The sequence below is a fragment of the Quercus lobata genome, chromosome 11 (assembly GCF_001633185.2).
Source record: "Quercus lobata isolate SW786 chromosome 11, ValleyOak3.0 Primary Assembly, whole genome shotgun sequence".
Taxonomy (NCBI): domain Eukaryota; kingdom Viridiplantae; phylum Streptophyta; class Magnoliopsida; order Fagales; family Fagaceae; genus Quercus; species Quercus lobata.
Window position 1 is genome coordinate 33958449 of NC_044914.1, and position 70876 is coordinate 34029324.

Below are 70876 nucleotides of genomic sequence, written 5' to 3' on the forward strand. Positions count from 1 at the left end.
CCTCATTTATGTGGAGAAAACCCTTGAACAGTGTTGCCTTGCCTACCACAACTAACAGAAGGCCAGAGGGGGTGTCAAATAATCAACAGATGTAGGATTGAGATCATATTGAGGGACCTATATAATGTAAGAGGTCCTCAATTGATAGTGGGGGGGGGGGGGATTTAAATTGCACTTGTACTCTGTTTAATTGATTTATATGAAAACTTACCTCCTCAGACGGTGAATTCATTCAGCTCTATGTTTTTTGTTCTTGCTTAATCATCTTCTACATCCATACTAGCTGTTGTCAAATTCATAAGAGTCTAGTTTTTTAATCCACTCTCTACAAATTCATTAATTTGGGCTTTTTAGGCATAAGTCCATTCATCCTGGACTGAGTCTCGAATCTGGTCCTTACAATACATAAATAAACTAAAAAGTTAAACCAAGCATAATATTGAAAGGGAAAAACTTAAGTACAGTACCTTAGGTTTTTTACTTAAAATTTTGACATATATCCAATTTAACAATCCAAACAAACGGCGTTAAAACTAATTTTTTTTTTCCATCTTCCTTCTATTTCCTATACTGCAACTACAAGAGAACCTCGACTTCAAATCTCCAATTGCCTCTAATTGATGAAGCTAAAATGAAGATCATAAAGGGAATTTCGAATTCCAATCCAAAACTCAAAAGCTAAAATGTAGAAGCAAAGCTAAAATGAAGCTAAAATGCAAAACCAAACAGGAAAGATCAAAAAATCAAAAAATAAAAGCCAGATCTACTAGATTTCAAACCAAAAAAGGGACCCTTCTTCCTCATTCTCTTAGTAACCAAACAAGAAAGATAAAAAAAAATAAAGCCAGATCTATTGGGTTTCAAACCAAAAAATGGACCTTTTTCAGCTATACCTGAAACTTCCACACTCTTAACATCAACAAAGCCATCATCACAGCCTCATTCATTATTTTGTCCAGAGAGAGAGAGAGAGAGAGAGAGAGAGAGAGAGAGAGAGAGAGAGAGAGAGAGAGAGAGAGAGAGAGAGAGAGAGAGAGAGAGAGAGAGAGAGAGTCGTAGATCAGAAAAGAAGAAAGGAAATAGATACACATACACCGAGAGAGAAAGAAAGAATCATAGATCAGAAAAGAAGAAAGAAAACAGATTCGAGAGAGAAAGAAAGAATCATTGATCAGAAAAGAAGAAAGGAAACATACACACACCGAGAGTGAAAGAGAGGGAGTTATGAGATATTCTTTTCTTTTTTTCTTTTTATGGGTTTTGGGTTTCGAAGAGAAGGGTCATGGGTGGTTTGGAAGAGAAATGTTTTGGCTTTGGAAGAGAAGCTATTTGTAGTATAGGAAAAAGAAGGAAGAAGGAAAAAAAATAGTTTTAATGCCGTTTGCTTGAGGTGTTAAATTGGACAAATGTCAAAATTTTAAGTAAGGAACTTAAAGTACTGTACCTAAGTTTTGCCTATATTAAAAATATATTGAAATTAAATTAAATAACTACTATCAATTTTCCATGATACACTTCTCTCAAAACACACACACACACACACACACAAAAACTCATGATACACATAAAAAAAAAATTTATTTGAAGTTATTTTTTTTAACTCTCAAAAAGCTCATCACATGTTCATTTATAAAATTATATGTATTATTTAATATTTAAACAAATTACTTTACAAATATCACATAAAGGGTCGAAGAAAGATGGTTCTAGCTTCCGAATTTGGTTTGAACCCAAACTTTATTAATATTTTCCAATTAATAAATTTATAAATATATAATAAAAATTTGGAAAAATTTAAATATGTCTTAAAAGTATTTGTTTAAAAATTACTTTTAGAAACTTAAAAAAAAAAAAAAATAGTTGATGTGTTTCACAGTTTTTTATATTTCCATAAAAATTATGTTAATTTTTTTTTTAAATGATTCATTAACAAATGCCTTAAGTTTTAAGGCACTTACTATATATATATATATTTGGTTAAAAGACCATTCATGTAAAACCAACAAAAGAAGATCACACAGTTATAGCTGCCATACTAGCAGCAGCTAGTCTAGCATAATACAAACCATTATTATCCTTAGCAACTAAAGTTTCCAGTTCAGCAGTAAAAGGAAACTCAAAAACAACAAAATCTTCCTTCATAACACTGCCCCATTTTGCCAACCAAACCGCACACTTGTTGGCTTCTCTAAACACGTGGAACACCCTTACTTGAGGAAGCTTGCTTAGAAGATACCTACAATCAGAAAGCAGAGGAGCATAGGCAAAATTAGGATTTTTATTAGAATTAAGCAATCCCACCATACCTTAGCATCTAATTCCACTTCCAGCTGCCTAATTCCCATATGATCCGTTAATTTCAACCCATCTTATAGAGCCCACAGCTCAGCAATAATGCTTGAGGTGAACCCGATTGATCTTGCATATCTCCTAACCCAAACACCTTGACCGTCTCTAATGATTCCTCCACCTCCTGTCTTATTTGGATTACCAAAAGCACTTACTATAATATAAATAAATAAATAAATAAATATATATATATATATATTTATATATTTTTAATGATAGAGAAGATCATGGCTGGTGTAGGTCAATCGTCACTTACCCGACCTAATATTAAAATCTCAGTTTCACTCTCAGTCTCACTCTCACCACCTCTAGCGCGTCGCCTAAAACATTGGTGATTGGTTTCCATATTTTCAGGGTAAGTAAAAAAAAAAACTTATATTTAGATTAGATTTCCTACCAACACATTTAAAAAAAAACAAAAAACAAAAAACCCTGAGATTCGGATCTCTACCAACCAAACCCAAGTGACACCCATATATAAATACCACACCGCATACATCTCTCCCACCACTTCACTTCATATAATACTTCTATAATCACCAACTTCATACATTTCTTTCTTTATTCATTCATATAATCCGCCGCCACCGGAAAATGGCCACGTCAGCATCGCAAACTCTCCGAACAGCTCCATTTCTCAAAACGCCGTCGTTGTCGCTGTCTTCCAGGCAGTCACTCAGCTCAGCTTTCTCCGTAGCTCTCCGTCCTAGCCGGCGATTCTCGAAGCCCTTGGTGGTGATCGTTAAGGCTTCTGGCTCTTTGGACGCGAAGCCGACGGTTTTGGTGGCGGAGAAGCTCGGCGAGGCTGGGCTGAAGCTTCTCAAAGAGTTCGCTAACGTGGATTGCTCTTACAATCTCAGTCCCGAAGAGCTCTGCACCAAGATCTCGCTCTGCGATGCGATTATCGTTCGGAGCGGAACGAAGGTTAGCCGCGAGGTGTTTGAATCGTCCGCTGGGAGGCTCAAGGTGGTTGGAAGAGCCGGCGTCGGGATCGACAATGTGGATCTGGCGGCGGCCACTGAGCACGGTTGCTTGGTAGTCAACGCGCCCACGGCTAACACCGTCGCCGCCGCCGAGCACGGTATTGCTCTCTTGGCTGCCATGGCTAGGAACGTTGCTCAAGCCGATGCTTCTGTGAAAGCTGGTCAGTGAATAATAATAATGTTTAAGATTGTTTTTCTTTGTGGCATTTCGTCGAATAGTTATTTTGATAGAGTATGGATCCGTGTTTGGTTTAAGTGCTTTTTTGCTTTGAAATGCAGGAAAAAAAGTACTTTTTGAAAATAGTTTCTTATGCAGATCTGCTTTCTTTCCTTTTATTTTAGATTCTGGAATTATTTTTTTATAGGTTTGATTTTATTGATGGTACCAAAAAGTTCAAAGATTTTAGGCGAATTTTCTCTCTCTTAATTGATATGCTTTTAAAAATGTTGATTTTGCATGCTGGTTATCACTCTCTTATTGTTTCTTACATGCATACTCTCTGGTTTAAAGATTTCATCTTTGCTGAATTTTTTTTTTGGTTGAAAATTTTAAATTAAAGGGTTTTATTTTGAAAAAATATAAAAAGGGAAAAACCTTTCTTAAGAACAGCCCTTTGGACTCGTCTCTAGACAGTAAAATCTACAGGTAAATGGCTCCACCCGCTAGGACCAGTCCTGGGTATATACAGGGTATTTACCCCTGACGGGCTAAGCTGTTTATGCACATGCCCAGGAGGGAGAATTCCTTATACTTTGTTTTTTGTTCTTGGAAATTATTTTCTTGTTTGGGGTTTAGAGAAATTTCCATGCTATGCTTAGTTCCACATGTGGCTAATGTATCTTGATTCTCTACTCTTGAGCCACCTAGTGGGCAACTTTTAATTTAGCGTTACTTGTGGATAAAAATTCCACCCATTTATGAAGAATCTGATTTTTTAAAAAAGTGTGTGATTGTTTCCTAGTTGGTCTCTGGCGTTTTTCTGTATAAGCTATATTTCTATATTAATTTGTCATATCATAGTTTAGTAATTGTGAATATTCTGAAGATATTAGCTTTCAAATAGTAGTGAAGACACATCGAGACTTATTTAACACAATTTGGTTAATCCAGGAAAATGGCAGAGGAATAAATATGTAGGTGTTTCCCTTGTGGGGAAAACACTTGCAGTGATGGGGTTCGGAAAGGTTGGATCAGAAGTTGCCAGGCGTGCCAAGGGGCTTGGAATGCATGTGATTTCACACGATCCATATGCCCCGGCAGATCGTGCTCGTGCAATAGGTGTGGAGCTTGTGAGTTTTGATCAAGCTATAACAACTGCAGATTTCATCTCTCTACACATGCCTCTTACACCTACTACATCAAAGATCCTCAATGATGATGCTTTTGCAAAGATGAAGAAAGGAGTTCGAATTGTCAATGTTGCTCGTGGAGGAGTAATCGATGAAGATGCACTAGTGAGGGCACTAGATGCTGGAATTGTTGCTCAGGTTCTTATATTCTCATACTTGATTCACATATATCTTACGGTTGAAGAAAGTCAATGACATGGTCTCTTTGTTTTAGGCTGCACTTGATGTTTTCACAAAGGAGCCACCACCAGCAGACAATAAGTTGGTTCTGCACGAGAATGTTACTGCAACTCCTCATCTTGGTGCCAGTACAATGGAAGCTCAGGTGTGTCTAATGAACAGGATTTACAGTTTTACTAGCTCTATTTTTTCTCTTACCAAGTAAACTGATAATATTTGGGTTTGATGCTCAGGAAGGGGTGGCCATTGAAATAGCTGAAGCTGTTGTGGGAGCCCTTAGAGGGGAGCTTGCTGCTACTGCAGTCAATGCACCAATGGTTCCTGCAGAGGTATCATTGTATCTTTATTTACTTATCAAAAAAAAAAAAAAAAATTATTGTATCTTTATTTTGCTTACAGGTCCTCTGGTATTTTATATCAATTGTATTTTAGACTTTTAGTATATAATGTGGTCCCACCATCATTTACCTATTAGTTTATGTAGCACAATCTAAATTCCTTTCTGCTTTTTGTGATAAGTAGTAAATAGCTTTATTAAAGATAGAAGAATCACTGATACAAGTGGAGAAACAAAAGAGTTTTTTGGGGAAAAATAAGAATGCAAAAAATGGATTCTCTCTCCACCAAATAAAGCTTGGACTTTTCAGCTCATTTAATAGTAATTGTGATTTTGAAGTAGTTTCTCTCAGCCTATGTTTCCGGTTCAGGGTTAAATGCTGGAAACTGTTCATTTAACTGTCTCCCTTATCTCAAAATATGGTTAGGAATTGATCGCTTTTTTTTTTTTAGATTGGAAATTCATGGTAACTGGATTGACAGGCTAATACAGGCAGTATCAGGAACATACCCATTGTGGTGCATGCAAATTATATGCCTAACTTCTAAATTTATTGTTAATGGTAACTACAAGAATAAAAAACTAGCCATATGCCTTGTCTGCCAAATAATGGCTGATGGCTATTAATTATGCATTGTGTTTGTACTATTAAGAAAGCGGCATCTCGGTTGTTTTCTTTCAACTTTGAAGTGAATTTTAGCTATAAGGAGCACAAAAACCTCATGTTTTGTCATTCCTTTTCTATGTTCAGGTGTTATCGGAGCTGAAGCCATATGTTGTACTTGCTGAGAAGCTTGGGAGACTTGCTGTGCAATTAGTAGCAGGAGGAAGTGGTGTGAAAACCGTTAAAGTGACATATGCTTCTGCTAGAGCTCCTGATGATCTTGACACCAGGCTTCTTCGTGCCATGATCACCAAGGGTATCATTGAGCCCATATCTAGTGTGTTTGTGAATTTGGTTAATGCTGATTTTACTGCCAAGCAGAGAGGTCTGAGGATATCAGAGGAGAGAATTGTTCTAGATGGTTCACCTGAGAGCCCACTTGATTTCGTCCAAGTCCAGATTGCAAACGTGGAATCCAAATTCGCCTCCGCAATATCAGATTCTGGGGAGATTAAGGTCGAGGGACGGGTGAAGGATGGGATTCCCCATCTGACAAGGGTAGGATCTTTCGAAGTTGATGTCAGCTTGGAAGGTAGTATTTTACTCTGCAGACAGGTCGATCAGCCAGGTATGATTGGAACAGTTGGGAGCATTTTGGGTGAGGAGAATGTGAATGTCAGCTTTATGAGTGTGGGAAGGATTGCCCCTAGAAAGCATGCAGTAATGGCAATTGGTGTTGATGACCAACCAAGCAAGCAAGCTTTGAAGAAGATTGGTGAAGTTTCAGCCATTGAAGAGTTTGTTTTTCTCAAGTTGTAGTGTGGATCACAATTACTACATCTTTCTTTTTCCTTTTTGGATGCGTGGTATTAGTCATAACCACATCCTAGTTCGATTTTGATAGTTTCTATGAGTGTTGTAGCTTGATGGAAAGGAAGAACAATAAATTAGCTTTGCGATGAAAGGTTTGTACTGCATTGAGTTGCCAAGTTGCCAAATTCAATTTTCTGTTTTAATCTGCCTAGTTGTAAACGTATTACTTAATGGATGCATGTTTGGTTCTGTCTTGGTGTAGTGTTGCAGTCGTTTTCCAGGAAAATTTTACTTTTGTTTTCGCATGGAGAGATTTTAAGTATTCAACCATGATGGCTGATTGATGAGTTTTTTCTTGGAATTTCCCTACTGATAATACTGATTTCTTTATGAGTTGTAAAGAATGCAAGGAGGGCTCGCTGAAATGCAAGCTGTCTTAACTATATTTAATTTTCTTTACTGCTTCAAAACTACATCTTAAAAGTAAGTCGAGTTAAACTTCTTGCAAATACATCACTATAGTATATTCAAAGATGTGTACTTTGCAATTGCCTATTGTTATAAAGGAGTGGAAACTACCACCGAGCCTTGTAGTTTGGTGGTATCCGGTACCATGTGTATCTTTGAGCTTGGGTTCTATCCCCTATAATTACCTAGCCAAAAAAAAAAAAAAAAAGTGGAAACTGAAACATTGATATTACCCCAATCATTCTAACCTTGAAAGTAAGACTTGTTGGATATAAAGCATATTATTTACATTTCTCACAGAATTCATCATATTGTAAATCTGATTGACATGACGTCAAAATGATCTCAACCTATCTTTTCCACTGGTCTTCCTTTGACTTTCTATATCTCAAAAAACCATGTCCACATTCCGAACAACAAGGTGGTCACAATCGTCACTACACTCATGCGAATTGCCACAATTTTTTACTGCCTTGTTTGAAGCCAGGGAAAAATCCAAGCAAAAGTTCTCTATAATTTATGAACCTGAGCTACAGTTGTAGGTAGGGAGATGGGGAGGTTATGTATCGCTAGATAGGCGGCAATACCAGCAGCATAACCAGCAAAAGCAAAACCACTCACCTGCACAAAGAAGAATGACTTCTTTTACTAAAAAGAAAAATAAAAGTTTAGTCAATAAAATGTCATTACACAGCAGTCCATACCTTCCGTAAGTACCAAAAGAAGTCCACCTTTTCCATTCCCATGAATGCTACTCCAGCTGCCGAGCCAATAACTAACATGGATCCACCGGTGCCAGCACAATATGCAATCAACTGCCAAAACTCAGAATCCTGGGGGAAGGAGGTGAGGTCATACATCCCCATCGTTGCTGCAACCAGTGGAACATTATCTATAATTGCTGATACGACTCCTATTGCACCGGCAATCACTTCACTACTAGGAATGTGAGCGTCAAGGTAATTCGCCAATTCCCGAAGAATCCCCGCAGCCTCAAGGCTGGGGGAAGAAAAAAAAAGTTTGTTATAATGCAAAAATAATAACTTAGCACGTGTATATGTATCCAAGTATGTTTTTTAGGAAATCAGATTAATATATCATAAACATCTTGATGATAATTCTTCCAGAGACACATAAATACAGCTACTATATCTAAAAATATATTATGTAGCATAAGAGTACATGAAACACAGAAGTTCAAAATGTGTTCCGTATTCACCTGCTAACGGACAAAAGTATTCCAAGGAAGAAAAGAACTCCTTGAGTGTCAATCCGTGATAAAGCTTGTGGTACTTTTAACTTCTGCCTTTCAGATTCACCATAGTGGATAGCATCAGTTAGAATCCAAAGAACTCCAAGTCCAAGCAGGATACCCATAAAAGGAGGCAAACCGGTTAGGGCCTTGAACACTGGAACAAAAATCAAAGCTCCAATACCTACAAAAAAAACAAGCTGTCCTCGGGGAGCCATCTGTTCAGATGCCATAACACTGGAAGAATCCTGTCCCTTTCCATTAACTTCACTGGACGGAAGAAGAGAAACTCATATCACATCATCCATAATCCAAAAACTTAAACCTAACCTTTCTAAACTAAAATTCACTGGCTTTGCTTTGACATTACAAGAAGCAAGACTGTTTAAACCTAGATCCTAAGATCACTGAATGGTCTACAAGATCGGATCGTAAAATTGGATTGGGGAATTGTAAGATTTGACACACTATGTTTAATAACTATAAAAAATTATCATCTTATATTAACAAATTTTAGGAGTAGAATAGTTTGGAATGTAGCTCAAAAGGTAAAACTTTTTGTTTACAAGTTATAGATAATTTGTTAAGGTTCAAATCCTTGCATCCTTGCAATTAAAATTCGATACAAAGTATATAGAGTAATATGTAAGCATATTCTTATTAACAATATCAATATTTTAGATAAGCACATAAATCACAGCTCACAAGATGATAGAAGTTTTCTATTAAATTGAAAAATATATAAGATCTTAATTAAAAAATAGATTTTTTACAATTTAAATCTAAGATTCTACCATGGTTTGGGACTAAGGCATGGTTATTATTCCACCAGATTCTACAAACATGGTGTTTTTTAAAGCGTTTTGGATTGTTTGATGGAGTTGGGATTATAAAATCATATGGTTTTACAATTTAAATCTAGATTTTAAAAACCATAGCAAGAAGAGTACCTAGTCAGGGACATAAGAGCCAGTGGGACAGCTAGAGAAACAGCTGAAGGTACAAATAAGCCCTGTAACAAAAGAAAATGCTATAATGGGAACTCTTTATTTAATTTCAGCACTGTGCTTCTGTAATTAAACATTCCCAGTCACTGCATTTGAACAAGTATATCTCAAGTGATTTAAGGACTTGGCATTGAAAGAGCCCCAGCTGGGGAGTGCTAAACTTTAACCAAATGCTTTATAAGCTTTTCTTATCACTAACTATAAACAGGTTTCCTTCCCCATATATATATATATATAAAGGTGTTTAAAATTTCATAATTGCAGAGTAGATTTTATGAGTGAAGTGATTGACACTCAACTTTGCTGTAGTTTAAAATCGTAATCAATAAAATTAACTTTATTAAAAAAGTGAATTCCATAAATTTACAGGAGAAATTTCAACTCCGAGAGTTACAAAAGCTTAACATTCCTGAAGTTTAAAGTTTGAACAGAAAAGTGTTTTTCACCACCACAGTTAACTCACATTATACAGCATTTACACCCCCAGTTTTTTTCAACATAGATTCATTTGGAGCATTTCATGATAGGATCCTGTTTAGCTCTCTTTCTCAGACACTTATGCAGCAGATAAAGAGAGAGCAAGTATGAATTGATTACATTAAACACTAAAATCTTGCAAGCTTCACCTTTTACATAATGTATATTTAGCTAATTGGAACACGCAAGCACACATGCGCATCCAACCACACACATATCCAGTCTGTGAACCAAACTCCTAGTACTGCAGTCAGGTCATAAAATTCAAAAGTTTTATATTCTATCACGTTTTAGTGACATTAGGGGAACACAGTCAGCTAATGCAGATGTTTTGGTTGGATCTCATTGGATTAAACATGCAACAGCAGCATGAAATGTATTGTATAAAGACAGTATAATGAATACCTTGGTCAGAATAAATCACATGCATCATGCATAAGTCCCATATATGGACAATGTAACACATAAATGCAGGCATATTCTGTACATGTGATGATTTAGTTAGAATGATGTTAAAAGACCTTCATTGTCTGCAAAGTTGATATCTGACCATGTATCCACAGCATAGTAGTGGTAACATCACCTATGGGAGTCCATGCACCACCTGCATTTGCTGCTATCACAACAACAGCTCCCAGAAGCCTGTCAATTAAATCTGAATCAGAAAATGGAGACTTATCAATAAAATCAATAATTGAAAAAGAAAATTTTGATTAGCAAGGACTTGATCTAAATTTTTCGAGAAGAGATAACATAGCAAGCACACAGCCAGTTTCAATGTAGCAGAGATCTCCTTAAAGCCATTAAGGTCAAGCTATTTGGACATGGCAGCAGATAAAAGTGTCTGAGAAACACAATTATCCTGTTATGATATCGTTATCTGCACTTCAACAGCATCCCCTTAAACATTTTTAGTTAAGATAAGGTTCATGACTATGAAGGCATTAAATTCTCTGAAGTTTTGCACATTTTATTGTCCTTGATTCTGGAAAGAAATAAAAAGATGATATACATTTCATAAGTATTTACTTTCAAATAGCCTTCTACCAGTCATGTCTTCTAAGATTGTGGCTCAGAGAAGGTAAGTACACGGTTGGAATATGCAGTGACAAATAGAAAACCTGTCTATCATATTAGAGAACCCCTAGTAGATAAAGATCGAGAATAGGATCTTTAATTCTTTATCTTCCTTGCTGATGTGACAGCAAACTCCACATTCTTCATGATAACCATCTTGTACTTTGGTAAGTATTAAGAGTGTTGGAGCATATCAATATATAAATCATACCCATGCCCATCATTTTAAGCTTTTAGATTAACTATTTGGTTACTATGGTATCAAAGCTAAATTTCCTGGTTGAAGCCTCCACGCTTTCTGATAATATAAGTAAGATACACAAACAAAACAACCCCCCTAGGAAATGTGCTGAGTTAAGAGATCCACCATTAACATATATTCCTGAAATGCATTCTCAAGAAAATAATTACAAAAAAGATACATTTGAGAACCAGAGCTCTAAGTTAAACACCCTAATTTCATATAGTTTTTGAGGATGGTACAGGAGAACTGAAACTTGTAATACTGCAGTGAATATTTTTGTTTGAATGAACTGTTGAAATTCAATACATGACAAGAGACTAATCAAATGCAAAAACTCATGAAGATTTAAATCACATGAGATAAAATAGAGTAATAGTCAGCTCATACTTGCGAAATTCTGATGGAGGTACTAGTTTCCTCAATAAAGAAACCATGACAATGGTAGACGTCAGGTTATCAAGGACTGAACTAAGGAAAAAAGTCACCAAACCAATCTGCAATTTTCATGACTGTGTCAAACTTCATTAACTGATAAGGAAATAAAGTGTAGAAGGAAAAGGCTGATACAGGAAGATTTAGAATCAAATAGACCACTAAGGTCCCTGCAGAGAAATGCATTGGTGGAACAAGACAAGTTATAGCTAATTTCTATAAAAATTAAAATTAGAAAATTCAATATTTAGGAATTTCTTACTGAAAGAGGGACTAAGCATCATAATTATCATAGAAAATTAGCTAATAATTTCCATGTATCATTTAACTTAAAGAGAAGAATAGCAATTCCATTTTTTGATGAATCAGCAGGGGAAACAGTTCAGCATCAAGGAATGATGCTGACAAACAATGTTCACTAAGGGACATGGATAACCTACCCCTATATACCAACTAATCCAAGTTATTTGATTGATGTACAATAGATACTGAAGTTTGGACTACAGTGAATAGACAACTTGGTTTGCCCAAGGTTTTTATCAATCTATCCTTTCTTTTTGTAATTTTCCAAGGCTTTTGTTGACCACCAAACCAAATACCAATACCATGAGTGATCAAAACCTTGGACCATAGGGAAAAAAATGTAGTTTAGATGTCAAGATTAAATTTGATATATTAAAACTTCAACATTAGTTAATATGGTTATGTCAGCAAAAATAGAGCACTCACCACCCAGAGGAGAGTCCGCGGCTTTCGGGTGGTTATATTGTCGGTAACCAGCTTAAAACCTTGATGAGCATCAATTATCTCCACAATGGTCATTGCACCAAACAAGAAAAATACTATTTCACTGACTTCTGCAGATGCATTCGTTAGCTCTGAAACAGCTATATCAGTTGAAGGAGCCTACACAAGTCAAACACCCAAACAAAGTAATTAAGATAAAAAAAAACACCCCACATTGCAACCAATACGTTTTTAACAGATATAGCCACATCACTGTAGTAAGAGGCATCAAGACCTTGGAGTTTGTATAAAAGGATAAAGAAAGTAGATTGCACTAAAAACATTAGCAGTAACATTAAATACATACAATCAGTTTATTTCAGATGACAACTTACGAGAAAAAGCTATTATTTCACAATACCAAACGTATAAAAAGTTTAAAAGAATCATCAGACATAAATATCCTCATCTGTCTTGCTCATGGGGGCTGTTGTTTTTGGGGGGGGGGGGGGGGGGAATTTTTTTCCATATAAATGATTCTATCTAGAGATAAACAATAATACTAAAAATTGTTCCTTATACATATCTATGAATAAAGCATAGACAAGATGGTCCCAATACACACAAAGTAACTACGAAAGAAGAAGAAATAGAACTGGTATAGGGCCTAGCCAATGCATCCAGCTAGCAAGGTTGGTCTGAATGAAAAATATTTATGAATTAGATTTCCCAAACTAGCATCAATGTATAGATATTCTTAAATGATTCGAATTTGACTGGTAAGAGTAGAAATAATACTTGACTTTAAGGAAGCCTTACCCTAATCTCTATTACATTAAAAAAAAAAAAAGAAGAAGAAGAAGAAGAAGAAGAAGCCCAAAATGCCTTCAGGATTATCGGAGTGTAAACTAGATCAAAAAAAGGAAAAAAAAAAAACACTTTAACTCACAAAGGAGCAACACTTTGAATGTACTGTTTTAGGGAAGAGGGGGGTGGGGGGTGGGGGGGGGGGGGGGAATTCAATTCAGCACCTGTCATATCTAAAGCTAAAAATTAACAGAAGCAACTTTGATATCTTAATCTCAACACCAAATGAAGTAACAAACTCCTCAATTAAACCGATGTTAATGGTGGTCCTAGTGAAAGTGATGTTGCACTAATCACAATTTGTCACCTCCACATGTAGTGAAATTTGTAATATTGTTATGTCTATAGCGATGTTGAATTTGCATTACTATGCAGAGGAATTCGGCATTAGAAAAGGATATATCAATTGAAAACAGCCCATAAATGCCTACTTGGATATATGAAGCCTTCCTTGCCACTAAAACTTATATCATAGAAGGAATCATCAACGGGTCATGGCTAGATAATATGTCATTAATTTCAAGTAGTGAGAAAGAATCTTACCCCAATGCTACGCACTGCCCATAAGCTCACGGCCATCAGTAATCCTACTCCACTTTTATTGAAAGCTAAAGATTCTTCAAAAATGATGCCTGCATATCCTATTCCAAATAGCAATGCCATCGCAACATCCTATATCATAAGACACGATAAAAACAACCAAGATTATAACTCAAGATCAATTAGTTCACTTATTCCTGAAAGGCAGGTAATTATCACAGGAAACCCACAAAACAAAAGATAGCTCAAAAAAACAAAATGGACCTGATTTGCAGCAACCCATGATTGGTTAATTGCCACTGCCCCTGTTGCAGCTGCTGCAATTACTGCAAGAGCTTTCAGCAAATCAGTCTTGGGCTGGTAAGTGGCTTCAAAATCGCTTGAACTTATTTCATCTAGTGAACATAAAGGATCACATGATCCAGATTTTTGCGTCAGCTCCTGATAACATGCTAAAGGGTCAATTTTGAAGTATTGGCAAAAAATATATAAGCTCTATATTAATGATAACAATATTGAAACACATTAAGTTGAAATCTTCACATTATAATTTGAAGATTTTTTCTTTTCTTAGATTTTCATGATTCGCAACAGCAACTCATGTGCTATCTTGGAAAGCAGCACATCTAACTTAAGCAAAACGAAACTCCATTGCCATGAAGACATGACATTAAGTTGCCAAAATAACAAATGCATATACTAGTAGTACTATACCAAATATGCAATTTAAATCCCACCATCCAGGGTTTTAACCAAATATTAGTTTAATTAAAAGGGGAAAACTTAGGTACAATTCTTTAAGTGTTGTACCTTAAGTCATCCATTAAAGTCAAACAGCGCAAACATTGTTATCTTCTCTACAATTAAATTCAAACATGTGACTTATTAGACTATGCAGCCATGTGGTTAAATTTAATTGAAGAACCTAAGTACAACACCAAAGTCACTGTAACTATGTATATAGGCAAAATCCTAAAAAAACTACAAAACAAAAATAAAATTTTCATCACTTTCCCGAAGCCCATTAATTCAATGCACCAAACTTCACCAAAATAACTCATTCAAACTCATAATCTAGGAAAACCACCAAATGGGTACTCTAAAAAAGTGAAAATTTTGTAGTAAGAATGAACAAGAATAACCTCTAGCTGGTTCTCAGAGTTAGAGTTTGGTTGAGGCTGAGACGAAGAAGAAGAAGAAGACGAAGAACCTCTGGCCTTATCTTCAGCTCTAGCAAGAACCCCATTGCCAAGCAATCTTGGACCTCTGGTTCTACACAGAGATGAGCCAAAGCAATGATGGGAAGGAACTGAGTTTTGGGTTTGAGGAAGTGAATAGTTCTTGAAATGGCAGGTTGAAGATAAGTGGGTCCCAATTGAGATTGAGAGGGAAGCCATTGGAGCAAAGCTGAGTTTTCAAGGAGAGCTGTTAAGGATTGAAGGAGAAGAAGAAGAAGAGGGGGGGTTGTGGGTCAGCGACTCAGTAGTACTGTTGTTCTTGTCTTGTTATTCCAAGTTGCATGGAATGGGATTCGGTGGAAGGAGTGGAAATGGGAGTGGAAGCAGTGATTTTTTCTTGGTCTTGGGTTTATGGGTCAACTTAGATATGGTCATGGCCTCATGGCCTCATGGGACATGGGATTTGCTATTTTGCTTTGGTTATGTCTCTGGGTGACTGAGAAACTCTTTGCAGAAGGGAACGGTCACTGATTGGGAGTAAGGCTATATCATCCACCCCTAATCAATTTTATAACTAAGCTTTACTCATTGTTCATAATTATAACAGTAAGTAAACAATTTAGTAACTAAAATAATTTAATAATAATTTACACAATTAATTAATGTCTTAATTTGATAACGAAGAACAATCTTTTAAAAGCAGACATCATAAATTGAAATTATCTTTCAACAAATTGGAAACTATTACTCAACAAAACATAAACCGTAATGATTCTCATGAAATAATTCTCAAAAACTTACAAACATGTATCGATATTAGAGAGTTATTACACTTGGATAGATGAAAAAACTGAAGCTATTACAAATGAAAAGAGTTACAACTCACAATTGAATGATTTCGGAACATTGTATAGTTTAGTTACAAAAGGATTTTTTTCATATGGAGAATTGGATGCTAGGAAACATCACGTCTTGTATTCTGAGAAAGACTCCTTTAAATAAGCTTAGAAAGAAGCCTCTTGAATCTTTGAAGGATGAAGTGTCTTCTTCCATTTAGTTATTTTATGATATGAATTATGATCGCACATATTTCGAATTAACTAGTAATATTCACATATGATAAATAATTTTAATAAAAAGTTACTTTTAAATTCTGATTGTTTAGAATTTAGACGTTATACGTATTTATCTATTTTTATAAACATAGATGATAAAATTTTATTTAAATTAAATTTTAAAATATTAATTTAATAAGATGCAATGTGAGGAAGAAAAAACAAAAAACAAAAGTGTGGGTTGTGTGGGATTTAAGTTTAAAATTTTTTTTATAATAGACTTTTAGTTTGAATAGAATTCAAATTTGATTTAAATTAATATATAAAATATATATATATATATATATATATATATATATAAAAGCAGAGACCTCATACCGGAGAGCATGAGGTTTTGCTATGTGGCACACTCTATGAAAAAAATTGAAATACTCTTAAACAACATAAGAGATAAGAACAAATCAATTATTGACCTTTTGTTTTATTTGGTTTAATGTTTTAAGACTTTTCTAGTTAAAAAATAAATATTTTTTGTATCATTTAGTTCAATATTTCAAGACTTTTCATTTCTTACACATACACATAAAACTTTTTACATTTTAATTCACTATCTCCACTTCTACCCTTTTATATATACCTACCCATAACTTCTAATGTCATCCCATGTCAAATAAACACAGTCAAAAAATGATGTCATTTACCTTAAACCTTCCGTTTGAGTTTGTTACAACCAAGGAAGGAGGGTTTACATTTTATATTGAGTGACAACGACGATTACGATTTTGATGTCAAGGTCAGACGTTGTAAATTTGTCGGTTTTGTAGATGATGTGATTAACCGTGGGTGTTTGGGATATGTATTTTGTTTTAGAATTAAGGAGAAAGAGAAAGACAACCTTTTGGCGACACCTACCTAACTCTAACATTGTTGTTTTATTTAATCCTACTCCATCTGAGTTTGTTACAACCAAGGAATGAGGGTTTACATTTTATATTGAGTGACAACGACGATTATGATTTTAATATCAAGGTCAGATGTTGTAAATTTGTCGGTTTTGTAGATGATGTGATTAACCGTACATGTTTGGGATATGTATTTTGTTTTAGAATTAAGGAGAAAGAGAAAGACATATTCTATATCAACTTTTATACTATAATTTTCTCCAAAGTTTTTTTTTTCTTACTACTTCAATTGAATAATTACAATGGATATGTGTATGCAATTTATAATTGTTTTATTTTTATGATGAACTCATTACTAATAAAGTTCTATAACAATTATGCTATAATACATATACAACATTCTCCAAAATCATCTTACATAAAACATTACAATATTATTCATGCATTGCACGAGTAATTTACTAGTTATTGTTAAATCTTACCCCTTAGTCAAAACATAGGTTTTTTGTTTTTAAAAAGAAAAAGTGGGTTTTTGTGTGAAATTTCAGTTTAGAAAATTTTTTATAATAAATTTTAATTTGAATAAAATTTGAATTCATTGAAATTTAAAGGATAAAGTTTTACATAAATTAAACAATGGACAAAAAGTTTGGATACAAAATTGGTTATAGCTTAAGTTATAACTTTACTCAATATTTTTTTATTGAAGGTGAATTTTGACAAATCCACTATTGGATTACATTTTCTTCTTATATCCTCCATACTTGTTAAATTTTCAGAAGATCAAAGATCAATAGCTAGTCATCAATTAAATATTTAAATTGAAAGTTTTTGTAGTATAAAATTATGCATACAAAATAAATTTATAGATTATATAGTAAATAACCTTTGATTGATACAAAAATTGACATATATATTAAAAGTATAAAAAATACACAATTCAATTGTTAAATTTTCAAAATACATAACAATATTAAAGTTGTAGCCTTAGGCTATAACCAATTTTGTAGCCAAACGTTTCCTTAAACAATTATTAAATATTATTCCTTAATTAGTGAGAGTAGTCACTTAATGCAACCACAACTTCTAAGCCCAACTTGACATTGTAGATTTGTGGGTTTTGTAAATGATGTGATTAACCGTGGGTATTTGAGATATGAATTTTGTTTTAGAATTAAGGAAAAAGAGAAAGACACATTCTATATCAACTTTTATTCTAAAATTTTCTCCAATTTTTTTTTTCTCATTACTTCAATTGAATAATTATAATGGATATGTATATGCAATTTATAATTATTGCTTTTTATGATGAACTTATTACTAATAAAATTCTATAACAATTATGCTATAATACTGTAAGGACTCAATTCGTAACGACTCCAATATGATGTTGGGTTCATACGTTAAAAGGCCCAAACAATAAAATTTGTAGAGCGTGGGCTTGAAAGGTTAGGCCTTGGTCACCGGACGATGGTTGGTCGTGGTGTACATACGGAAATAAATTATGTTCGCTTGAGAAGTCTCTCTCTCCTTGATACGGCCTAGGAGGTTTTGGTTCTTAGCCTTTTTTCCCAACTCCCTTTCTGGATTGCTTACTTCTCCTTTTATATTAGCCTGTACCTCTCATCCAACCTCCAAGTGTAGGTTCGACTTTCCAGGATTGATACTTGTCCCATCAGCCCATACCCAAAGTGGTTGGGGGTGGTTGTAAAAGTTAAAGAGCATGGTCCTGTCAGGTGCAAAGTGCTTTATTACAATATTGGCAGCCTTTTACTTGAGCTGCTCCTGCACTGTGCTCGCCCTTTCTTTTAGGGGCACTATAGGATGCCGATCACAAGATCGTCCTCGGCCATATCCTTAGGCCGTTCTGGACTTCCATTATGCATCCTCGGCAATATCTCTCCTCGGCCAAGACCTTGGGCCTTAATATAAAATGGGTCGGGGTCATAAATTCTCTGACCCCACAAATACATATACAACATTTTCCAAAACCATCTTACATAAAATATTAAAATATTATATGTGTATTGCACGGGTAACTTACTAGTTATTGTTAAATCTTACCCCTTAGTCAAAACATAGGTTTTTTGTTTTTAAAAAGAAAACGTGGGTTGTTGTGTGAAATTTCAGTTTAGAAATTTTTGATAATAACTTTTCATTTGAATAGAATTTAAATTCATTGAAATTTAAAGGAAAACATTTTACATAAATTAAACAATAGATAGAAAGTTTGGCTACAAAATTGATTATAGCCTAGGTTATAACTTTACTCAATATCTTTTTATTAAAGGTGGATTTTGACAAATCCACTATTAGATTACATTTTCTTCTTATATCCTCCATACTTGTAAAATTTTCAAAAGATCAAAGATCAATAGCTATGTCATCAATTAAATATTTAAATTATAAGTTTTTGTAGTACAAAATTATGGATACAAAATAAGTTTATAGATCATATAGAAAATAACATTTGATTGACACAAAATTTGACATGCATGTTAAGACCATAAAGAACACACAATCTAACGGTTAAATTTTCAAAATACGTAGTAATATTAAAGTTGTAGCCTTAGACTATAACCAATTTTGTAGTCAAACTTTTCTTTAAAAAATTATTAAATATTATTCCTTAATTAGTGAGAGTAGTCACTTGGTACAACTACAACTTCTAAGTTCAATTTTTATTGTATATATGATATAATATAATATGATAGTAAATGATAAGTTTTACCTAAATTAAACAGTTGTTATATATTATCCCTTAATTGAGGAAATATATCATAACAAAAAATATATAATTAATTTACTAATTAGTGAGAGTAGCTATTTAGCGCAACCATGACTTCTATGTTGAATTTAAATAATAAAATTTAAATGAAATAGAGGACAAACAAACTGGAATGAATGGAGTAAATAATAAAGTTTTAACTAAATTAAACAGTTGTTACATATTATCTCTTAATCGAGGAAATATATTATAACAAAAAAATATATAATTAATTTACTAATTAGTGAGAGTAGCTATTTAGTGCAACCATGACTTCTACGTTGAATTTGTTGAAATTTAAATAATAAAGTTTTAACTAAATTAAAGAATTGTTAAATATTATACTTTAATTGAAGAAATATATCATAACAAAAAATATATAATTAATTTACTAATTAGTGAGAGTAGTTACTTGGTGTAACCTCTGTATAAAATACTTGCTTAGAGGCTTCACTGAAAGCTTCTTCTTCTTCTTCTTTTTTAATTTAAAATTTTTTTTTTTAATTTTTTCCTTTTGATATTGATAGATAGATAAATAGTGGGGGGAGAGAGCAGGATGTGGAATTTTAATCATAGGCGATAGCTGGCAGGGCACCACCAATATGAGTAAAGTATCACTAGAGGCCACTTCTAAACCCAAATTTAAATTGTGTTAAGTGTGCGTTTGTGATTTGTTCCATAAGTTTTGCTTTTTGTCTTTTGTCTCAATTTATTTACAAATAATATAATTTTTAGTTTTTTTTTTTAACACATTCAACATGAAAGTTACCAAAAATTATATCTTTTGATAAACACTATAAATTACAGAAAATAAACAATTCCTAGATGGACATTAAGCTAACCAAAATAATATCTTATGACAACCAATTATAAGCTAACTTTTTACCTAAATTATCCAATGTTTGTAATTCCCACACTATTCTTTATTTTAAAGTTTATTTGAAATAATATAATTGGAGGGTCCTCTCTTCATCTATCATGCCAAGTAATTCATTATTTTAAAGTTTATTTTAGCTTTTTTGACTCACATTATACAAATAAACTACTAAAAATATGCAATTTTCAAATTGACACTATATGAATTTATTTTTATCAACTTATTTTGTTTTAAAAAATAAGTTGAATCAATTAAAAAAACCAAGGTAGAAAAAAAAGCATGTTAACTATAACAATCAAACCTTATATCATTAATGAGTTATGCTAATGAGTGCTCTTAGGGTATTTATTAACAATCTATTTTAGAAAAGTATTGACATCACTTTTATGGAAAATGGAAAAACTGTCAAAATATTAATTTTTTTTATTAATAAAAATTTTCTTTAAATTGATTATTAACCATTACCCTAAGGATATCCGTTAGCATTTCCCACCATTAATTTATTAGGACAAAGTTTACTAGTTTAGTTACAAAATTATTTGAAGCTTAAGACTACAACCTTACTCTATATTTTTTTATTGGATTTGAATTTTGATAAATCTATGATTGGATTATGTGTTATTATTATATTCTCCACGCTTACAAAATTTCTAGAAAATTAAAAATTAATAGCTATGTTATCAATAAATTGTTTAAATTGCAAGTTTTTGTAGTTTAAAATTATGCATAAAATATAAATTTATAGATCATATAATAAATAATATCTGATAGACACAAAATTTGACATGTATATTAAGAGCGTAAAGAACATGCATTTCAACAGTTAAATTTTCAAAATATGTAGTTATACAGCAGGCCCCCAGAGCCATTTGGGCCTTAGGCCCAAGTTGAACGGTATGTCCCATGGTTCCTGACGCTTATGTCAGATAAACTGGGTTTAAGATCCACCAGGGCCACGGAAGCAAATCCTGCAGTGTTATGTCTGGCCCAAAGCTTGTTGGGCCGGTCTTTGAAAAAGGTACTTATCGCCTCGTTGCCGTGAATGTCCTATCTTGGATGCTCGACAACTCCTTGGCAAATCCTGTCGTCGAACATCATCCCTTCTTGGGAGTAGGAACCAGTTTCAATGCCACTCACACCACACTTCCAACTAAACATCCACTTAGCGATAATAATATTGGATCTCCATTTCCCCTAGCCTTGAGAGTAATCATGATTTTCCCATTGATTTTGAACTATAAATATACAAGGCCAAGGAAAGGAAATGGTTGTTGAAGTTTTGAAAGGAGAGCCTCAAATCTAGATCAAGAGCTACAAAGAGTGAGGGGAAAACAGTCCAGTGGTTGTAGAAACGTCGCTAGGTCTCTAAGTTAGAATCACCCAGAGTAGGAAAATCAAAACCCACATTATAAGTATACTGTGAGCCCAAGAGCGAGACGACCCTTTAAGCTTGTTCGAGGTGCGCACAGTAGTAATATTTATTTTATTGAGTAAGGTTGTAGTTTTAGACTATAATTAATTTTGTAACTAAACTTTGTCCAATTTATTATAGTTCAAAAAGCCACATAGTATAAATAAAAGGACAAAATTTAGTTATAAAATTGGTTGTAACCCAAAATTACAACCTTAATTAATATTTTTTTTATTGGAGGTAAATTTTGACAAATTTATCATTGGATTAAATTTTCTTCTTATATCCTTTATACTTGCAAAATTTTTAGAAAATTAAAGATTAATAGCTATATCATCAATAAATTATTTGAATTACAAGTTTTTGTAATTTAAAATTATCATAAAATATAAAATTGTTTAAATTACAAGTTTTTGATAGTTTAAAATTATGTATAAAATATAAACTTATAAATCATATAATAAATAATATCTAATTGATACAAAATTTAATATAAGTATCAAGAATATAAAAAACACACTATTTAAATAATATTGAGAACGTAATAACTCTCTTATTTTTGTTGCTAATCTTTTTCCATAAATAAAACAATTTCGGTAAACGAGTACACGTGGGCAGATCCCTAACTCCCAAAAATATAAGGTCATCTTCAACATCAACTGTCCCATACCCAAATTCCAGTTATCTACAGACTTTCCGGTACACTCCACACTACACAGCTCCTCTCAGTCTCCATGGCCTTGGCTCAAATTTCCTCGTCTCTCTCCCTTTCGGTCCGCGGTACCCTCTCTCTCTCTCTGTCCGTGTCAATGAGTTTTACTTTCATTAACCTCGTACTTTGTTTTTTCATTATAATAATGAAGATGATGACTATGTTGCAGATGTATATGCTTTTAGCTCCCCCAAAACCTCTTCTACAACTCCTCGCGTTCCACTTTCCAAGCTTTCACCATGTGGGTCCGTTTTCGCCACTGGTTCTCCGCTCTGTAAGCAGTCTAATTATATTTTTTATGCTTCTTGTTTCTTTCTTGTAGAAACTGCTACACAAATATGCAACTTAAAAAAAAAAAAAGTAGAATGAATGCTACGATTTCCCAGTATTCACGAAATTGTATGCTACCAAGGCTGTGCTGTGTCTGTGTGTGCGAGTTGTTGTTGCTGGTACAATCTAGGAAGCATGGACATTTCATTTGGGATGCCATACCCGTGTCATACTGGTGTCGTTCCCACCTTGTCATGTTATAAATTTTCAGAAATTGCTCATGTTGCTGTGTCATACTCATATCCGTGTCCGTGGTTCCTAGAGTACAATTAGTTATTTGAAAAGAAGATTTTTTTATTGCAATTTTTGTTACTGCGAATTATGTAGTGAGTAGGTAACTGATTCCGGTGTCTATATTTACCATCTTGAAAAGAAGTTGTAGTTAATGTTGGTGTTCTAGTAAACCATGGGGAGAAAGAAAACTTATAAAAGCATAATCAATAGTTCTCCTTGGATTAGGAGAAGTAATAGGCAACTGGGCTTTATTATAAAAAGCAGAATTTCTTAAATGGTTTGAAGAAGGGTGCTGTCTAGGAAAAAAAAAATATGAAAGAGAAGAAGAGTGCTGCAAGCCGGAGGGGAAAAGAAAAAAAGTTGCAGTATGCATGTGTGTGTGTGAGAGAGAGCAAAGAAAAGCAATGTGTTTTTTCTTTAGTTGTTGCGACACATGAAGAAGAAAAATTTGGGGCTTTCTCTATGGCGAGGTTTTGAAATGTGGGGTTTTAGTGCTATGAAGAATTGTTTTATCCAGGGTGAGTGAAGGTCTTAAGGTTCTTATCATACCCTAGAAGAGCCTCTTGCTCAGACACATATGTAATAAGAAACTCCTGATTTTTTGAAGTAATTATAAATCATGTTGGTGCCCAATGTACCTCATTATTAACAAGTCTTGCTTAACATATCTCCCAGCTTATTATTAGCTATACACCTAAATGCTTGGATGGCCAAACACACCTTCGCTTTGGGATTTTGTTATTGCCTTGGTCTATTTTTCCTTTTCTCTATCTTTTGCCCGAGGTGGTTCATTCTTGTATACTTATTGTATACTTGGGTTATGTCCCCTTGCCTTCATTTTCTTTTTCCCTTTTCAGTTAAATTTACTTATAAAAGGTGTCCAGATATCTCTCTCTTTTTTTTTTTTTTTTTTTTTTTTTTTTTTTTTTTTTTATCATCTTAGCTAGATTGTGGTACTGATTTGTGGCTGTGATGGTACAGAGCATGTGCTCAATGATCAAAATCAAATTCTTTAGTGATTACCCTTATTGCTTTCACAACCATTTTAAAATAACCATGTTAATGATGGTCTATTTATAGTTCTCACCTACCCATTTAGTATAACATGACTATAGGCATAACCTGTTTATTTTGAACAATTTGTCTAAGTCATTTTCTTTCTTAAAGATTTCACTATTGTTAGAAAATTTCTTATAATTTTGGTGATCATCTCACATTTGAACATATAAATGCAACTGTTTTGCCAGTATCCTATCTAAGGTACTTGGGGTGTGATAATGTGTTGCCAATTTCGTTGCTTACTCAGGATAACAATTGCCATGTTTGCTGGCAAAAAATGCTGTGATTCAGATGTGAGCTCATGAGCTTTTAGTCTTGAATGCTTACCTGACATGCCATTTACAGATGTTCTTTTTTCTTTTCTTTTCTTCTTCTTTTTATTTTTTTATTTTTTAATTTAAAATCATTTTTTCATTGCTCTGAAGTTCAAACTGCATATCTATCATCAAAATTCTTGTCTGGTCAATGTTCCCATTTTTCTTTTCTTTTTCTCTGCCTCAAATGGTCTGGCTTTTCTTTTCCTTATTTCCCTCTTATTTCTATATGGTCACTAAGAGAACATACTAAAAGAAAAGAGAATTTGAATTATTTGTAAAATGTAGTTTTAAATTTTCCTCAATATTCTTGGCAACCTAAGGATCATTTAATTGGTGAGAGCTGATGCTTGCTTTCATTTTTAGTGATACGGAGAACTTGTTACCAAAAGCAGCCTGCAGGCAAAGCAATGTCACTTTCCATAAGATGTGAACAAGGCACCCAGGACAACAGTTTGGATGTATGGCTAGGCCGATTTGCAATGATTGGCTTTGCAGTGGCTATTACTGTTGAGATAACAACAGGCAAGGGACTTTTGGAGGTATGTCACATGCTATGGGTTTTTAGATCCAAGCAAAAGCTATCTTTTAGTTTCAAGCATAGTTTTTTGTTTCAGCACTGGTTGCTGGATACAACTTGCAGTTTTTTGCAAACCACAAATAACAAAAAAAAAAAAAAAAAAGGCATTATATTCATCAGGAAATTAAAACAAGTAAAATGTTCTATGACTATCTTTAATGATATCTGTGTATTATACGTTAAAAAAGGTTACTCTATTTGTGTCGCTTATTTCATAAACTCATACAATTTAATGTTGCTTTAAAGATTCAATAACTAATGTGAGATGCTAATGATGATCTTTAGCTCTATTGGAAGCATCATTTGTAAATTACTTGTTCAAATTTAAAGCTAGAGAAAATAATCTTGGTTTAATCAATTGAGTGAGGCCTCCTTAATCAAACAAACCTATCCCCCGGCCCTCTTCCCCTCCCCATTCTATATTTATAAACACTCACAAACACCTCATCCCTCAAAAAGGAAGATATGTATGACATCACTGAAGGAAATCATCTCATTAATGAGGATTGCCTTGGACATTAGATGATGTCTGAGCCAACTGTCCTATAGTACAGTTTTCTACAGTCTTGGGAACATTCAAGCCAGGGGCTTTGGTGTGGAGATCCTGGAGAATCTTGGCTATTGATGTGTTTTAATACCTGTTGAAACATAAGATACCTTTTGGATGATTAGTAGTTTATTGTTTTCTGTCGAACTTTTGATGCCTGTTTCTAATGTTGGAAAGCCAAAAGTTGATGCGCACCAGGGGAATGCCACACACACACATACACATTTATATTCTTGCCAAAAAGGGAATGGTATTTCTAATCCATCATAAGGTTAAAAAATGCAAGCAATTATAAATTCCCTTGCCATTTTTGGTTTCCTCTTAGCTTGGAAGTTGGGGCATGTCAAATCATGTTCGTGGAAGTCAAGTTTATTGGTTTCGATAGTTTTTTCTTGTTGACATGGAAACCCTCTACTCTTCTCTCTCTGCACACACACACAAACAAAAGCGCACACAACCAAATATTGCAAGAGCAACATTGCACTCATGAACAATTATTAAAAAATGTTTGGTCATTTTAATTTTTGCAGAATTTTGGGCTCACAAGTCCCCTGCCTACAGTAGCCTTGGCAGTTACAGCATTGGTGGGCGTTTTAACAGCAATTTTTATCTTTCAGTCTGCTTCAAAAGATTGATCACGTTTTAGGTCACTTCATGTTTGTAAAGTTTGTAATTCTGAAAAATCTACTAGATTTCTTTTTGTCCATTTGTTTGTAATTTTGTATCAATGCCAACATTAGCATCAAGATACCAAGAGCCTTGTAACTCAATTCCATTACCTGATTCTCCCATAAATGAAAACATTGGTTCAAATCCCCCTCCCCCACTAGTTGTAACCAAAAACCATTGACATTAAGATTTGAGAATGTACCAGATATGGAAACTTCAATATATGTAAAGGCTTTCCTCTGTGGTGTTACTTTCACTTATTCTTCAGTGCTACACTGGAGCTTTTCCTTATCCTAATGCTATTTGTAAAAAATATTCTCAAAAAATAATGCAGTTGTGATTTTTTTTTTTCCAAATGTAATACTGTTGATGTTATAAAAGCCTAGTTTGCGTTTATTATTTTCTTAAGGTTTGAGTGACAACTCCAAATATACTATGTTAGGTTTGAATGGAGGGATGCATTTTTCCTTGGCCATAGGATTGAAGGGTGTTGAGTCTGTTGACACTTGAAAGTTGACATATAGTTTGCATTTAGGAAATGGAAGTGAAAGTGCATCAGCTATTAGTATCTTGGAGTGGGATGGAAATGGAATTGTGTTTGTGGGTTATGGAGCAAAAGGGTATCCCCATATCACTGAAAAGCAGTTGTCGAGGCGACTTGAGCATTTTAGGGCGAGAGATTGTCCCTACATGTCATCTCTGAAAGAAGCTGCAAGGAAAACACTACAAAAATAATTTATCAAGCTGAACTTTATGTTTTAAGAGCGACCTGTGTCTCTTTAACAGCTTTCCAAATTAATAGTTTTCTTGCTTTTCACAAGTTGATTTTTGACAATTTTTATATGCCAGTGGTAATTTAGGCAATTCTAGGTTGTGACAGTCGAGGGGGATGGACATCTCCGTTAGAAACACCAATTAAATTACAAAGCTCTTGATGCCTTCATAATTATATATATTTTGAAATATATTGTTACGGAATCCATATGCTTGGCAGTACATAGCCATTTTAATCCCGACCCATTTAAATTTTGAGATGTACATGATATCAAATTGACCAAATGTGATTTATCTACTTTATCAACATCTTATTGGAAAGTATATTTCATATAAACATAATATTCAAACGTTTGCCTTAACCGAAAGCATTACAATGATACTTGAATTTAGTATATTTCAACAAAATAAAATAAAATATGGCACTATCTTAAGAAATATTTTTCCAAATCGTAGTATTATTTAAGGACAATAAATGCATGAGAGTTTATTTAGCTCAATGATGATACTGGGAATATTTGCTTCAACGCTTTTGGACAGGCTTGCATGAAAAAAAAAAAGCTTATGATAAGCAGTGTGAAGAAAAAGATTGTATTATTAAGAGTTATGATTATTTGAAATAGATTGGATTCCAGGAAAGAACAATAACCTGGACCATCTGGAATCAATTAACTCTTATTGGGGCATCATTCTAAGTGCTTTTTGAGAAGGACCTATTGTTTCAGCTTTGTTAGGCACAAAGACGTGTGTGTAGACTTTATAAAAAGTCCAATACACATTACACACTACTGTTTAACTTCAAAGCGACCAAAAGAATTTTGGCTATCTAGTACAACAACATTTTTTGTGAGGGTTCCCATATGATGGCAAGTACTAATGAAGTTGAACACTACAATATAAGTATATAATTTGTGCCTCTCATCTAAAATCGAATTTATTCTTCTTTTACTTTCCACCCAACAATGTCCCATTTGGTGTTTGCTTTAAATACAAGAGATATCCTTTTTTCCTATGTTTCTCCTTAAGTTTTTCTCTTACATAAGTTCTCATATTGATGAAACAATCCATTTTCTTTCTCTTCTAATATTTCTCTGTTGCTGAGGTTTTGTTTGAAAATTTTAATCCTAGTTGATCTGTTTTTGTTGGTAAAGTGGCATGGGTGCTATCATATGTAGACTAGCAAAGAGGTTTCTTACAAAATGTGAGATGAGGATTCTGATGGTGGGTCTTGATGCCTCTGGGAAGACCACCATCTTGTACAAGCTCAAACTGGGAGAGATTGTTACATCCATACCCACAATTGGTAACTACTACATTAGAAACTCTTACAATTTAAATAAGATTGGAACTACCTCCTTTTCTGTTGCTTAAGCACGAGATATTTCAAAGTTTAGGTAGAATTTATTTCATTTTATAGTTTTTTCATTGTATATATGTGATGGTTTTATAGATTGAGCTAGAAACTTTTTCAGATCTTTTATCTGTGATAATTCCTTGTTGTTTGATTTACTGGTTCATACATAATGATCTATTGCCTTCATTTTTAATGGAACAGGTTTTAATGTGGAGACTGTAGAGTACAAGAATATTAGCTTCACTGTCTGGGATGTAGGAGGACAAGATAAGGTACCAGCTTGATATCATTCTATGGCATAACTCTTTTGTTAGCGATTTGCACATAAATTTCTGCCTCCTCTCTTCTGGCCTCAAAAATGAAAAATGGATTTCTGCATGATGAGAAAGTGAAAATAACAAATATTTATCCATAATAAAATCAAGTGGTTGCAGTAACTCAACTGAGTTATGTAAGGGTTAAGTTTGATTATGAAGAAAGATGAATTAGTTAATCTAGCTCATCTTTCAACAAAGATCAAAGTATCCCAATCCATTAACCTAATCATAAGTACCTTATAATTTTCCAAGGTTATTTCTCTCAAATATTTCATACATTCATGAGACACATTTCATAGAATTAATCTCATGTACCTTCCATTGTCTCTAATACTGCTATATAATTAGTAATTGCCATTTCAATTTTGAACCATGGAAATTTTTGTTTTTGTTTTTGTTTTTGCTTACAACAAGGATTCAAACTCTGGCTCTACCGGTTATAATATAGTGAAAGACATTTTATTTTCTTTAAAGTAGAAAAGAAAGGTTGAAGGGTACCCCATTTGTAATTAATAAAAGAATTCATCTTTATTCTTGAAAAATATTAAAATAATGACGGTTTTGTCATTATGTTCTATGAAATTTAATAATGCTGCATATGCTTTGAATTTCATTATTAAACAGATTCGACCTTTATGGAGACATTACTTTCAAAATACTCAAGGACTAATCTTTGTCGTGGACAGCAATGATAGAGAAAGAGTTGCAGAAGCCAGGAATGAGCTACATCGTATTCTTGTTGAGGTTAGTAAGGACAACGTGTTAGAACTTAGGAACTTGGAATTAGATTTTACCTTCTTAACTTAGAATTTCAATGTTAAACAGATTCCAATCAATGTTTCAGTATTGAAAATCTCCATTATGATTATATCTTGAATTTCTTTTAGTGCAATTAAACCTATGCTTAGAGAATTCTTCATCCCAATATAGAAAAACAAAAAAAAATCTGTGCTTATAGAAGTATTGCATTGATGAGTAACTATAATCATATAAATAAAGATTCACTTTTTATCATTTTTTTTTGTGCGCAGTTTGAACTACGCAATGCCGTGCTTCTTGTCTTTGCCAATAAGCAAGACCTTCCAAATTCTATGAATGCTTCTGAGGTTGCTGATAAACTTGGCCTATACTCACTCAATCAGCGTCCCTGGTAAGCATTTGCTTTCCCTATACCCCATCAAAAAGAAAAAGAATGTCTTATCAGTCATGTTCTTCCCGTTTATTTGTTTGGCTGATTTATCAGTCATGTTTTCATTCAATGATCTGTAATATTTTATTTGTTTCTTCCCTTTAGCTCTCCTTTCTATAGTGTACATTTTCACTCTACAAGGCACCCCCTTTAGTTGACAGAAATACAAACAGAAGAAGAAACCACTCTTGATATAGTTTTCTCTTGAAAAAAATTATCTAAATATAAATAAAGTTATGTTTTTTTATCACTTTTTTGCATAACTGTTAACATGGTCTATTGTGATTTATGCATATGATCTAAATTAAGTCTTATTATCTCAAATCAGTGTGCATTTGGTTTAACCTTCTAAGCTTATTTGCTTATGTACAACTTTTTAAAATCCCACTTTTCCTATGTATAAAGGTACTTTTTATCCACGTTCAAGATATAAGCAAATCAACTAATAAGACAATCCAAACACACAAATGGGATTGCCCAAAATACATGTAGTCTGAATCGTGGTATTGGTTGATTGACTTAATTCATTGTGCAGGTACGTCCAGAGTGCTTCTGCCACCTCTGGCCAAGGACTCTATGAAGGTCTTGATTGGTTATCGAACAACATTTCTAACAAAACTACATGATGTGATCTTTTCCCCAATGTGATAAGTACTAAAGAGAGGAGTTTTTGTGAAAACCCAATCTAATTGGAGCATTAGTGGAGAATTCTCCTAAGCAGGCCGGCAAACATGTATTTCAAATTTAAATTCTGATATCTCAAGCAGCAGTGGTACTTGGTAGCGAAACAACTCTTATATGCAAATATTATATGATAAATTATAACCACTGGTTGGATCATTATCCAATTGAGAATGTTTAGTACAATCTTTTTTTTTTTTTTTGCCTGATCGAGATAGTTGCTGTAATCAGTTGGGAATTGATCTATCTTAAGGAGTATTTATTAAGATCAGCCGCATGCACATTATTCCAATGTTAAAGTTATGAATGAACTGCTAGTATTGGTGTACAAGAAGATAACATCCATTGCAAACCATTTTCCGGCTTAGGAGGCGTTTAGCTTTAGCTGGTTGTTTCACACTTGAAAAGCAGATGGTTGCGCTCATAAAAAGAACATGCGCATGCAGATTCTTTTTCTTGCAAGGACTGACAAAATATCACAAGTATATCATTGATTATTAATCCAAATACCAATATATAGAATAACAGATGGGAAGAGAACTGAACTTCAAGCCATGAATGAAATGAACCTTTCTTCACCTAAAAGGTTACATGGTAAAAGAACTAAATATGTGTGCTTAAAACCGTAATTCTGCACTCCGAGCAAGTCAGCTTCATTTTAGCTTGTAGGACTCAAATATAGATTGAGTTAAGTGAATATACAGCTTTATACTTCATCCTTCCAAAAAATGAATAATCACGGAAATGAATAATCACGGAAATCTATAATTGAAAGAAAATTCATTTTTAGACCAAGTTCTAGAAAATAGAAAAGAAACAAATCCACATAGACTTGTTAACCAGGTGAACATATTTCGTAGTCAAGACGTAAGCATAGGAATGTTTCAGGATCAGATACGAACAAATATGGATTATAGAAGCAGATTGATAAAGCTAATTATCAAAGGGAGAAAAAATTACATTGATCGGACTAAGAGCATCTCTCGGATATTGAAACAAAATAAACCCAGATAGGGTTGTTAACCAGGTGAACATATTTCGTATTCAAAATGTGTATTGGAATGATTCAGGATCAGATCTGAGCAAATATGGCTTATAGAAGTAGATTGACAAAAGTTTATTTCACATAACCATAGATTGAGGTCCATCTGAAGCCTTAGATTTCTTAGCTTTTTTCTTCCTCCCTCCATTTTTATTCTTCTTTTTCTTTGGTTTCTCATCTATAACAGGTTGTGTGCTCTGCAGGTGTTGATGAATGGCAGCCAAAGGATCCAACTGGAAAGCAGGATAATTAAGAACTGTACTCAGCTGTTTTCCTTCCTTCAAGCTGATGAAAATGAACCCGAAAAAACATTGAGACAGATATCACAAGGAAAAAGCTTGCAACAGGAAGTAAATCATGGAATTCATATGCTCACATTAACTTTTTCATAGATTTACAATTTGGCTTCAACTCATCTCTAGGAGGAGTTGGTTGCCGTGGGGTCTTCAAATCAGGAAGGAAATCTGAGAGGGTCGAGAGATCATATACTTTCAATTTCTTCTGTCGGCTTCTAAGTTTCTTCTTCTGGCAGAACATAAAGAGATTTTTAACATAATAAAGATTATGAATATTACTCAAAAATAAGTTTTACAAGTGTTATCAAACATTTGCCACAACATATTAGTTCAAAAGGTTTAAACGGAACAAAAGAAAGGCATCACCTTAGATTCAGATATCAAATAAAGGTATACATTTTTTTTCTTCATATATTGGTAAATAGAGGTATACAGTTTTAATACACAATTGTAACAAACAATCTGGTACTTGTGGAACACAATAGAGTCCTAACATCATCATTAAAACAATTGGTCCATATTGAATAATAGTTCTTTTTAAGGCTTAGACATTCCTTGTTTTGGAGATTAGAATTTAGAACCATGTCCCCATGCAAAGTCCTTAGGATGGACAACAAACTCAAGAAGAATGGAATGAGAAAATACTGAGGTTTACAAGGCTTTGGTAAGATTTATGGACTCCAATGGGTCCTTTTTAATTAAAAAAGAATCATGAGAATTTGGGCGAATTAACAATTTATCATATCTGAAATCCCCCGGTCATAATTTTGCTACAATACAGTTTTCACTCCAAAAATCTTTGATCCAGGCTCATATTAACTTATCTTTTTGACATTTAAGAGATGAAGGTTCAAAATTCTGTTCAATTGTCCACCTTTCACATTTCTCACTTAATTCTAGCTAGGTTAAAAAGGGAAGGATTGACTGCTCTATGGAAGACCCTACATGAGCCTGACCATAGTAGCACCTATCTACAGAGGAACCAATGCTTTAAGGGCCTAAACAATAAAGGGGCCGTAGACACACCCTCATAAAGGTCAAAGCCAGACCTCAACTCATGGGGTTCAAGTAGCATCATCCAGTGGGTATCCTGCTTGAACCTACATCACTCCCTCAAACTCAAAATGTTGATCCCAATCGAACCACATTCCGTAAACCTTTGTCACTAACCCAAATTAAGTAGTGAATAAAATACTCAATTTTGTATCTTGCATCCTAGAGGTTGATTGAAGGTACTCACCTTTACATGTAAGTTGAACAATCTGGCTCTATCTATACATGGCATCATGTGTCATTTTTCAATGCTACTCCCTTAACTTGCCATACCCATTATAGAACAGAGTTGCACCACACTAGCAGCCACAAAATGTATTTGTGGATCCTGCATACCACTTGATTAAAATTTGTCTACATCCTTGCAGTTTGGAAAAGGTTGCATTTTGCTAAATATTGTAAAATTTATTTTACAAGTACCACAAATTTATGCCAATTCATTTTCTAAATCACTTAAAAAAGTATGGAAACTCCAACACTCTTTTAACTTTTATGTACAAAATTCCCTTTTGGAGGTAATGTCTCAACTCTAAAAGATTAACCCAAAATCAATGCTATATTTTCTTGCAAGTGCAAGATTTACTTAAATTAAATCTATCTTGAAATAGAAAGGCAAACAACATGTGTAAAGGAGCTGAAATTCAGTCCATCAAAAGGAAGACAAACTTTACAACTTGGCAATGCAAGTCCTGACTGGAACTTTCTTGCTGGTGACCAAAAAAAAAAAAATGATATAATCTTAACAACATACTAACCAATGCAATAACCAAACTGCCAATAAGCAAGTAAACACAGTTCAAACTACCCACCAACAGCACCAAAAATTAACTCTGGCAAGTGTATAACAATAAACAACGCGAATGTTAATTTAACAATCTCACCTTGCCAATAGCCTTCTGGGCACTCAGGGCAGCAACAGTATCTTTAACCTCTGCATATTATTAAAGCACGAATGAAAATCTATAATGATGATTTCTTTTTATCCTTCATAAAAATAAAATAATTAAAAAAAAAAAAACTATTTACAATCAATCTTATGGGACCAAAAATTATCAAACTATAGAGGATAAAAAAGATTCCACATGACCAAAAGATGTAACAAATGAACACTAAACAGGAACTAACAATGTGGGAAAACATCAAATGTTGTAGAAATACTATTACTCCATGCTGGTGATGCATATCTAAAAGAGCATTAAAACCCCATAAATTTCCAAATACTGAAATTGGTATTCAGAATTTGCATAAATAAACTAAATGCGTCTGAATCTTTTGTAGGAGCAACTGTAAAAATTGTCATACTTGGACCAATTCATTAAAAAAAAAAAAGAAACTTACTTGTATAAAACTGGCGTTTCTTCTCGAATTTAAGGTCTGCTTTAGACGTCGATTCCGGTCTGCATAATTATTCATAAGTAGAAATCAAATATATATTTTTTGGTTCTGATGATGAACCAGGCATGAATTGAATAAAAAAAAAAAGTTTGCCAATATGATAATGATAGTCTTGCCGTGAGCGTGACTTGCCCATCATTAAAGGTTTGGAGCTTCCAGCGAATCAAAAGTTGAAACCCGCAGATTAGAGGTTTTGGGTTTGGCTGATGAAACTGAGTGAGTAGGAGAGGAAAGAGAGGCGGAGCAAAGAAAACAGAGGATTTGGGTTTTATAGCTACTAGCAGTAGTCCCGTGCGGTGCGTGGGAATATATAAAAACATGTAAGAGTTGTAATATATTAAAAATAACAAATACTTTTAAGTATGGTATATTTAAATTTTTTTAATTTTTTATTACAATATAGACACTATCTTAACCCATATCATAGATGTGGGAAAAATCTTGATTGAATTACTCCTAACAAAAAGATAATAAACTTGCTCTCTCTTTTTTTTTTTTTTGCTAGGTAATTTGTTATTGCGGGGGATCGAACTCCCGAGTTAGCGGACATATAAGGTATTGGGTACCACTCAAGCAACTAGGCCTGGTGGTGCTCTCTCAAACAAACAGAAAGTTGCTCGTATATGTGGACCAAACTGTTAGAATTTTTTTTTCATATTATAGTAATTCTACATATATATGTCATATGCATAACGGTTTACTTGTATCATTCTTGGGAAGAGAAAACAAAGTTGTAGCAACATACAGAAAAGAAAAAAGAAAAAAGAAAAAAAAAACCTTTACATTTTTGTTTCTCGGTCTGTTCATCAATAATTTAAAATATTTGGTTTATTTGTTACGTTATTTTCTAGGTTTTGAAGGGTTTTAAGTTAATGCCAGCTTCAACTCGTCAATAAATCTTATAACCAAAAATTTATTCACAAGTCTTGCTTAATAATAAATCTTATGTCATTCTTCAATCAAAGTTAGAATTTGTTACTGTTCACTTTGGAAGGGATATGGATGGAGCAAAAGTGTACCAGTGCTCGAAGATTGGATATAGACCAACCTCGGTTATTTATTTATTTATTTATTTTTATTTCCCTCTATTTTTGCTAATTATAATTGATGACGTGGTTCTAAAGCATTTGGATTTATTTTTTGTATAAGATTTCCCCATTTTTTCATCTTGAAGGCTTGAATGGACTGTTCTTCACGTAGGGTTCAAATTTTGAGAAACCTGTCTGGGTTCTATATTCTTTCATACTGTGGGGATGTAATTCAATAAAATTTCATATTGAAAAATAGACACTCTACATCCAAAATGGCCAGAACATGTTCGTTCTCCTTGAACAAATCCAAGATGAAGAAAAAAAATAATTTGATACTTCTTGCTGAACTTAGTCAAGGTAGCTAGGATAGGGATAAGTTTGTTTTCTTTATAATAGAATCCTTGACCTGCAAAATTTTAAGCAAATTTTGGAAGCCTAGATATCACTGCACATTTTTAATCTTCACACTCTGATATTTGTAATTTATTAATGGTTATATCATTTCATCATTAAACAATATCTTCAATTTTATAATCGACAGGCAGCACTTGGCCATTCTTTGGAAGTCAAAACTGTTAAGAGTATGCTCCAGCAAAAATTTATAATCAACAGAGTTTACAGCATAATTTTAACAATTATGGCAGAAATATCAGCTACAGATCAAAACGTCAATCAAGAATATATATGTACATCTCAAAGTGGGTAGGATCAAAACATCAGCATATCTCTAATTTTAACAATGATTATATGGATTAAACAAACATAGTGAGGATAAAATATATATACACAAACACACTCACACTGAATCATTAAAATCACTATTATTTCCATGGACGTAATGCACTCGGCCATTAAACTCAAACCCAGAGGATGTTTAATGGGCCTTATGGACTTATGGTTATCTATAGGAATTGGTAACCATCACTGTGGAAAAAAAAAATCCAGAGTCTTCCAAACTTAAGAGAAAAAGGAAAAGAAAGGCATGATTGTATTTCTTTATCTCTATTTTAAAAACCTCATTGACAAATACCCAAAACCAATTAACCCAAATACTCTAAACAAAAGCAAACCAAATGTGACACAAATATCCTAAAGAAAGAAGATTCTTTTTTTGAAAGAAAAGAAAGCAGATTCTAACCAAATACAGTTATCAAAACAAAATCTAACCTAGAAACAAAAATCAAAGATCTAAAATCAATCCGACCAAAATACCAAAACTAATCATATTTAATTAATGCCATTTTTGTAAGACCATAAGTTCAAAATATATCAATCCAACCAGAATACTTCTTTTCTAATGTCAAGGATACTCTACATAAACTGTTCAGCCTCTCTCATTACATGAAAATATGGATTGAATTAATGGATTCACTACACAAAGAAATCAAAGTCACCACTAAAACCCAACCCAAATACTTAAAATGAACAGACCCCATATATGACCCACAACACAAAAGAGGTAGAGCTCCAATTAAAAAACCTAGCAATAAAAAATTCAACATCCTAAAAAAATTCAAGTACAAAGAAAAATCAACGTAACAATCCCCCACACCACAGCATGAAAGAGGTACTAAAAAAATTGAAAAAGGATTTAAAAAAAAAAAAAAAAACACCAATCAAAAGAAACAATACAATTAATCTAAGTTGCCAGGCGTGCCAAGGGGCATGGAATGCATGTGATTGCACACGATCCATATGCCTTGGCAGATCGTGCTCTTGCAATAGGTGTGGAGCTTGTGAGTTTCGATCAATAAAAAAAAAAAAAAAAAAAAAAAGATCCCTCGTGAGATGAGATTAAGGAAAACAATAAGCAAAACATGGCCAAATAGAGAGAGAAATTGAAGTTAGAAAAAGCTTACCTCAAATCTATCTGCTGTTGTTGTTTGTAGTGAAATCTGAAGAAAAGAGGTGAGTGAATGAGATTAAGGAACAAAAAAAAAAATCCCTTGTGAGATGAGATTAAGGAAAACAATAAGCAAAACATGGCCAAATAGAGAAAGAAATTGAAGTCAGAGAGAGAAATTGAAGTTAGAAAGAGCTTACCTCAAATCTATCTGCTGTTATTATTGTTGTTTGTAGTGAAATCTAAAGCAAAGAGGTGAGTGAGAGGAGTTTCTTAACAATGATGATAATGGTGAAAAGAAGAATAATACAAAATTGGATAACTAAAGAAGAAACAATTTGAGTTTAAAAACAAACGTTGAGTGTACTGGGAGTGTGTTCCTATTTTGTAGATAGTGTTTTACATGGAAGTTAAAGAAGCATTTTTACCAAGTTTTGCCTTTATTTAAATATAGGCTATAGGGGTATTTTGGAACCAAAAAAAATTCGGTCCAAACAGGTGCAGCCCCTTAAATAGTAGTATAAAAATAAAATAGAAAGAAAAATCAACGTAACAATCCCCCACACCACAGCATGAAAGAGGTACTAACAAAATTGAAAAAGGATTAAAAAAAAAAAAAAACATCAATCAAAAGAAACAATACAATTAATCTAAGTTGCCAGAAGTTGCCAGGCGTGCCAATTAAGGGGCTTGGAATGCATGTGATTGCACACGATCCATATGCCTTGGCAGATCGTGCTCGTGCAATAGGTGTGGAGCTTGTGAGTTTCGATCGTGCTCTACACATGCCTCTTACACCTACTACATCAAAAATTCTCAATGATGATACTTTTGCAAAGATGAAGAAAGGAGTTCGAATTGTCAATGTTGCTCGTGGGGGAGTAATTGATGAAGATGCACTAGATGCTGGAATTGTTGCTCAGGTTCTTACATTCTCATACTTGATTCACATATATCTTACGGTTGAAGAAAGTCAATGACATGGTCTCTTTGTTTTAGGGGCTGCACTTGATGTTTTCACAAAGGAGCCACCAGCAGCAGACAATAAGTTGATGTCATTCCATTTCTATGTTCAGATGTTATCGGAGCTGAAGCCATATGTTGTACCTGCTGAGAAGCTGGGGAGACTTGCTGTGCAATTAGTAGCAGGAGGAAGTGGTGTGAAAACTGTTAAAGTGACGTATGCTTCTGCTAGAGCTCCTGATGATCTTGACACCAGGCTTCTTCGTGCCATGATCACCAAGGGTATCATTGAGCCCATTTCCAGTGTGTTTGTGAATTTGGTTAATGCTGATTTTACTGCTAAGCAGAGAGGTCTGAGGATATCAGAGGAGAGAATTGTTCTAGATGGTTCACCAGAGAGCCCACTTGATTTCATCCAAGTTCTAGATTGCGAATGTGGAATCCAAATTTGCCTCTGCAATATCAGAGTCTGGGGAGATTAAGTTCGAGGGACGGGTGAAGGATGGGATTCCCCATCTGACAAGGGTAGGATCTTTCGAAGTTGATGTCAGCTTGGAAGGTAGTATTTTACAGGTATGATTGGAACAGTTGGGAGCATTTTGGGTGAGGAGAATGTGAATGTCAGCTTTATGACTGTGGGAAGGATTGCCCCCAGAAAGCAAGCTGTAATGGCAATTGGTGTGGATGACCAACCAAGCAAGGAAGCTTTGAAGAAGATTGGTGAAGTTTCGGCCATTGAAGAGTTTGTTTTTCTCAAGTTGTAGTGTGGATCACAATTACAACATCTTTCTTTTTCCTTTTTGGATGGTTGGTATTAGTCATAACCGCATCCTAGCCGATTTTGATAGTTTCTATGAGTGTTTCTGTATCTTGATGGAAAGGAAGAACAATAAATTAGCTTTGCGACGAAAAGTTTGTATTGCATTGAGTTGCCATGTTCCCAAATTCAATTTTCTATTTTAATCTTTCCAGTTGTAATTGTATTACTTAATGTTTGGTTCTGTCTTGGTGTAGTGCTGCAGTCGTTTTCCATGAAAAATTTACATTTGTTGCAGTCATTTTCCAGGAAAATTTTACATTTGTTTTCGCATTGAGAGATTTAAGTATTCAACCATGATGACAGATTTATGAGTTTTTTCTTTTTAATAGGCGAGACCCGACATTTGAGATTTTAAATAAGAGGTAGAGTAGAGGAAATAAAGATCAAACTCAGGATCTTATGCTCTGATATAATGTTAAATTACCGATTGTTTCAAAATTTTAAGTTATTGGAATATGATAAATTTAATCATTTGAAATGCAAGCTATCTAACTATATTTAATTTTCTCTACTTCTTCAAAAATACATCTTAAAAGAAAGTCAAGTTAAACTCCTTGCAAATACATCACTATATTCAAAGATGTGTACTTCGCAATTGTCTATTGTTAATTTGTTATAAAGGAGTGGAAACTGAAACATTGATATTACCCCAATCATTCTAACCTTGAAAGTAAGACTCGTTGGATATAAAGCATATTATTACATTTCTCACTGAATTCATCATATTGTGAATCTGACTGACCTATGTTCAAAATAATCTCAACCTATCTTTTCCTCTGGTCTTCCTTTGACTTCCAATATCTCAAAAAACCATGTCCACATTCCGAACAACCAGGTGCTCTCAATCTTCACTAGACTAATGTGAATTGCAACATTTCTTTACTGCCTTGTTTGAAGCCAGGGAAACATCCAAGCAAAAGCTCTCTATAGTTTATGAACCAGAAAGGAAAGGAACCTGAGCTACAGTTGTAGATAGGGAGATGGGGAGATTATGTATCGCTAGATAGGCAGCAATACCAGCAACATAACCTGCAAAAGCAAAACCACTCACCTGCACAAAGAAGAATGACTTCTTTTACTAAAAAGAAAAATAAAAGTTTAGTCAATAAAATGTCACTACACAGCAGTCCATACCTTCCGTAAGTACCAAAAGAAGTCCACCTTTTCCATTCCCATGAATGCTACTCCAGCTGCCGAGCCAATAACTAACATGGATCCACCGGTGCCAGCACAATATGAAATCAACTGCCAAAACTGAGAATCCTGGGGGAAGGAGGTGAGGTCATACATCCCCATCGTTGCTGCAACCAGTGGAACATTATCTATAATTGCTGATACGACTCCTATTACACAGGCAATCACTTCACTACTAGGAATGTGAGCGTCAAGGAAATTCGCCAATTCCCGAAGAATCCCTGCAGCCTCAAGGCTAGGGGAAGAAAAAAAAAACAAGTTTGTTATAATGCAGAAGTAATAACTTAGCATATCTCACGTGTATATGTATCCAAGTATGTTTTTTAGGAAATCAGATTAATATATCATAAATATCTTGATTATAATTCTTCCAGAGACACATAAATACGGCTACTATATCTAAAAATATATTATGTAGCATAAGTACATGAAACACAGAAGTTCAAAATGTGTTCCGTATTCACCTGCTAACAGACAAAAGTATTCCAAGGAAGAAAAGAACTCCTTGAGTGTCAATCCGTGATAAAGCTTGTGGCACTTTTAACTTCTGCTTTTCAGATTCACCATAGTGGATAGCATCAGTTAGAATCCAAAGAACTCCAAGTCCAAGCAGGATACCCATAAAAGGAGGCAAACCGGTTAGGGCCTTGAACACTGGAACAAAAATCAAAGCTCCAATACCTACAAAAAAAACAAGCAGTCCTTGGGGAGCCATCTGTTCGGATGCCATAACATTGGAAGAGTCCTGTCCGTATCCATTAACTTCACTGGACGGAAGAAGAGAAACTCATATCTCATCATCCATAATCCAAAAACTTAAACCTAGCCTTTTTAAACTAAAATTCACTGGCTTTGCTTTGACAATACAAGAAGCAAGACTGTTTAAACCTAGATCCTAAGATCACTGAATGGTCTACAAGATTGGATTGTAAAATTGGATTGGGGAATTGTAAGATTTGACACACTATGTTTAATAACTATAAAAAATTATCATCTTATATTAACAAATTCAAGAAGTAGAATAGTTTGGAATGTAGCTCAAAAGGTAAAACTTTTTGTTTACAAGTTATAGATAATTTGTTAAGGTTCAAATCCTTGCATCCTTGCAATTAAAATTTGATACAATGTATATAGAGTAATATACAAGCATGTTCTTATTAACATTATCAATATTTTAGATAAGCACATAAAATCACAGCTCACAAGATGATAAAAGTTTTCTATTAAATTGAAAAGTACATAAGATCTTAATTAAAATATAGATTTTTTACAATTTAAATCTGGATTCCCCCATGGTTTGAGACTAAGGCATGGTTATTATTCCACCAGATTCTACAACATGGTGTTTTTTAAAGCGTTTCGGATTGTTTGATGGAGTTGGGATTATAAAATCATAAGGTTTTACAATTTAAATCTAGATTTTAACAACCATAGCAAGAAGAGTACCTAGTCAGGGACATAAGAGCCAGTGGGACAGCTAGAGAAACAGCTGAAGGTACAAATAAGTCCTGTAACAAAAGAAAATGCTATAATGGGAACTCTTTATTTAATTTCAGCACTGTGCTTCTGTAATTAAACATTCCCAGTCACTGCAATTGAACAAGTATATCTCAAGTGATTTAAGGACCTGGCATTGAAAGAGCCACAGCCGGGGAGTGCTAAATTTTAACCAAATGCTTTATAAGCTTTTCTTATCACTAATTATAAACAGGTTTCCTTCCCCATATATATACTTAAAATTTCATCATTGCAGAGTAGATTTTATGAGTGAAGTGATTGACACGTTTTATATTCTATTCCGTTTTAGTGACATTAGGGGAAGACAGTCAGCTAATGCAGATGTTTTGGTTGGATCTCATTGGATTAAATATGCAACAGCAGCATGAAATGTATTGTATCAAGATAGTATAATGAAAAAGACCTTCATTGTCTGCAAAGTTGATATCTGACCGTGTATCCACAGCATAGTAGTGGTAACATCACCTATGGGAGTCCATGCACCACCTGCATTTGCTGCTATCACAACAACAGCTCCCAGAAGCCTGTCAATTAAATCTCAATCAGAAAATGGAGATTTACCAATAAAATCAATAATTGAAAAAGAAAAATATGATTAGCAAACACTTGATCTAAAGTTTTCGAGAAGAGATAAGATAGCAAGCACACAGCCAGTTTCAATGTAGCAGAGATCTCCTTAAAGCTATTAAAGTCAAGCTATTTGGACATGGCAGCAGATAAGAGTGTCTGAGAAACCCAATTATCCTGTTATGATATTGTTATCTGCACTTCAACAGCATCCCCTTAAACATTTTTAGTTAAGATAAGGTTCATGACTATGAAGGCATTAAATTCTCTGAAGTTTTGCACATTTTATTGTCCTTGATTCTGGAAAGAAATAAAAAGATGATATACATTTCATATGTATTTACTTTCAAATAGCCTTCTACCAGTCATGTCTTCTAAGATTGTGGCTCAGATAAGGTAAGTACATGGTCGGAATATGCAGTGACAAATAGAAAACCTATCTATCATATTAGAGAACCCCTAGTAGACAAAGATCGAGAATAGGATCTTTAATTCTTTATCTTCCTTGCTGATGTGACAGCTAACTCCACAATCTTCATGATAACCATCTTGTACTTTAGTAAGTATTAAGAGTGTTGGAGCATATCCATTTATAAATCATACCCATGCCCATCATTTTAAGCTTTTAGATTAACTATTTGGTTACTATGGTATCAAAGCTAAATTTCCTGGTTGAAGCCTCCACGCTTTCTGATAATATAAGTAAGATACACAAACAAAACAACCCCCCTAGGAAATGTGCTGAGTTAAGAGATCCACCATTAACATATATTCCTGAAATGCATTCTCAAGAAAATAATTACAAAAAAGCTACATTTGAGAACCAGAGCTCTAAGTTAAACACCCTAATTTCATATAGTTTTTGAGGATGGTACAGGAGAACTGAAACTTGTAATACTGCAGTGAATATTTTTGTTTGAATGAGCTGTTGAAATTCAATACACGATAACAGACTAATCAAATGCAAAAACTCATGAAGATTTAAATCACATGAGATAAAATAGAGTAATAGTCAGCTCGTACTTGCGAAATTCTGATGGAGGTAATAGTTTCCTCAATAAAGAAACCATGGCAATGGTACACGTCATGTTATCAAGGACCGAACTAAGGAAAAAAGTCACCAAACCAATCTGCAATTTTCATGACTGTGTCAAACTTCATTAACTGATAAGGAAATAAAGTGTAGAAGGAAAAGGCTGATACAGGAAGATTTAGAATCAAATAGACCACTAAGGTCCCTGCAGAGAAATGCATTGGTGGAATAAGACAAGTTATAGCTAATTTCTATAAAAATTAAAATTAGAAAATTCAATATTTTGGAATTTCTTACTGAAAGAGGGACTAAGCATCATAATTATGATAGAAAATTAGCTAATAATTTCTATGTATCATTTAACTTAAAGAGAAGAATAGCAATTCCATTTTTTGATGAATCAGCTGGGGAAACACTTCAGCATCAAGGAATGATGCTGACAAGCAATGTTCGCTAAGGGACGTGGATAACCTACCCCTATATACCAACTAATCCAAGTTATTCGATTGATGTACAATAGAAACTGAAGTTTGGACTAAAGTGAACAGACAGCTTGGTTTGCCCAAGGTTTTTATCAATCTATCCTTTCTTTTTGTAATTTTCCAAGGCTTTTGTTGACCACCAAACCAAATACCAATACCATGAGTGATCAAAACCTTGGACCATAGGGAAAAAAATGTAGTTTAGATGTCAAGATTAAATTTGATATAATTAAACTTCAACATTAGTTAATATGGTTATGTCAGCAAAAATAGAGCACTCACTGCCCAGAGGAGAGTCCGTGGCTTTCGGGTGGTTATATTGTCGGTAACCAGATTAAAACCTTGATGAGCATCAATTATCTCCACAATGGTCATTGCACCAAGCAAGAAAAATACTATTTCACCGACTTCTGCAGATGCATTCGTTAGCTCTGAAACAGCTATATCAGTTGAAGGAGCCTACACAAGTCAAACACCCACACAAAGTAATTAAGATTAAAAAAAAAAAAAAAAAACCCCACATTGCAACCAATACGTTTTTAACAGATATAGCCACATCATTGTAGTAAGAGGCATCAAGACCTTGAAGTTTGTATAAAAGGATAAAGAAAGTAGATTGCACTAAAAACATACAATAAGTTTATTTCAGAGGAAACTTACGAGAAAAAGCTATTATTTCACAATACCAAACATATAAAAAGTTGATAAGAATCGTCAGACATAAATATCCTCATCTCTCTTGCTCATGGGGGCTGTTGTTGGGGGGGGGGGGGGTGTGAATTCCTTTTTCCATATAAATGATTCTATCTAGAGATAAACAATAATACTATAAATTGTTTTTTATACATGTCTATGAATGGAACATAGACGAGATGGTCCCGATACACACAAAGTAACTAAGAAAGAAGAAGAAATAGAACTGGTATAGGGCCTAGCCAATGCATCCAGCTAGCAATGTTGGTCTGAATGAAAAATACTTATGAATTAGATTTCCCAAAGTAGCCTCAATGTATAGATATTCTTAAATGACTTGAATTTGACTGGTAAGAATAGAAATAATACTTGACTTTAAGGAAGCCTTACCCAAATCTCTATTACATTATAAAAAAAAAAGTCCAAAATGTCTTCAGGATCATTGGAGTGTAAACTAGATTAAAAAAAGAAAAACAACCACTATAAACTCACAAAAGAGCAACACTTTGAATTTACTGTTTTAGGGAAGGGGGGGGGGGGGGGAATTCAATTCAGCACCTGTCATATCTAAAGCTAAAATTAACAGAAGTGTTCAAAAGTTTGATCTCATTTCATATCATAAGTAACCATATATTATCAACATCTGGCAGAAGAATTAATCAGTCCCATAAGCAACTTTGATGTCTTAATCTCAACGCCAAACGAAGTAACAAACTCATCAATTAAACCGATGTTAATGGTGGTCCCAGTGAAAGTGATGTTGCACTAATCACAATCTGTCACCTCCACAAGTAGTGAAATTTGTAATATTGTTATGTCTATAGCATTGTTGAATTTACATTACTATGCCGAGGAACTCAGCATTAGAAAAGAATATATGAACTGAAAACAGCCCATAAATGCCAACTTGGATATATGAAGCCTTCCTTGCCAGCAAAACTCATATCATAGAAGGAATCATCAACGGGTCTTGGCTAGATAATATGTCATTAATTTCAAGTAGTGAGAAAGAATCTTACCCCAATGCTGCGCACTGCCCATAAGCTCACGGCCATCAGTAATCCCACTCCACTTTTATTGAAAGCAAAAGATTCTTCAAAAATGATGCCTGCATATCCTATTCCAAATATCAATGCCATCGCAACATCCTATATCACAAGGCACGATCAAAACAACCAACGTTATAATAGTTTCTCAAAAAAAAAAAAAAAAAAACAATTTAGTAACTAAAGTAATTTAATAATAATTTAGCACAAGAAATTTAGTGTTGAATTTCCACCTCCACCAAAAGTCAATTAATGTTTTAATTTGTTAATGAAAAATAATTATCAAAAGCAAACAACATAAATTGAAACTATCTTTCAATAAATTAGAAACGGCTTGTTTGGTACATGTGTTTTAACACATGTTTTCAGTTTTTAAACAATAATACACATATTTCCACACACATTTTCATCCATACGTATTTCTAAAAAAACTGAAAACTATTGTTTAAACATAAGTACCAAATGTGTCTCAACAAATCGTAAATTGTGATGATTCTCATGAAATAATTCTCAAAAACTTACAAACATGTATCGATATTAGAGAGTTATTACACTTGGATAGATGAAAAAAGTGGCATATGGAGCTATTACAAATGAAAAGAGTTACTACTTACAATTGAAAAAATTCGGAACATTGGATAGTTTAGTTACAAAAGGATTTTTTTCATATAGAGAATTTTTTTTTTTTTTTTTGATGGGTTCATATAGAAAATTGGATGCTAGGAAACACCACATCTTGTATTATGGGAAAGACTCCTTTAAATAAGCTTAGAAAGAAGCCTCTTGAGTCTTGAAGGATGAAGTTTCTTCTTTGCGTTTGGATCACGTTTCAGTCCAATTATTGAATGCTTGATGAAAAAGATGAATGTGGAAAGACAACGATGAGAGGAAATGGAAAAAGAGAATGTGGGGGGTTAAAGAGTGAAAAAGGAAGCTATAATTCGTATATAAGTCATATATATACGAATTATACGAAATTTCTGGCTTGATTGTTTCTTTGTTTAAGTCATGTATTTATCTTTGGCCTTTTGCTCCATATCTTGTATTTTGTTTTATCTTTGTACGTTATTACGTGCGTTTCACATTTTATTGTTGAGTCAATTGAAAACACTCTACCCCACTCTACATGTCTGCCACGCAAAAGACAATAGAAGTTTTCGTTTAACCCCACATCGTTATTTGGACTTATATGTGTGAAAAAATGTAACAAGAAAAATATCCAAGTGCGACGGCACAACTGTTGTATAATTATGATTACTTTTTGGCATGCACTTGATATGGATATTTTTACATTTACAATATCCTGATTCCTAAATCAACCACCTTCCTGTAAAAATCTTAAAAAATCACCTATTACTCATTTGGACTAAGAAATTTAGAGAGAATAATTTAAATTTCAATCTTTAATTTAAATTTACTTGAATAGAGATATAAAATGACATGTCTTTTCTATTGATGAAATTTATGAAATGATATTAATAAACTAAAAATAAGGTGTCATTTCAAATCTACTATAATATCTCAATATTTTTGTTTGAGCAAACTCCCTAAGGCCTACAAATTTATACTAGTAATTATTTTTCAAGTCCCTTAATTTTAAATTCTCAAATCCTAACTCAACCCAAAATTTATTTAAACCGACAATTTTTTGCCACCTCTGGCCAAGGACTATATGAAGGTCTTGATTGGTTATCCAACAACATTTCTAACAAAACTACATGATATGATCTCTTCCCTAATGCCTCTTACAACAACTAAGACGTGGAAAATTATACCAATTAAGTTTGACCTGGGTTTAATCACTAGAACCAAATGTGATAAGTACTAAAAATATAAGAGTTTTTGTGAAAACCCAACCTAATTGGAGCATTAGTGGAGAACTCTCCTAAGCAGGCCGGCAAACATGTATTTCAAATTTAAATTCTGATATCTCAAGCAGCAGTTGGTAGTGAAACAACTCTTATCTGCAAATATTATATGATAAATTATAACCACTGGTTGGATCATTATCCAATTGAGAATGTCTAGTACAATTTTTTTTTTTTTTTTTTTTGCCTGATCGAGATAGTTGCTGTAATCAGTTGGGAATTGATCTATCTTAAGGAGTATTTATTAAGATCAGCTGCATGCACAGTATTCCAATGTTAATGTTATGAATGAACTGCTAGTATTGGTGTACAAGAAGATAACATCCATTGCAAAACATTTTCCGGCTTAGGAGGCGTTTAGCTTTACCTGGTTAATTCACACTTGAAAAGCAGATGGTTGCGCTCATAAAAAGAACATGCGCATGCAGATTCCTTTTCTTGAAAGGACTGACAAAATAACACAAGTATATCATTGATTGTTAATCCAAATACCAATATATAGAATAACAGATGGGAAGAGAACTGAACTTAAAGACATGTATAAAATGAACCTTTCTTCACCTAGAAGATTACATGGTAAAAGAACTAAATATGCCTGCTTAAATAACCGTAATTATGCACTCCAGGCAAGTCAGCTTCATTTATAGCTTGTAGGACTCAAATATAGATTGAGTTAAGTGAACATACAGCTTTATACTTCATCCTTCCAAAAAATGAATAATCACGGAAATCTATAATTGAAAGAAAATCCTTTTTGAGACCAAGCTCTAGAAAATCCACATAGACTTGTTAACCAGGTGAACATATTTCGAATTCAAAATGTAAGCATAGGAATGTTTCAGGATCAGATACGAACATATATGGATTATAGAAGCAGATTGATAAAGCTAATTATCAAAGGGGGAAAAAATTACATTGATCGGACTATATTTTGTATTCAAAATGTAAGTATTGGAATGATTCAGGATCGGATCTGAACAAATATGGCTTATAGAAGTAGATTGACAAAAGTTTATTTCACATAACCAGAGATTGAGGTCCATCTGAAGCCTTAGATTTCTTAGCTTTTTTCTTCCTCCCTCCATTTTTATTCTTCTTTTTCTTCGGTTTCTCATCTATAATAGTTTGTGTGCTCTGCAGGTGTTGATGAATGGCAGCCAAAGGATCCAACTGGAAAGCAGGATGATTAAGAACTGTACTCAGCTGTTTTCCTTCCTTCAAGCTGATGAAAATGAACCCGATATTACATTAAGACAGATATCACAATGAAAAAGCTTGCAACAGGAAGTAAATCATGGAACTCATATGCTCACATTAACTTTTTCATAGATTTACAATTTGGCTTCAACTCATCTGTAGGAGGAGTTGGTTGCCGCGGGGTCTTCAAATCAGGAAGGAAATCTGAGTGTCGAGAGATCATATACTTTCAATTTCTTCTGTTGGCTTCTAAGTTTCTTCTTCTGGCAGAACATAAATAGATATTTAACATAATAAAGATTATGAATATTACTCAAAAATAAGTTTTACGAGTGTTATCAAACATTTGCCACAACATATTAGTTCAAAAGGTTTAAATGAAACAAAAGAAAGGCATCACCTTAGATTCAGATATCAAATAAAGGTATACAATTTTTTTCTTCATATATTGGTAAATAGAGGTATACAATTTTAATACACAATTGTAACAAACAATCTGGTACTTGTGGAACACAATAGAGTCCTAACATCATCCTTACTGAGGTTTACAAGGCGTTGGTAAGATTTATGGACTCCAATGGGTCCTTTTTAATTAAAAAAGAATCATGAGAATTTGGGCAAATTAACAATTTATCATATCTGAAATCCCCAGGTCATAATTTTGCTGCAATACAGTTTTCACTCCAAAATTTTTTGATCCAGGTTCATATTAACTTATCTTTTTGACATTTAAGAGATGAAGGTTCAAGATTCTGTTCAATTGTCCACCTTTCACATTTCTCACTTAATTTTAGCTAGGTTAAAAAGGGAAGGATTGACTGCTCTATGGAAGACCCTACATAAGCCTGATCCTATAGCACCTATCTACAGAGGAACCAATGCTTTAAGGGCCTAAACAATAAAGGGGCCGTAGACACACCCTCATAAAGGTCAAAGCCTGACCTCAACTCATGGGGTTCAAGTAGCATCATCCAGTGGGTATCCTGCTTGAACCTACATCACTCCCTCAAACCCAAAACGTTGATCCCAATCGAACCACATTCTGTAAACCTTTGTCACTAACCCAAATTAAGTAGTGAATAAACTACTCAATTTTGTATCTTGCATCCTAGAGGTTGATTGAAGGTACTCACCTTTACATGTAAGTTGAACAATCTGGCTCTATCTATACATTGCATGATGTGTCATTTTTCAATGCTACTCCCTTAACTTGCCATACCATTATAGAACAGAGTTGCACCACACTAGCAGCCACAAAATGTATTTGTGGATCCTGCATACCACTTGATTAAAATTTGTCTACATCCTTGCGGTTTTGGAAAAGGTTGCATTTTGCTAAATATTGTATAATTTATTTTACAAGTACCAAAAATTTATGCCAATTCATTTTCTAAATCACTTAAAAAAGTATGAAAACTCCGACACTCTTTTAACTTTTATGTACAAAATTCCCTTTTGGAGGTAATGTCTCAACTCTAAAAGATTGACCAAAAATCAATGCTATATGTTCTTGCAAGTGCAAGATTTACTTAAATTAAATCTATCTTGAAATAGATAGGCAAACAACATGTGTAAAGGAGCTGAAATTCAGTCCATCAAAAGGAAGACAAACTTTACAACTTGGCAATGCAAGTCCTAACTGGAACTTTCTTGCTAGTGACAGAAAAAAAAAATGATATAAATCTTAACAACATACTAACCAATGCAATAACCAAACTGCCAATAAGCAAGTAAACACAGTTCAAACTACCCACCAACAGCACCAAAAATTAACTCTGGCAAGTGTATAACAATAAACAACGCGAATGTTAATTTAACAATCTCACCTTGCCAATAGCCTTCTGGGCAATCAGGGCAGCCACAGTATCTTTAACCTCTGCATATTATTAAAGCACGAATGAAAATCTATAATGATGATTTCTTTTTATCCTTCATAAAATAAAATAAAATAAAAAACTATTTACAATCAATCCTTATGGGACCAAAAATTATCAAACTATAGAGGATAAAAAAGATTCCACATGACCAAAAGATGTAACAAATGAACACTAAACAGGAACTAACAATGTGGGAAAACATCAAATGTTCTAAAAATACTGTTATCCATGCTGGTGGTGCATATCTAAAAGAGCATTAAAACCCCATAAATTTCCAAATACTGAAATGGGTATTCAGACTTTGCATAAATAATCTAAATGCGTCTGATTCTTTTGTAGAAGCAACTGTAAAAATTGTCATACTTGGACCAATTCATAAAATAAAATAAAAAAAATTAAAAAATTAAAAAAACATAGAAACTTACTTGTATAAAACTGGCGTTTCTTCTCGAATTTAAGGTCTGCTTTAGATGCTGATTTCGGTCTGCATAATTATTCATAAGTAGAAAATCATTTTTTTTTTCCTAATGATGAACCAGGCATGAATTGAATATTAAAAAAAAAAAAAGTTTGCCAATATGATAATTGATGATGCTGAAAAATCAACAGTAAATCACACGGTCCTCATGTGCTCAAAACAGTACCTGCACAACAAAAAGAGAAGATCTTATAGAGAGTACCGGTGTGGTGCCGGCCAAGTGCCCTCCGAAGGTCAAATTAGAACTTCTCACAACTCTAGAGCGCCAGAGCAGGGTAAATTATGCGTACCTTGGTTAGTGAGGGTATTGGGGCTTTTATAGTAGAAAAAGGTTGACATCTCTTTCCTTGGCTTAGAAGTCTTTTCCTTATAGGAATCCTCATGAGCGTATTTTTAGCAATCCTTTCCTTGTAGGAGTCTTTTTGATCAACATTAGGCGTGGGGCACAAGAAATTTCCTTACATGTATGTGTGGAGACCAAATTAGGGTTATGTCAGAACCGTCAGCCTAGTTCCTCCCTTCATCATGGTGGTGTTAGCTTTCAATTCCCATCCTAAGTTAATCCCGTCAACTTTGTAGACTAACTATTTGTCATGTGTTGATAGACGCAAGGCTGACGGGTTGGTTTGGGGTGTCACTCTTCGCCTTGCCATGGGTAAGTCCCAATATTACAAAATTATCCTTATTAGCGGCTCCCTACTCCATAACCTCGTCAACTAAAGTTGACGGGTTGTGGAGTTCAGTTTTTTGTGACTTCTATTTACTTAATTTCATTTATTCAGGAACAAGTAGAAAGAGGCATTTATGGGCGTTTCCTCGAGCATCCTGCATTAATTGCTTGAACATGTGTCGCATTCTAACTGGATCCATTTCTGGATGAGGGTGTCACTTCGTCTTCCGTGCACCCTTTGATTCTATATATACCTTAGTTTTGTTTTTTGTTTTTGTTTTTTTTTTTTTTTTTTTTTTTTTTTTTTTTTTTTTTTTCATTCTCCCCATTTTATTGTTGATCCAGAGAGAGCTTACTGTTTGGAGAACCTTGCTCCCATCGTCTTTTTATACTCTTCATCCATTTGTTGAGACCATCACTTCTTCCAGAGACCGTTTACTTGGTAAGTCTTCTCCTCTTTTCTCCTATCTATCATTTTATTGTGTTTTAGTTGATAGTGTAGCTTTTTAGTGAGGCCGTCAACTTAGTTACTTCGAATAACTCTGTCGCTTGTAGGTAAAAAATGTCTAGGGAAGCGATTAGTGAGCAGTTGTTAATCCGTGAAGGAGTGAGCTACGACGAAGTCTACCAAACAGGACAAGAGCCCGAGGAGGGCCATTCCTAGTCATCAGAAAGAGAGACGTCAGCCCGTTCTTCTGACGAGGATGGGGAAAATTATACAAGAGAGGAAGATGAGGAAGAGATAGATGAGGGAGAAATTGATGGTGAGGGAGAAATTGAAGATGACCGGGTAATAGAGGGTGACGGGGATGAAAATGATGCGGATGATAGGACCCCCAAGGTTGGGAGTTTAGGAAACCTTGGAAGTGGGCACGCTTGTCCGTTCATTCTTCCTCAAATGTGGACCATCAATGACTTCCTACCAAAGATGATGTCCAACATTTTCAAGAACTTGAGGGACCGTTTCCAAATCCCCGATCACATACCAATCCGTCTTCCTGGGAAGTTCGAGAAGTGCTACTCTAGAGAGATGGAGGACACTGGTATGTATTGAAAGTTCAATTAGTGTATAAAACACTATGAACGTTTAGACCCCCAATTTACAAATTACCAATTTAAGCTTAATGTCAAACAATTAATGTGTGGAATATGAACATAAGCTTAATACAGAATAGATAAACAATCTAAATCAAATAAAATCACATCCACAGCAGAAATTAAATGGAAAAGATTAAGGAAAGAGAGATGTAAACATAAGGACAACACACGATGTTTTATCGAAGAGGAAACCGAAGCCCTTAGCGTAAAACCTCTCCACCGCCCTCCAAGCGGTAAATAATCCACTAAAGAATGTAGTTGGGATACATGAACAACCAAAGACCCTCCAAGCCTAATCTATCCAATATACCTAAGCCCTCCAAGCTCCTACTCCAACGAGGTTACGCCAAACCTATTTCTTCTTTAGCTTACTGGATTCTGTTACTTGACCATAGCATCAACCAATACGAAATTGGTCATTTCTTAACTGCTTCCCAAACACCAAATGGCCTTCTCACAGATATGGGTATGGTGAGAAAAAGTTTTGGTAATGTATCTCTCAAGGATTTGACAATGGAGAGGAAGAGAGTAGAGGAATTTGAAGAGTCTCTATGTGAAGATTGGGGATGAATCAATCTTGTTTTTCTCTAGGGTTTTTCTCTCAAAATTCTCTCTAGAAGCTCTCTATATTTCGTGGGTATAAGTGTCTATATATAATGGGGTGAGAAAAGAATGCAAAGAGTCAATTTTTCCCAAACAGGGTGATTTGGCAACTTGGCCTCTTGACTGGATTGAGTCACAAGTTCAAGTCGTGAGCTAACAGCTTGGCCAGCTTGGGACTTTTGTCCTGTAGTGCAACAGTTGGCATGACTCTTTAGCTCCCCTGCATGCTTCATACGTGTGCCAACTTTGGCGGCTTGCCAGTCGCGAGTCAGCTGCGAGTCCCAGCCGCGAGTCTCTACATATTTGTATAATCTTGAACATTTCTTTACACTCTCTCACTCATTACCCTTACATGATTCCCATCTAAATACAAGGTTACTAATTGCTAAAAAACAAGCAAATTTGGCACGGGATAAAGCCAACAAGATAGTTGATAAAATTCAACCTTACATATATGACACCATGCTAGTAGCAGGGTTGAGGTTACCACTGACGGCGTTACATCATCAGCTGGCTAACTTCCTTGGTCTATCCGTTAACCAGATCACTCCTAATGCTTGGAGGATCTTCATAGGGGCGAAGATCTTATGGGGTCATCTAAGCGGAGGGAATCGTCAACTTACACTAGACGAGTTCTTCTGGTGCTACCGACCCCAACACATCGTCTCTTCACAAGGGATTTATCATTTTGCTGCTCGGAAGAAAGTACTGAGGCTTGTATCAAACATGCCTGACTCCAATAGGAATTGGAAGAGCAGATACTTTTAGTTTTCTCGCAATTGTTCTAATGTCGTCATCATTTTTCTATTTCAGCTAGTGTCCGCCCATCCATTACCGGTGAGCAGGAGGCCTTCATCCAATGGGTTCTTGAAATACCATTCGAAAAGTGCAAGTGCAGGATTTGATTACCCTTGACACACTACATGCGTACTGTAGTGGTCCAAAGCCAACCCCAGTAACTCGTAGGCTAAACTCTTATTCTCCCCGTCATGAGTGTCTCTTATTTTCCTTCGTCGCTTTATTCTTCTTCTTCTTACTTCTTAGGCGTCACTTAATTTATGTCCATCACTTAATTTATGTAGAAATGGAGGCTGCTAGGTTGAGGGCACAGGTGCGTGCATTTGCTACTCAACAGAAGAAGAAAGAAGAAAATAAGTTGAAGGGGGATGGAGTGTCTTCGTCAGCTCCAAAAGCCGTCGGGAAGGGCGCGCACAAGAGAAAAGCTGACGGGAAGGATGATCGTCCACCTAAGAAACCTTCTGTTACTGTTGGGGATAAATCCTTAAAAAAAGCTGACGCCCTCATGACTGGCCACAGCGTAAATAAGGGTCTGATGACGTTATCGGGCCTTGTTGCTCAGGGACCGGACCGTCGCCTTCTCACGCACAAAGACTATGCCATCAAGATGGTGGGATCCATCATCAGAGATAAGGATGTTGACCCTTGTGCTGAGCAGGGGACTGACAAGTTAGGGGCGTCAGGCCTCTTTGATCTTGCTTGGGTACGTTTTCCTTTGCGTTTAACTTTCTTACTCACTTGTCTAGTAGCTGATGGCTATCGTGCCTTGTAGGCATTGATGCGTATGAAAGCTTTGCAAGATAGGGACATCGCTAAAGAAGGAGTGATTGCTCGCTTGCATAAGCGCATAGAGCTTCTGATGAATGAGGAAGAACAATACAAGGGTGCCATTCGCTTTCTTAAGGAGGTAAAAAATCTGAAGGGTAAGCTGGAGGAGGAGGGTCATTAGAGAAAGAGTGAGCAAGAAGAGAAGGAGAAAGTAGAGAAAGAGCTGACGAACCTTCTTAAGCAAGTGGAGACGGCCAGAGCTGACGCCGTAAATGAATACAAGGCCTCTCAGCCGTTCATAGATTTTTGTGGTGGATATTATGGTGAAGGGTTTGAGGATTGCTTTAAGCAGGTTAAGTCCCTCTACCCTCACCTAGATTTTTCCAAGGTTACTATGGACAAGCCCCTACCGTCAACTCCTGCTAACAACACTGTCTATGAGGAAACTGATGACTCCACTGAGTCTAACCCAAAAGATGGTGATGTCGTCCTTGCCCAGCCAACCACAAATGCCCCCATCACCTCTTTGGTCCCGTCCGCTAAGCCCATGAACGTTGAGGACCCTGTTGCCAAGGAGAAGATTAACGGGAACTCTCCAATCCCTCGAGCCTCCTAGCTTTATATTTTTCTTTTTGATTTACTCTATTTTTAAGACACTGTAAAACGCCTTGCTGTTTTTTGGGCTTGATTTGTAAAGACTAAACCTTATGTTGATTTATATCCGTCGCTTTGGTCGTTTGTTTATTGGGGAATGTATGTACCATGGACCTATCTATTTTAAATTTTGATTCGTCTGTCTTGAACTAATGCTTGAGAGTTAGTAGACCTTACAATGGACTCGTCCACTTCGCGGACCCGTCTGTAGGTTTATTCTATTGGTCTCGTCAACTTTATAATCTTGTCCACTATATGGACTTGACCACCTTGCATACTTTATGGTTTTAAGCTCATCTTTTTACGAACTATATTTTTCATCCTCTTGGGATAAATTCATTTGTCTTATGGACTGAGCAATGAAGTCGTCCACTCTGTGGATTCGTCTACTTCATGGACTCGTCCACTTTATGTTTACTCCTTCGGAGATGAGGTCGTCCATTTTATGGACTAAACAATAAAGCCATCCATTTTATGGACCCGTCCACTCTTTGGATTTGATAGTTGTCCATTTTAGAGACTTTAACAAATGTTCATCCTTTTGGGATGAGGTTGCCCATTGTATGGGTTTGAATAATAAAGTCGTCCACTTATGGACTTAACAATGTTGTCCACTTTATGGACATTAATAAGCTTGTCCAATTTATGAACTTGGTAAATTTTTATCTTTTTGAGATGAGGTCGTCCATTTGATAGATTGCATGTTCGGGTCATCTACTTGTCTACTTCGTGGACTATTTTCCATAGATAAACACTTTAGCCATATCTGAATAAACTCCTCTTATTATAATAAACCATGTATTCATAGAAAAAGTAGTTCTTAAAAAAAAGAAGACTTGCCCTTTGGGCTTAAAAAGAGTTATTGTTGCAAAATCTAAAGTAAAATAGAAAAATTGAGGAGTGTAGCTAAATTTGACTAAGGTATATAAAAAATAAAGGGGTGCTGCTCTTCACACCATCCTCTTTACTGGTAGTACTTCTGTAGGTGCTCGGCATTCCATGGGTGGTCTAGCTTCCGTCCATCCATCGTCTCTAGGTGGTAGGTGCCATGACGTGACTTGGTAGGGTCCTTCCCAATTGAGGCCGAGCTTTCTTTGGGTAGGGTCTCTAGCAGCGCCTATGACATTTCTTAAAATGAGATCTTCGACCTAAAAGTCTCTGTGTCGAACCTGGGAGTTATAGTGCCTAGCCATGCGGTTCTGGTACCGTGCGAGCCTTTGTTCTGCTGTCGCCCTAACTTCGTCAACTAGATCAAGCTATAGACGCATAGCCTTTTCGTTTTTTCTTTCATCATGGTTGTCCACCATGTAGCTTGTGAGTCCGACCTTGGCTGGAATGACTGCTTCTCTTCCGTACGTTAGCCGAAATGGTGTTTCTCCTGTAGGCGTCCTTGCTGTTGTCCTATACACCCATAGTATGCTTGGAAACTCTTCAGGCCATATACCCTTTACTCCCTCGAGCCGAGTCTTGAGAATTTTGAGCAAGGATCGGTTCGTGACTTCAACTTGTCTGTTTGCTTGAGGGTGGGCGAAGGAGGAGTAGTGATTTATGATCCCTAACTACGAGCAAAAATCCCGGAAAAAGTCATTGTCGAATAGTTTCCCGTTGTCTGAGACTAGAACTTTAAGGATCCCAAACCTGCATATGATGGACCTCCAGACGAAGCTTCTCATGTTCTTCTCCGTAATGGTGGCTAAGGCTTCAGCTTCCACCCATTTCGTGAAGTAGTCTATGCCCACTATCAGGAACTTCAATTGCCGCAATGCTATCGGGAACAGCCCCATGATGTCTAACCCCCACTAAGCGAACGGCTATGGGGCTGTCATAGAGGTCAACTCTTCAGATGACTGTTTAGTGATATTGCTGAATCTTTGGCATTTATCGTAGGTTTTGACATAAGTTTAAGCATCTTTTTGCATGGTGGGCCAGTAGTACCCCGCTCAAATCAGTTTGTGTGCCAACGATCGTGATTCTGAGTGGTTTCCCCAAATCCCTTCGTGGACTTCTCTCATGACATAGTCCACTTCCTCAGGACCCAAACACTTAGGTATGGACGGGAGAAGCCTCTTTTATATAAGACGTCCTTCATCAAGATAAACCACGTTGCTTGGACCTTCAGCTTCCTTGTGACCTCCCTTCCGTCTAGTAAGACACCATTTTTCAAGTAAGAGATTAACGGCGTGGTCCAATTGTTTTCGGAACCTATCTCTTGCACATCAACAGAATCTATTAGTGGAGAAAGTTGAATAAAAGAGAGTACATTATCAAGGGTAGTCATATGTTCGGATAAAGCGGCTTTGGCAAGGCGGTCGGCTTGCTCGTTCTGTCCTTTGGGGATTTGGATAATTTTGGCCTTCAACTTGTTTACCTTTCTCTTTACTTGGTCCAGATATCTCTTTATCCTTTCACCTTTGCACTCATAATCCCCGTTTACTTGGTTAGTGACGACCTGAGAATCGCAGTAAAGAACCACTCTTGCAGCTCTTGCTGCTTTGGCAAGATTAAGCCCTACCACTAAAGCTTCGGACTCCGCTTCATTGTTGGTTGTAGGGAAGTCGAGGCGAACCATACATTCGATCTGTTCTTCTTCAGTAGAGAGAAGCACGACACCTGCACCCCCGGCCTTCTTGTTGAACGACCCGTCTGTATGTATACTTCACTGCGGACATTCATCTGCCCCCTTGTCTTCCTCGTTGGTGAACTTTGCTATGAAGTCAACAATGACCTGCCCTTTGATGGTGGTGTAGGGGCGGTACTGAATGTCAAACTCACTCAATTCTATCACCCATAGTGCTAACTGGCCAGCAGCTTCGGGGTTGCTCATCGCTTGTCGTAAGGGCTTGTCGGTTAGGACAATTACCGTGTGGGCTTGGAAGTACAGCTTGAGCTTACGAGCTGCCGTAACTAAAGCGGAGGCGAGTTGTTCCATGGGTGGATATCTTTCCTTTACACCACGAAATGCTAGGTTGGCATAGTATACGGGCTTTTGAGCCTTATCTTCTTCTCTAACCAAGGCCGCACTGACGGCTGCCAGGGAGATAGCCAAATACAGGAAGAGCTCTTCCCCTAGTTGTGAAGGACTTAGCAGCGGTGGGGAAGAGAGATAGGCCTTTAGCTCCTCGAATGCTTGCTGACATTCGGCAGTCCATTCAAAAGATTTCTTCAATGTGTGAAAGAAGGGTAAACATTTATCCATCGCTCTTGATACGAACCTGTTCAGGGCGGCTACTTTACTGTTTAAACTCTGCACTTCTTTCATGTTCTTCGGGGGGGCCATCTTTACTATGGCTCTGATCTTGTTTGGGTTGGCCTCGATACATCTTTGAGACACCATAAAGCCTAGGAATTTTCCCGCTGTCACTTTGAATAGATTAAGCTTCATGTTGTAGGAGCGAAGGACGCCAAATGTTTCCTCGAGATCCTTCAAATGGTCTTCTTCTCTTTGGTTTTTTACTAACATGTCGTCGACATAGACCTAGATGTTCCTTTCGATTTGGTTTGCAAACATCTTATTCATGAGCCTTTGATACGTCACACCCATGTTCTTAAGGCCAAATGGCATTACTTTGTAACAAAATAGACCTTGGCTAGTGATAAATAAAGTCTTCTCTTGATCTGCTTCATCCATCCAGATCTGATTGTACCCTGAAAAGGTGTCCGTAAAGCTCAATAGCTGGTGCTGAGCTGTAGAGTCTACCAATACATTGACTCGAAGGAAAGGGTAGCTATCCTTGGGGCGTGCTTTGTTCAAATTTGTAAAGTCTATGCACATCCTCCATTTCCTATTGGCTTTCTTAACCATTACCATGTTTGCTAGCCAATCGGGAGTATACTTCCCTGATGAAGCTTGCCTCTTGTAGCTTGCCAACTTCTTCTGCTATTGCTTGGCCTCGTTCTTAGGTGAACACTCGCTTCTTCTATCAGACGAGTGGAAAAGAAGGCGACACATTCAGCCTGTGTACCATGACTGACGGTCGATTCCTGGCATGTCTTTATAACTCCAGGCAAACACGTCCTGATTCTCCTTGAGGAAGGCTACGAGCGCTAGGCGAACCGTTGGGCTGGTGAGAGTGCCGATCCTCGTGGTTCTATCCAATCTAGAGCTATCGAGGGGTATCTCCTCGAGCCTCTCTATGGGTTCCGCCTCTGTCCGCTATTCCTCTATGCTCATGGTCTGTAGATGGTCGTCCATCTCCAGCATCGCAATATAGCATTCACGCGCAGCTACTTGATCTCCTCGTAATTTCCCTACTCCGTACTCCATGGGGAATTTAATCATCAGGTGGTAGGTTGAAGTTATAGCCTTCCATGAGATAAGGGTTGGTCGTCCTATGATGGCATTGTAGGCGGAGGAGTAATCAACAACAAGGAATGTAACATTCCTAGTGATTTGCTGAGGATAGTCCCCAATTGTTACAGGCAATGTGACCGTGCCAAGGAGGTATACTTTTGTTCCTCCAAACCCAACGAGTGGAGCGTTAGTTGGAACTAGACGTTCAGTGTCGATCCGCATCTATTGAAACGCCGAGTAGTAGAGAATGTCTGCAGAACTTCCGTTGTCAACCAAGACCCGGTATGTGTTATAGTCTCCTACTCGGATGCTAACGACGAGCACGTCGTCATGCAGGTGGTGAAAACATCGAGCCTTTCGAGAAACCAATAATTAGGTTATCAACCCGTGGCATTTTCGGGATAACGCCTATTAGCTGAACGTTCTGAACCATTCTGAGGTAAGTCTTTCGGGCCTTTTTGGATGAGCCGGTGGTTGTCGTGCCTCCCACAATCATCCTAATGTCTCTTAGGAGTGGTTTGGGACACACGTTGTCCCATCGGGGGGCTTGCTCTTAAGGAGGCGAATCTGTTCTCTCCCTGTTGACGAACTTCTATAACTTCCCTTGCCTGATAAGGGCTTTGATTTGCTGTTTTAAGTCGTAGCAGTCAGCCGTATCATGACCGTGATCACGATGGAAACAACAGTATCTGTCTCTAAGCCGTTTGTTGGGATCCCCCATCAACTTTCCGGGGAAGGTTAAGGCTCATTCATCCTTGATTTGCATTAGGACTTGGTCGATTGGGGCGGTCAGTGGGGTGAAGCTTGTGAACCTCCCCGCAGGGGGTTTAGAGTGCCTATCATCCCTTCGCTTTCCAGTTCTTGCCATCTTTCACCCTCTGTCCTATCTCGTGTCTTCCTGGCTCTTTCTCTTCTTAGGCTTTTCCTCTCGAGCTAGCAGTGCGTCTTCGACATTTATGTACTTGATGGCCCTGTAAAGCATACCCGACATGATTTTTGGGTCGTTCTTGTATAAAGAAAACAGAAACTTACCTTTTCGCAACCCATTTGGAAGGCTGCTACAAGTATTTTGTCGTCAGTTTCATCGATCAAGAGTACTTCCTTGTTAAAGCGGGCTATGTAAGATCTCAGCGTCTCGTCCTCACACTGCCTGTTACTCATCAAGCACGCAGTAGACTTCTTATACCTATGCCCCCCAATAAAGTGCGAAGTGAACTGGGCACTTAGCTCCTTGAAAGTGCTGATAGAGTTAGGCGTCAGCCGGCTGAACCAAATTCTCGCAGGACCCTTCAACGTTGTAGGGAAGGCCCTACACAAGATCTCGTCTACTACTCCTTGAAGGTGCATCAAGGTCTTGAAAGTCTCTAGGTGATCAAGAGGGTCCTTGGCTCTGTCGTAGCTTTCAATATGTGGCATGTGAAACTTCTATGGTAGAGGGAAGGAGTTGACGGATGTGGTGAAAGGCGAATCGGTTTGGTGGACCAGATCATCAAGGTCATTGGACACCCATCCTTTAAGGGTGTTCATCATAAGATCCATCCATTCCTTCATCATCTGCATCTCAACAACAATGTGAGGGGGAGCCATGTTTGTGATGGAAGGATGGCTTATGTATTATTGCTCCGGTTTGCTTGGGGCGTTACTACCTTTCGGCCCCTCTCAGTCTCTTCTTTCAGCACTGGTACCTTCTTGGTCTTCCTCTTAGGTACCCATAGCGGCGTTCTTTTGCCGTAGCTGTTCTTCAAGGTCCACATTTTGTTTGGTGAGATGTTCCACTGCTGCTGTAAGGGTTTGGACCTGCCTCTCTAGGGCAGTGGGTCGTGGCTCGTCTCCCTGAACGTTATTGGTGGTTGCCATCGAGCGAGTAAGTACCATGCAACTCTTTGTTCAGGAAGCGATAGTATGGCTTATAAGTTGCTAAAGTGCGTTTCTCACAGACGATGCCAACTGATGATGTCAAAAAATCAACAGTAAATCACACGGTCCTCACGTGCTCGAAACAACACCTGTATAACAAAAAGAGAAGACCTTATAGAGAACACCAGTGTGGTGCCGGCCAAGTACCCTTCGAAAGTCAAGTTAGAACTTCTCACAACTCTAGAGCACTAGAGTGGGGTAAATTATGCGTACCTTGGTTAGTGAGGGTATTGGGGCTTTTATAGTAGAAAAATGTTGACATCTCTTTCCTTGGCTTAAAAGTCTTTTCCTTATAGGAATCCTCATGAGTGTATTTTTCGGAATCCTTTCCTTGTAGGAGTCTTTTCGATCAACATTGGGTGTGAGGCACAAGAAATTTCCTTACATGTATGCTGGAGACCAAGTTAGGGTTACGTTAGAACCGTCAGCCTAGTTCCTCCCTTCATCATGGCGGTGTTAGCTTTCAATCCCCATCCTAAGTTAATCCCGTCAGTTTTGTAGACTTATTGTTTGTCATGCGTTGATAGACGCAAGGCTGACGGGTTGGTTTGGGGCGTCACTTTACGCCTTGCCATGGGTAAGTCCCAATATTACAAAATTATCCTTATCAATAATGATAGTCTTACCATGACTGTGACTTGCCCATCACTGAAGGTTTGGAGCTTTTAGCGAATCAAAAGTTGAAACCCACAGATTAGAGGTTTTGGGTTTGGCTAATGAAACTGAGTGAATAGGAGAGGAAAGAGTGATGTGGGAGACAAGGCAATTAGTATTTTAATTTGGAAGCAAGATTTTTTTTTATTTTTTAAACAAGGCAGTTAGGGTTTTCTAGCTGATTAGAATTAGGGTTTAACAATCCTTTATAAGAACCTATTGTACTCCTTGAGGAGATAGTTGATATTTTGATGAATGAAAAAAATGGTCTTTTGGTCTAGTACTGATTCCAGGTCTACCCTAGGTGCTGACTCCAGGTCCACCCTAGGTGCTGACTCCTAGTGGTTTCCCCACTTGGTGCTAACTCCAAGCAAGGCCTAGGTATTAACTCCTAGTTCATATCCATTTATTTTATTGTTGTTTCAATTTTGTTATGGTTGTCATGCGTCAGTTTTGGTATCATAGCAAACACCGATCTGTTTGAAGCCTCACCGCAGAACCAGAAAAGTATTTTACAAAAAAAAATCATTGTCGTGTTTTTCATCCCATCAAATCACAATTCAGATCCACAAGAAGTCAGCGCTGCCACCAGCCTCCATCACCAGCAGCGTCCCCATCACACTGGCGACTTCCAAGTTCATTTTCTAGGCCACCACAACGACTATCCAGCCTTTAGACCGCCATCTACTCACCTACTCCAATCGACGCCAGACCATCTCCGTCGACTTGCAAGCCCGATCCTGATCCTTGTCTGTGTTGCACCGCTAGAAGCCCTGCATCTCGTGTGCCACTACAGGACCAAACTTCGACACAGATTTGACTAAAGCTCACCGCTGTTCTCATGCAAACCTCACCTGGGTCTACACAACCAATATTGCATTTTGAAGTTTTGTTGTTTGTGTTTATTAGTCACCTCAGGACAAGCAGACACGTGAGTTCACTTACAAAGCCAGCCCATCAGCCCTAAGTGGGCCATGCCACTTTGGGTTTGAAGTTTCTTTCTTTTGGTTTAATTTTCTGGTTTGAAATATTGTCAATATATTCTTTATGTGTATACAAATAAAAAATAAAAAAAATGACTTCCTTTCATAGTGAACTTGAGAAGTAGCTTAAGGAGGTTGAGAATAGACTCCTTAACCCTCTTTCCTCCATTGATGACCTCCTTACTCTTCTTGATGAAATTGAAAATTTGTTAGCATATGTGGAGCAAGTACCATCGAAATCAGTGCGAGGTGCACTTTTTCCCTCAATAAAGGCTTTGATCAATAATAAAATTTTGAGACATGCTAAAATGGATGTGAAGGTTTCAGTTGTATCTTGTATTATTGAGATTACAAGAATAACAGCACCAGATGCGATTACAAGAATAACAGCACCAGATGCCCCATATAAGGGTGAGCAAATGAAGGAAATATTTTACTTGATTGTGGCAGCATTTGAAAATATGTCTCATGTGTCTACTCGCTCTTATAAGAAGGTGACTTCAATTCTTGATATCATTGCAAAGGTCAGGTTATGCTTGGTGATGTTGGATCTTGAGTGTGATGCATTGGTTGTAATCTTAATAATACAAGATACAGTGAAGAAGAGTGCTGCAAGCTGGAAAGGAAAAGAAAAAAAGTTGCAATGCGTGTGTGTGTGTGAGAGAGAGCAGAGAAAAGCAATGTGTTTTTTCTTTAGTTGTTGAGACACATGAAAAAGAAAAATTTGGGGCTTTCTCTATGGCGAGATTTTGAAATGTGGGGTTTTAGTGCTCTGAAGAGTTGTTTTATCGAGGGTGAGTGAAGGTCTTAAGGTTCTTATCATATCCTAGAGAGTGATATTATTGTATTTGATGCGAAAGCAGCAAGCAGCTCCATTGCAAAAAAAGTGTTGAAGTGTGTTTCATGTTACCGTTGAAAGTTGCGCAAATTTCTCAAATTGCCCACTAGTAATTCTTAAAAACCCAATTTTATCCCTTTACTTATAACACAATTTTACATGGAGAGAGTGAGCACCACAAATCAAAGATTGCAATAGCAGCCCCAGAGAACCAGAGCAGATCACAAATTCACAAACAAGCTTGATCAATGATGCAGCCCCAAGTTCCTCTCCTCTGTGAAAATTGATAAACTGAGGAGGTGAATGAAACAAAAGATGAAGAAGATCTGAAGATGACAAGGGAGAAACAAGAACTTGAGAGCTCTAGTGCACAACAAGGGAAAAGATTAAAAAAAAAAAAAGAGGCAGATGAAGAAGAAGAGAAAAGACAACGATGAGAGGAAATGAAGAAAAGAGAATGTGGTCAGATATATGTGGTGGGGGGTTAAAGAGTGAAAAAGGAAGCTTCCTTGCAAAATATATATATATATATATTTTTTTTTTTTGGCATCCAAAATAATATTATTAAAATAATATCAATAATATATTTTTTATTTTTATTTTTATTATAGTTATTATTAATTTATTATTAAGTAATTTTTTTTTGAGTAAGTATTATGAAGTAGTTGATTTAAGTATGGAATAAATTCCTTTATATATACATTGTCATTTTTGGTAATTTACCACTCAAATCACCACTTTTATAAATGCTAGTCAAACATTCAGTTTTTTCAAAAAACACTTTTTAATAGCTTTCACCAAACACTCAGCTTTTTTAAAAAACTCAGTTTCATATCGCACTTTTTAAAACCCTCACTTTTTCAAAAAGCACAATATCAAAAAGCTGAATCAAACTCACCCAAAGCCTACAGCAGTAGTGGGTTTATGTTGGGATTGAAGAAGAAGCTATAGCAGTAGAAGAAGAATCACGATATTTATTTATTTTTTATTTTTTTTTAGAGATCTTGGTAAAATTGGGATTTCAAAATAAAAATAAGGGTAGTTTAGGGATAATGCTAAAAATGACCAACGGTAACATTTCAAACTTATTTGCATTTTCGATAAAGCAGCTCCAAGGTTCGTTTTCAAAACGCGATACTCCTTCGTATTTGGAAAAGTAGCTTTTTGATAACGCGTGGTGGCAATAGTTTACCAAACACGCATTTTAGATTTTGGGCTTAGAAACGCGTGTTTTGGGTTAGGGGTTTGTTTGGATATTACTTATTTGGATATCGTTTAATTGTTGAAAATTGAAAACTTATTGCTGAAAACAATGTAGTAAAATAAATTTTAAAGGTATGAATAGTGCCGTGGAACCCAAGAAATGCATTAATATGCACGTTTTTACATTTTTGGCTGGGTCATGAACAGTGCCGTGGGACCCAGCCAAAAACGCAAATGCTGAAACGTGATCCAAACACAAAGAAGAAACTTCATCCTTTAAGACTCAAGAGGCTTCTTTCTTAGCTTATTTAGAGGAGTCTTTCCCATAATACAAGATGTGGTGTTTATCTACATGAAAAAAATCCTTTTGTAACTAAACTATCCAATGTTCCGAATTCCTTCAATTGTAAGTTGTAAGTCTTTTCATTTGTAATAGCTTCATATGCCACTTTTTTTCATCTATCCAAAAAGTGTAATAACTCTCTAATATCGATACATGTTTGTAAATTTTTGAGAATTATTTCATGAGAATCATTACAATTTACGATTTGTTGAGACATAGTTTCAAATTTGTTGAGAGATAGTTTCAATTTATATCGTCTGCTTTTGATGATTGTTCTTCATTATCAAATTAAAACATTAATTGATTTTTAGTGTAGGTGGAGATTGAACACTAAATTTCTTGTGCTAAATTATTATTAAATTACTTTTGTAGGGATAAGAGCCCAGAATTATATATTGGGCCTTGGGCTTGGCCGATGATGTTGGTTGATCCGAGGACGAATAACCAATTGTGAGGGTATTAAGCTCAGAGTCCCATAAGTAAAATGCAAGCGAAAAGGTTGGGAAACGTGATCCGAGGAGAAGTATCTCCTCGGATAGACAAAGCACATATTAAATGTATACCCTATTATTCAAGGTGACCTTCCAAGAAACTCCACTAATAAGAATGTGCACTATGAACGTACCAGATGGATGGAAGTTTATAAATATCTAAGGAAAGGCAGCTGTTGCCACATTAAATGCTCTGCAGCTAACTTTCTAGTTGCATTAATATGGAGAAGACCCCTAAACAGTGCTGTTTTGGCTACCCCGACTCACAGAGGGCCTGGGAGGATGTCCAATGGGACAAGCACTCAAGTAGCGGTTTAGATGATCAACAAGTATAGGGCCAAGATTGTTCAAAGGGAACTATATAATGTAAGAGACCCTCCATGAGAAAAGGGGGGAGAAAGGGAGAGAGAAACATTGTAGCTACTTAGAACTGACTTTGTAATCACACTTGAAAGTAATATATATATATATATATATAAAGATTGATCTCCTCGGACTGTGCCGAGGACGATTTTCTTTAGCTTGGGCCAGTTTATTTTTCTTTTCTTGTCTTCTGAATCCACTAAACTGGTTGTCCAAGTCGTTAAAGCCCAGTTTTCCAACTTACTCTCTACAAATTCATTGTTTTGGGCTTTTTAGGTTTGAGTCCATCCACTTTTTGGGCTTAGGCGCATAATCTGGTCCTTACAACTTTAGTTACTAAATTGTTAACTTACTATTATAATTAGGCATAAATGCACTTTTAGTTCCTACATTTTGCATTTTTTCCATTTTGGTTCCTACATTTTCATTTCACTACAATGTCTTCTAAATCCACTATATTGATTGTCAAACTCATTAAAACCTAGTTTTCCAACCCACTCTTTACAAATTCATTGTTTTGGACTTTTTGGGTTTGAGTCCATCCACCTTTTGGGCTTGAGTCCATCCACTTTTTGGGCTTAGGCGCAAAATCTGGTCCTTACAACTTTAGTTACTAAATTGTTAACTTACTATTATAATTAGGCGTAAATGCACTTTTAGTTTCTACATTTTGCATTTTTTCCATTTTGGTTCCTACATTTTCATTTCACTACATTGTCTTCTAAATCCACTATACTGGTTGTCCAACTCGTTAAAGCCCAGTTTTCCAACCCACTCTCTACAAATTCATTGTTTTAGGCTTTTTAGGTTTGAGTCCATCCCCTTTTTGGGCTTAGACGCAAAATCTAGTCCTTACAACTTTAGTTACTAAATTGTTAACTTACAATTATAACTAATCGCAAACCCGCACATTGCGTGAGATAATTTTATTTATTTATTTTTTTAAGGTTAATCTTATTAAATATATTTAGGGTAATAAGTAATAACACTCTCCCATTTTATTTATATTAATAACAGAATATTATAAATTTATTTAAGAATCTGTTTATAAATGTTTAACCATGGTTAGTAAAGACATTACTCATAATTTTAGAATTAAAATACAAATTTATAAAATACCAAAACATTTGAAATGACAAATCTCTCCATAGCTCATTGGGAAAAGAAAAGGGGGAAAAAAAAAGCAAAAGACATTACTTAATATTTTGAAATACACTTTAATTTAAAATTTTAAAATAAGAGAATTTAATTTTAAAATTAAGGATAATTTTGGAACCTACCTTAAGCACAGGCAAGTTAGTCCACAATATTTTAATATTAATTTAACTAAGTTTGGTCAAACAAATGTAAAGGGTGAAATATTTTTTCCTTTCAAGTTTGGGGTAGTGTGTCATTTTTTCAAACATTAAGGAAGGAGAATGTAATTACCCTTATATTATTATTATTATTATTATTATTATTATTATTATTCTTGTTGTTATTGTTGTTGTTAATAATTGATTTTTCATTTTCTTTTAAGTTAATAAAAACCTTACATATACCTTTTTATTTATTTATAAAATAAACATTTTTTTAACCTTTACATATCTTTTTTTTTTAATGTGAATCTTTACATATATCTTAAGTAAACGCTATATATTCCACTTCTTTAGATGTGTAAAATCATAGACTATTACTTCATAATGATAGTAGCTAATTAGTTTTATCACTTTTTTTCATAATTTCATTTATAACGTTTTTTACTATTATTATATATTTACTGGCTAATGATTTTCATAACAGAGGTGTTAAATGAGATGTAGCATTGTTTATTAGATTTTTAAATGTAATTGTGTATAAAGATTACACACACACACACATAAAGTTAAATGAAATGTCAAAAAAGGGATTTTAAAATTTTCTAACTTTATTTCTTATGTAATTTCTATTATTACATGAGGACATCTCCTTTTAGTTATGAATTAGAGTTTGATTAGTTTTAAGTTTAAATATATTGCTATGATTTGTCTATAATTATTGATTCAATTTTTTATGTGAATGTAACAGTTGATTTTATTGCGCTGTAAAGAATTTGATTGTTGAAGCTCCATATGGGTCATATTTATTTTTTATTTTTTTCTTCTCCTTACAACCTTTTTGTTTTCAAATTAATAGTTACTAATTGACATTTGATTTTTTTTTCTTTACCATTTCTCTCTCTCTCTCCCCCCCCCCATAGGCAAGCTACTGTTTTCCAAAATTTGATGATGATTTTATTGCATTAAATATGCATTGTAGTTTTTTGTTTTTTTTTATTATTTAATTTTGCTACCCTTAAGTTAGTATATCTATAACTTAGGTACAGGTTTATACAGAATTCAATTGTTTTCAATTTTTTCTTTTCTCTGTAAGAATACACCGTCAACCTTAACTAACCTAAAAAGAAAAAAGAAAAAAAGAACCATCAACATTAATTAGAGTTATAAGAAAGAACAAAAAAAGGGTAACATTTAACAATTAAAGAGAAAAAAAATTTAAAAACAAATCTAAATGGCATTAACCAATGTGGAAGTTTAAAGAACTCTTGGTTTACCTAGAATATAATAGAGAAAATAAAAATGAGACTACTACTAATTCTAGGAAACATATATAGAGAAATAGAAATAAGGATGCTAATTAAAGAACATTGGAAATACCATCAATCCCATTTGAAGCTTAATCATAGCTCCACTAATTTGCTGACTTTCAACTTTTGGTTGGTATATATTGTATAGGTGTTCCCCAATGCCGTAAAATTCCTTATTGTCTAGTTTTACTTGAATTCTCACAAACTACCCGATTAAATTAAGTGAGAAAATGAGCATAATGATTCTAGTGTAGAAAAAAAAAAAGAATTCCCAAAGATTAGTAATTTGGCATAAATAGAAGAATGTATAAAAAATTCTTCGAAAAATTGAGAGAGAAAGAGAGAGAGAACCTTTTTTTGATTTCCGGCAAACTACCCGATTAAATTAAGTGAGAAAATGAGCATAATGATTTTAGTGTAAAAAAAAAAAAAGAAGAAGAAGAAGAAGAAGAAAGGATTCCCAAAGATTAGTAATTTGGCATAAATAGAAGAATGTATAAAAAATTCATCGAAAAATTGAGAGAGAGAAAGAGAGAGAGAACCTTTTTTTTTTTTGTGAAAGAAAACCATGCATAGAATGGAATAGATAGTTACAAATTTATAGTAAGAGAGTGTGAATGAGAAGAGACAAACTAAAGGAAGATGAAGAGAAAGAAGAAGAATAATATTTATGTAGAGAGTAGTGGGGAGTTGAAAAGGTAAGGGTGGAGAAAGGTTGGAAAAAGTGTAAATATTAAAATAAAATAAAAAGTAAATGTTAAAAAAAATTATAGGAAAATTGGAAAAAAAAAATGATAATGAGGTGGACGTTGATATGGCTTAACTAGAGCATAGCAACAATAAATGCTACGCTTCAGCTTTTAGATATATATATAGATATATATAGATTAGGTGTAAATGCACTTTTAGTTCCTACATTTTGCATTTTTTCCATTTTGGTTCCTACATTTTCATTTCACTACTTTTAGTCCCTAAATCAATTAATGTGTTTCATTTTGGTCTCTACTGTTACTTACTTAACAGAAATTGCTTATGTGGCAAACGGAATACACAGTTAGCACTCATAATGCTTACATGGCTATTAAAATAAAATAAAAAAAATTAATTTTACATTTAAATAATGCCACATCAACATTTTAATATTTAAAAAAGCCATATCATTAAAAAAAATTATTTATTAATTTTAACTAAATAAAAAAAATTAAAAATAGATTATTTAAAAAGAAAAACAAAAAAAATCTAGATCTTTCTCTCTTAGTTTCTCAAAAAAACCTAGATAAAATCTAAAATATGAATTTTGAAAAGAAAAATTTTAATATCGAGATCACAATTTCTTTACTTTTCTACGAACCAAACATATCAACAATGTTTGTGGAGAAATCTATAACAATCTGTAAGCAACCAAAGTACCATACACATCTCCAGAAGCAATTTGCCCGCCCTCTACACAGAATAAATCACGTTTTCAAGCCAAATCTCTCGGTTTCTCATAAAAACCACAACAAGAACACTGCTTCAACCATACCAACAAGAACACCAAAATAC

General features: G+C 35.2%; 6 protein-coding genes and 2 pseudogenes across 6 annotated transcripts; 4 read left to right on the plus strand and 4 right to left on the minus strand.

Annotated features, from left to right (window-relative positions):
* The first annotated feature begins 2771 nt into the window (after positions 1-2771).
* On the plus strand, positions 2772-6921 carry LOC115969319 (D-3-phosphoglycerate dehydrogenase 1, chloroplastic-like). The gene is made up of 5 exons (XM_031088943.1): positions 2772-3493; positions 4444-4820; positions 4897-5007; positions 5096-5191; positions 5951-6921. Exons 1-5 carry the CDS (start codon positions 2944-2946, stop codon positions 6620-6622), a joined length of 1806 nt encoding a protein of 601 aa, XP_030944803.1. The 5' UTR covers positions 2772-2943; the 3' UTR covers positions 6623-6921.
* A 370-nt stretch (positions 6922-7291) lies between these two features.
* LOC115969320 (sodium/proton antiporter 1-like) lies at positions 7292-15425 on the minus strand. The gene is made up of 10 exons (XM_031088944.1): positions 14849-15425; positions 13971-14147; positions 13710-13838; positions 12303-12479; positions 11529-11635; positions 10342-10462; positions 9287-9348; positions 8304-8606; positions 7789-8083; positions 7292-7705 (listed from the first exon to the last, which is right to left on the minus strand). The coding sequence occupies exons 1-10, from the start codon at positions 15101-15103 to the stop codon at positions 7595-7597; spliced, it is 1737 nt and encodes a 578-aa protein (XP_030944804.1). The 5' UTR covers positions 15104-15425; the 3' UTR covers positions 7292-7594.
* A 7094-nt stretch (positions 15426-22519) lies between these two features.
* LOC115969574 (stress enhanced protein 1, chloroplastic) lies at positions 22520-26597 on the plus strand. The gene is made up of 4 exons (XM_031089251.1): positions 22520-22676; positions 22778-22882; positions 24912-25087; positions 26203-26597. The coding sequence occupies exons 1-4, from the start codon at positions 22631-22633 to the stop codon at positions 26305-26307; spliced, it is 432 nt and encodes a 143-aa protein (XP_030945111.1). The 5' UTR covers positions 22520-22630; the 3' UTR covers positions 26308-26597.
* Positions 26598-26738: 141 nt separating this feature from the next.
* LOC115969568 (ADP-ribosylation factor 2-like) lies at positions 26739-30921 on the plus strand. Its single transcript, XM_031089243.1, has 5 exons — positions 26739-28418; positions 28671-28741; positions 29411-29530; positions 29818-29936; positions 30511-30921. The coding sequence occupies exons 1-5, from the start codon at positions 28271-28273 to the stop codon at positions 30599-30601; spliced, it is 549 nt and encodes a 182-aa protein (XP_030945103.1). The 5' UTR covers positions 26739-28270; the 3' UTR covers positions 30602-30921.
* A 646-nt stretch (positions 30922-31567) lies between these two features.
* Positions 31568-34698, minus strand: LOC115969570. The gene is made up of 5 exons (XM_031089244.1): positions 34559-34698; positions 34386-34444; positions 33929-33978; positions 32075-32223; positions 31568-31983 (listed from the first exon to the last, which is right to left on the minus strand). Exons 1-5 carry the CDS (start codon positions 34579-34581, stop codon positions 31779-31781), a joined length of 486 nt encoding a protein of 161 aa, XP_030945104.1. The 5' UTR covers positions 34582-34698; the 3' UTR covers positions 31568-31778.
* Positions 34699-38000: 3302 nt separating this feature from the next.
* Positions 38001-39239, plus strand: LOC115969567 (annotated as a pseudogene).
* Positions 39240-39642: 403 nt separating this feature from the next.
* LOC115969565 (sodium/proton antiporter 1-like) lies at positions 39643-46360 on the minus strand. The gene is made up of 9 exons (XM_031089241.1): positions 46247-46360; positions 45606-45734; positions 44176-44352; positions 43402-43508; positions 42215-42335; positions 41740-41801; positions 40758-41060; positions 40234-40528; positions 39643-40150 (listed from the first exon to the last, which is right to left on the minus strand). The coding sequence occupies exons 1-9, from the start codon at positions 46265-46267 to the stop codon at positions 40031-40033; spliced, it is 1335 nt and encodes a 444-aa protein (XP_030945101.1). The 5' UTR covers positions 46268-46360; the 3' UTR covers positions 39643-40030.
* A 1756-nt stretch (positions 46361-48116) lies between these two features.
* Positions 48117-52125, minus strand: LOC115966758 (annotated as a pseudogene).
* Between the last annotated feature and the right edge of the window lie 18751 nt (positions 52126-70876).

Excerpts from the sequence above, each read along its gene's own strand:
- LOC115969319 (XM_031088943.1), top strand. The coding sequence starts at position 2,944 with ATGGCCACGTCAGCATCGCAAACTCTCCGAACAGCTCCATTTCTCAAA. Across the intron at positions 5,008-5,095 it reads CCAGTACAATGGAAGCTCAG|GAAGGGGTGGCCATTGAAAT; the intron begins GTGTGTCTAATG and ends TTTGATGCTCAG. Across the intron at positions 5,192-5,950 it reads CACCAATGGTTCCTGCAGAG|GTGTTATCGGAGCTGAAGCC; the intron begins GTATCATTGTAT and ends TTCTATGTTCAG.
- LOC115969320 (XM_031088944.1), bottom strand. The coding sequence starts at position 15,103 with ATGGCTTCCCTCTCAATCTCAATTGGGACCCACTTATCTTCAACCTGC. Across the intron at positions 9,349-10,341 it reads CAACTTTGCAGACAATGAAG|GGCTTATTTGTACCTTCAGC; the intron begins GTCTTTTAACAT and ends CTTTTGTTACAG. Across the intron at positions 7,706-7,788 it reads TCTTTTGGTACTTACGGAAG|GTGAGTGGTTTTGCTTTTGC; the intron begins GTATGGACTGCT and ends TTCTTTGTGCAG.
- LOC115969574 (XM_031089251.1), top strand. The coding sequence starts at position 22,631 with ATGGCCTTGGCTCAAATTTCCTCGTCTCTCTCCCTTTCGGTCCGCG. Across the intron at positions 22,677-22,777 it reads TCTCTCCCTTTCGGTCCGCG|ATGTATATGCTTTTAGCTCC; the intron begins GTACCCTCTCTC and ends ACTATGTTGCAG. Across the intron at positions 25,088-26,202 it reads CAGGCAAGGGACTTTTGGAG|AATTTTGGGCTCACAAGTCC; the intron begins GTATGTCACATG and ends TAATTTTTGCAG.
- LOC115969568 (XM_031089243.1), top strand. The coding sequence starts at position 28,271 with ATGGGTGCTATCATATGTAGACTAGCAAAGAGGTTTCTTACAAAATGT. Across the intron at positions 28,419-28,670 it reads TACATCCATACCCACAATTG|GTTTTAATGTGGAGACTGTA; the intron begins GTAACTACTACA and ends TTAATGGAACAG. Across the intron at positions 28,742-29,410 it reads ATGTAGGAGGACAAGATAAG|ATTCGACCTTTATGGAGACA; the intron begins GTACCAGCTTGA and ends ATTATTAAACAG.
- LOC115969570 (XM_031089244.1), bottom strand. The coding sequence starts at position 34,581 with ATGATGGGCAAGTCACGCTCACG. Across the intron at positions 34,445-34,558 it reads ATGGGCAAGTCACGCTCACG|ACCGGAATCGACGTCTAAAG; the intron begins GCAAGACTATCA and ends ATAATTATGCAG. Across the intron at positions 33,979-34,385 it reads GAAACGCCAGTTTTATACAA|AGGTTAAAGATACTGTTGCT; the intron begins GTAAGTTTCTTT and ends AATAATATGCAG.
- LOC115969565 (XM_031089241.1), bottom strand. The coding sequence starts at position 46,267 with ATGTTCCGAATTTTTTCAATT. Across the intron at positions 42,336-43,401 it reads CCTCCATCAGAATTTCGCAA|GCTTCTGGGAGCTGTTGTTG; the intron begins GTACGAGCTGAC and ends TTTAATTGACAG. Across the intron at positions 40,529-40,757 it reads ATACTTTTGTCTGTTAGCAG|CCTTGAGGCTGCAGGGATTC; the intron begins GTGAATACGGAA and ends TTCTTCCCCTAG.